The sequence below is a fragment of the Mercenaria mercenaria genome, chromosome 11 (genome assembly GCF_021730395.1).
Source record: "Mercenaria mercenaria strain notata chromosome 11, MADL_Memer_1, whole genome shotgun sequence".
NCBI lineage: Eukaryota > Metazoa > Mollusca > Bivalvia > Venerida > Veneridae > Mercenaria > Mercenaria mercenaria.
Window position 1 is genome coordinate 45,840,142 of NC_069371.1, and position 63,473 is coordinate 45,903,614.

The following is a 63,473-nucleotide window of genomic DNA, read 5'->3' on the forward strand; positions in this document are numbered from 1 at the left end:
CAATTATTTGCCAGAAGTATACATGCAACGCTATATTTTGTTATTGTTAATGAGACGATAATTTCAGTATTTTCATGTCATTAATTATACAAAATTAAACACAACGTTTATACTCATATAACGAAATATTAACAGAAAGTGTTCGTCAACAGTCATGTCTGATTCGGTATCATTATTACATCAAAGATAATTCTCATCACTTACTCAAGTGCTCTTTACGTAGGCATGTCTTATACGATACTTGGTATAGGATCTTAGGTTGACATTTCCCCAACTGGGCTTTTATTAGAACGACTAGGCATTCAAGCATGAATCTGCAAGAACTTTACTAAATATGTCTTAAATATGATTACTCCGTTAATCGCATGTAAGAAATTATTTAAACAATCATTTTGGCAATAAAGATATCAAACAATTTAAGCGTAGCCCGCGAGTATCGCGTGCATGCATGTGCACGTGTATTTCCTGATTTTTTGTTTTAATTGAAAACAATTTATTGAGTAAAAGTGTTTTATTTACTTATATGACAAAACGTCGTATTTTACAAAAAATGAATAACTGAACAAGGCGGCACTGTTTGAATCAACCTTCCTGGAGATATATTTTCAAACAATCATCCCTGCCTCCAAATAAATCACGTGACGTTAGCAAAACCGCGTGATAGCAATAATGGCGACACGCTTGACAACGCTTGTTTAATCAAACGCTTGCTATAATCTAATTTAGTTTTACTGTATTATTATTTTTTTTAAGTTTTTACCCGTATTACTAGCAAAATATGTAATATCTAACTACTGAGATATAAACTATGTACAACAAAATCCAACTCTGAAAAAAATAAATAACACAGCTAAAATGTGTGGTATTGTCTACTGCACTGGAAAGGGGAAGTCATACTGTATTTGAGTTTGTGTTTGAATCGTATATCCTTATGACGACGGGAACATTCAAAGCATACGTATGCTTTTCAAAACAGAAAATGACCTTTAAACTGAAAACGAAAGTCACATTTTCATTGGTCGCCATGCCGGGTTCACGCGCAGGGGTCACCGTATCTAAAATTATGCGCATGCACTTATGCGTGCTTACGAAGTGCCTTTTGTCAGCTCTTTCTTATAATTATCTGGAATTGAGCACATCATGTCAACTTTGTATCTTTGATGTAATATTTGCACGAGAAGAAAATATAAATCCCGCTGGGTTCATAACTGACCAAGGGTATACCAAGATATTTTTTTTATTATTTTTAAGGCCGTTTTGGATGTTGTCTAAAGTACCAGCATTTGCCTAAGGTCTCTGATGTTTCTGCATTTTAGATCTGCTGACACAAAAATTACAGCCATATTTTCAAAATGACTTTCGTACAATAAAAATGATTCTAAGGAATAATAAAAGGACCACAGATCCCTAGCATGGATTTTTACGTTACAGGTGCGGAAATGATACTAGAATTGAAGATTAGACTGATTCAGAAGTGTCTAAGTAACGTATTACTCACCTTGTATATGTGTAAACAATATTTTGCTATGTCGCCTAAACAACAACAGTTTTTGACAGGCAAGGAAAGTATTTTTTATTCCTATAAAATGCAATTTACCTTGACTGGCAATGTTTGTTTTTTCAGTTGATTTGGCGGTCAATAACGGAAATGTTAAGCATAGTTACAGCGAGTGAGTCTAAAGCCACCGCCAAAATTATTCGTTTTGATTATATAAAACTTGCGATTTAATAGATAATAAACCTAAATCTTCGTCTTATATATATTTACATACTAGTTTTCAAGAAAAGAACACATTTTAACTAAATTATCGGTAATAGTGATTGTGCATCATAATCTAAAGATACATTTACAATGCAGAAAACAAAGTTCTACAACTCAAAATTTCGGTTATTGTCCCGGCAATTCGTGAAATAACAGAGACTACGTCCGTATTTGTCATAATTATCAATTAGTGTCACTGAGTCAATGACATAGCAAACGCTATTTGTTGTTTAACAAAACTCCACTAAACATATTCCACTCGTTACCTGCTTCTCGCAATGCATTACCACTTGCATCGGGAACTTTTATGTACACGTTGTCATTTTTTCGAAGGTAAACAATAGCAGTGGCACTGTTGCAAAATCGGTCTGCAGAGTCATGTAGAAGTGTGCTCGTTACGGCCGTAGATTCGACATATATCGCATAATAAATATATCTCCTACCGACGGCTAAGCAAAGGTGAACATTGAACAGATAGGTTCCAGCGACAGGAGCCGTGAAGATCCCAGTTTTGTTGTTGTAAGAATTCGCTGAATCGTGCAGTGTGTCTGCGAAAACGATCTTGTCGCCAGACTTTGGATTTGTTGTTGATGGATTCCGTGACTGGAATGCAATAGCTGGGGTAGAAACTGAATCTGCATAAAAGAGAGAAGAAAAATCGAACATGCATGATAAACATGTAGAATTATATTTATACTTACTGTTGTTTTTCCCTAACATATATATTAAGTTTCGAATAATAACGAGTAATTTATTTTATCTGCTAGATATTCATGTGACTCGTCATGTTTCGCATGATTTTTAAATTCAAATATACCTACAGCACGGTGAAATGTGACACATAGAAAAGGCAATATTTGTTTTATATTGTCAATTATTTCATTGAATTTCATGAAATTGATGATTTCATGATGCTTTTCTTTTAAAAATTATTTTCAAATTTGCAATAGCCATATTTTGTCCAGCAAGACAACATTGGTGTACCTGACTACTTTTTCTGTGAAATTCAATATACGTGTATTGATTCATATAGAATAACACGACTACCACATTAAATACATAACACACAACTCTTGATATAGCTTCACCGAATAATTCATGACACAGAGCTAGCATAAATATGTGCATTGCAAAAGTGAAAGTCGGCGAACCTTGTATATAGAGACAGAAAATAACTTACCCTTTACGATTCTAAAGTCTTCAGATCGGTTTTCTAAGTCCAGTCTGTTTTGTTATTTTATGCCATTGAACTCAGTTGAGAGTTTTTCTTTGAAATTTTCCAGTTTGTTTATCGTATCCATAGTACGCTTCTGTGTGTTCTCCATTTCCGACTTAAGTCTTTCCATTTGGAATTCCAAACGAATCATTTTCTCTAAAATTTGCTCTTCATAGTGAAATTTGGAGCAATGTGGCTCTCCAAAAACTTTACCTTGTAGCAGAAAGATAACAAAGATTAACGTTCTGTTCCTATGGACAGTCTTATAATATTTCATGTTAATAGTTTTTCTAAATGTTCCAAGTTTCTGTTAATGTTATTATAATATATGAAGTTGCTACAATAGCCCTCTCTTTAGTGCTGTCTTTGTTTTATACTGAACTATTTTGAGTAACATTCAATTAATGCTAATCTATAAGTAATCTCAGCATAATTAGACTGTGCTTATTATTATCAAAAAACCTGACCGCTTGGTAATTGTTCTAATTGTCTAAATTATCATGCGAGGTTATATGTTTACGCCCATTGTCACAAAATTATTTTACAAACAGCTTTTGGATCTTAACTGATAACGGAAATTACTTACAAGTATGTAATTACAATCGTAAACTGGTACTCCGACCTAACGTTTACAACGCAAAGTAATTTTTGATATTTGAGTTTCGGTCTACAGTTTTTCTAGCCTTTCATTTATAAATACATGTACTTTTTATGGTGCAAAACAGACATTCTAATTCCGAAAATGCTTACTTCTGTTCTGCTTTGAATCGAAATAATGTGTAACAAAATGTGTTTCACTAAAATTAATACACTCATAATAAAATATACGTCGCCAGAATGATTCATTAGTAACGGAATCATGTATAACAAAATTGTGTTTTACTTAAACTAATACTCTTAAGATCAGTTAAAAGTGGCCAGAAACTTCAACATACCAAAGAAAGCTTGAAAACCTCTTGACATCGCGATTATTCAAATTATACTGCCAACTTATCGATATATCAGATTAAATATATATTACAATTCGAACATTATTTAGTCCGATCATTCAATAAGAATTTTCCTTATATACAGAACAAAAAGTTATAACAAAAAAGCATTTCAAATGAAATGACATTAAATGTACTTGTTCCGACATGCAATACATTTGGAATGTGTTGGTTACTAGCAATTTCTTATCCCGGGAGGGATAACCACAGGAAACTATCGAGTATTACCTCACACTTATCCCGTTAAGGGGAATCGTATGATATATCAGACAGCATTTATCAGCTTTCTCTAAAGGAAGAATCGAAGGATATGTCAGGTAGCGCTTATCAGCCTTCACTAAAGGAAGAATAGGAGGATATGACAGGTAGCACTTATCAGCTTTCTCTAAAGGAAGAATATGAGGATATGTCAGGTAGCACTTACCAGCTTTCAGTATAGGAAGAATAGGAGGATATGTCAGGTAACACTTATCAGCTTTCTCTATAGGAAGAATAGGAGGATATGTCAGGTAGCATTTGTCAGCTTTCTCTAAAAGAAGAATCAGAGGATATGTCAGGTAGCATTTATCAGCTTTCTCTAAAAGAAGAATCAGAGGATATGTCAGGTAGCATTTATCAGCTTTCTCTAAAAGAAGAATCAGAGGATATGTCAGGTAGCACTTATCAGCTTTCTCTAAAGGAAGAATAGGAGTATATGTCAGGTAACACTTATCAGCTTTCTCTAAAGGAAGAATCAGAGGATATGTCAGGTAGCATTTATCAGCTGTCTCTAAAGGAAGAATCGGAGTATATGTCGGGCAGCACATATCAGCTTTCTCTAAAGAAAGAATCAGAGAATATGTCAGGTAGCACTTATTAGCTCCATCGAAAGGTTGAATTGCTGGATATAGCACTAACCTGAGAATCTCAGGTTATGTCAGGCATCACTTATAAGCTTTCTCGAAAGGGTGAATTGGTGGATATATACGACAATTGTTGTCACCTTCGTCAAATACTGTCAAATCATTTAATTTCGTGGGCATGAAATTTCGTGGTTTTGGTCAAAATATAAATTTCGTGGGGATATGAATTTGTGGATTTCAACTTTTGAGCAAAAAATGAATGGGAATTTTACTTGTTTGTTGGGATTAAATTTCGTGGATTGACTCATCCACGAAATCCACGAAACTTTATTCCCCTCCAATATTAATGATTTCACAGTAGGAGAATTGCAAAAAATGTCACGAAGTCTTTAGCAACTTCCCAAGCTTAGCAGCTTCCCCGACAGGGAGAATCACAGGTTAGGTCAGGCAGCACGTATCAGGTTACCCGATAGAGTGAATCGGAGGTTATATCAGGCAGCACTTACCAGCTTTCTAAAACGCAGAATCGCACAATATATCATGAAATGCTTATGTGCTTTCCTGAAAGGGTAAATCGTAGGATACGTGAGGCAGCACTTATAAACTTTACCGAAAGGAAAATCTCTGGATAAATCAGGACTCCGAACACTTATCAGCTATCTCGAGTCAGGTACTAAAATAAACATGTTATTCTAAAGCCTTTTTATAATAATCTAAGTAATTTCGATAAATCAAAATTTTGTGTAAAATAGCTGAAATCCATTTTTTTTCTTCAAAATATTCTTTATCGTTTGTTCTAGATTTTCGGTTTATATTCAAAACTTCCATAAATGTATGTAATGCTATGTTAACATTCACTTAGATTCTGAAACTAAAATAGGCTATTTTACACTCCCGGATTGATATGTGTAGCAAACACAGTTCTAAATGTATGTGAAGTAATTCAACAAATTTGAAATTCATACAAATCAAAATATTTTCATTCTAATTTCTTTTTTCTCTGCCTAACATGAAAGTTTAGATATTGATGAAATACATATATTCATAACTTGCTCTTGTAATGTTGTAAATCGAAGAACTTGGAGTAGATGGGGTAATTTTGTGAAGTTTCTAGATCGCATATTTTACCTGTTTTCTTAAGTTTTTATTATGATGATATTAGATATTCATGCATTAACATAAACAAAAAGTTACATACAAAATTGTTAAAGTTCTATAAAAAAAGCACGCCAACATGCAGATATATTTCTCGTTTTACTAGCGGTCATCTTCCATTTTCTCGAACCGGCATCACAATTTAGCTTGAAAGATTTACCACTCATTGTTTAGAAATAATCTCAAATATATCATGCTTACAGTTTTCGGTGAAGTTAACAGAAAACCAGTTAAACATATAACATTTATTAAAAGATACTCAATATGCATATTTGTAAACATGAGTATTTCTCCAGGTTTGTTACTGTGACTTTTGGAGTGTAGTATTACACCTGAGAGATATGCCAAATACTGGCGTGCATCTTTATAGAATAGACATGATTTAGAGCAATGGTGTTCTAAGAAGTTACGCCTTCATTATATGTATTTTTCTTGTTGTGTAAAGCTTATATATTTCTTATACATTTTAGTATACGTATGCAATATGTACAAACTTTTTGTACATGTGCGTGTACCTATTATCTATTACATACATCTCTATACAGGCACTGTAGGAGGGCTTAACTAAAGTTTATGGGTTTTTTTGATTCCATGATAGGCAGATCCAAATCCGAATTTGTCTGAACTGCTTTGATATTTGTCGTATGTCTGGTTCCGTTTGACACTACATTATCTTCTTCTTCAATGTCATTCACAATATGCGTATTTGATTTGTTATGTGTAAACTTTGTATAAATTTAGAATACCTCGCAGTTGTTTTGACAATGACCATTTCAAAGCGGTGTTCCAGTGTTTGTCTCCTCGGACGTCTTTACCTTGTTCTGGTTTTAATGTACATATGCATTGTTGACATCCATACAATATTTAATGTACGGATTTGGAAAAGTGTCCATAGATGTTTATTACTTGTCTACGTCATAATCACACCGAATTTCATTAATCAAGTGAACTTTACTTGGGCAGGTCTTATACGATAACTGATATTGGATCTTTGGTTGACATTAACCAGGCTTTTATTAGAACGACTAGGCCTTCAAATATGAATCTGCTAAAACTTTACTAAAACAGGTCTTATATGATTACTGCTTTAGGATTTTCGGTTGACATATACTGGGCTTTTATTAGAACGACTAGGCGTTCAAGTATGAATCTGCTACAACTTTACTAAAACAGGTCTTATATGATTACTGATTTAGGATTTTCGGTTGACATATACTGGGCTTTTATTAGAACGACTAGGTCTGCTAGAACTGTACTAAAACAGGTCTTATATGATAACTGATACTGGATCTTCGGTTGACATAAACTGGACTTTTATTAGAACGACTAGGCCTTCAAGTATGAATCTGCTAGAACTTTACTAAAACAGGTCTTTTATGATTACTGATATATAGGATATCAGGATGATATAAACTTGCAATGGATCGGCTTGGTGTTCAAGTATAACAATATTTACTGATATTAAATTTTTTGAATGCTTCAAGGTGCATCCCTTGACAATAAAGTATTTTATGGCACATTCTGGACATTTTAACAACGTTTTATTTCTTACTCGTATAGTATTCAAATTATGTTTCAGTGTCAGAATGAACAGAGTTTTCTTTTATTCATCAGACCCTTTGATATATACACCAGTTTCATTCACACAGGGGAGCCATTTTAAAAATCTTTAAGATCATGCTTACTCAGATTTTATTAGTATAATTTTATAATTATCGCTGTAATCAAATGTCATAGCAAATAGTTTAGTTTACAATTAGCCTTGAAAGGATGTGTTTCCCGAACTAAGTGTTTGTTAAAACCTAAGACTAGATCATATAAGTTGGACAAAATTCTTGTAACTAATTCATGTGGATAATACAGAAACATGAACACTGACTCTTCACATGAATGTATTGAGAGTTGCGGAACACACGGAAATATAGTTCCGCCGAAATGACTCTCTACTGAGTTTTGGCGAGTTTACACATGTTAGCTAGAAAAACCCTAGCCTGCTATAACTTACGACTGAAATTGTAGTAAATTGATGACTGGGGTTAGTTGTAAAAAATATTTTAATGCAGTAGACATACTGCGTTAGGGGATAGTACGCCCATCCTTTCTTTGGACTTAACATTGTAACAAATAATGTCTACAAAATTTCATTTGCAAGCGTTGAAAACCAAGATGACTGCAGCCATATAAGCTACGTAATATAATATTATATGTATATAGTTCAAATATAAATTTCTGATATTGAAAAAGAAATAAATTATTTATTTTACCTGCCAAATATCATGAATATACTTAACATAATAAAAACGAAATTATTTTACATATTTTCAGTTTTGCCTCAAAAATGTTAAGACAAGGTTCACGTTAATTAAATGTAAAGAATTATTTAAACAATCATTTAGGGAAAAAAAATGATATCAAACAGTTTAAGCGTAGTCCACGAGTATCGCGTGCATGCCTGTGCATGGGTATTTCCTGTTTCTTTTTATTTAAATTTGAATACAGTAAGTAAGTAAATTGTTTATTACTGTGACGTGTGCATAAACAGTTACATCATAATACATAATTAAATATATAACATGATAGCACCCGGCCCATTGGACCTATATGTCACCAAATCAAATAATCGTTATGTATGTATTATTCACCTTGTATATGTGTAAATGATGTTGTTATGTTGCCTAAACACCAACAGTTTTTGACAGGCAAAAAAGTATTTTTTATTCCTATAAAATGCAAGTTATTTTTGTATATATATTTATCTTGACTGGCAATGTTTTTGTTCTTTTTTCTGTTGATTTGGCGGTCAGTAACGGAAATTTTAAGCAGCGAGTGAGTCACAATCCACCGTCAAAACAATTCGTTTTGATATGTAAAACTTGCGTTTTAATAGTTTAATCTAAATATTCCTCTTATATATATTTACATTCTAGTTTTCAAGACGAAACCTCATATAAATTAACTAAATTGTCAGTAATAATGATAGCGCATCATAATCTAAAAATAATTTACGATGCAGAAAACAAAGTTCTACAACTTAAATTTTCGGTTATTGTCCCGGCAATTCGTGAAACAACAGAGACTAAGTACGTATTTGTCATAATTATCAATTAGTGTCATTGAGTCAATGTCATAGCAATCGCTATATGTTGTTTAACAAAACTCCACTAAACATATTCCACTCATTACCTGCTTCTCGCAATGCATTACTACTTGTACCGGGAACTTTTATGTACACGTTGTCATCTTTTCGAAGGTAAACAATAGCAGTGGCACTGTTGCAAAATCGCTCTGAAGAGTCATGTAAAAGTGTGTTAGTTACGGCCGTAGATTCGACATTTATCGCATAATAAATATATCTGCTGCCGTCGGCTAAGCAAAGGTGAACATTGAACAGATAGGTTCCAGCGACAGGAGCCGTGAAGATCCCAGTTCTGTTGTCGTAAGACTTTGCTGAATCGTGCAGTGTGTCTGTGAAAACAATCTTGTCGCCAGACTTTGGACTGGTTGAAGATGGATTCCGTGAGCGGAATGCAACAGTTGGAATAGAAACTGAATCTGCATAAAAAAGAAACAACTGGAATAAAACAAAAATCAAACATATATGATAGACATGTTTTAAATTAACAACATAATAGTTACTGTTGTTTTTCTCTTTCACACTTTTTATAACTTTCCTTTCGAGTAAAATCGTATAATGTTTATTATGTTCTGAAGTAAGCTGCTAGACATTTATGTGACACGTCGTGTTTTGTATGATTTTTAAATTCTAAAAATACTTATAGCACGTTGAAATGTGACACATAGAAAATACAATATATTGTCAAGTATTTCATTCATGAAACTGACGTACTGTTGCTTTTCTTTTCAAAATTAGTTTTAAAAAATACAATTACCATATTTTGTCTTGCAAGACAACATTAGGGTACCGAGCTATTTCTTCAGTGAAAATTAATATAATAATACAAATCTTGGTACGTATCAATATAACGTGACTTGAATACTCAATACACATCTCTTGATACGGCTTCATCAAATCATTTGTGAAACAGAGTGAGCATAAATATGTATGTGCATAGCGAAAGATAAACTCAGCAAACCTTGTATAGACACAGAAAGTAACTTACCTTTTAAAATTTTCAAATCTTCAGATCGGTTTTCTAAGTTTAGTCTGTTTTGTTCTTTTATGCCATTGAACTCAGTTGAAAATTTTTCTTTGAAGTTTTCCAGTTCGTTTAACGTATCCAAAGTACGCTTCTGTGTATTCTCCATTTCCAACTGAAGTCTTTCCATTTGGAATTCCAAACGAATAATTTTCTCTAAAGTTTGTTCTTCATAGTGAAACTTGGAGCAATGTGGTTCTCCAAAAACCTTACCTTGTACCAGAAAGATAATCAAGGTAAAAGTTCTGTACCTATGGACAGTCTTATAATATTTCATATTTATATTTTGAAATAATCTAAATGTTCCAAGTTTCTGTTAGTGTTGCTATATCTGAAGTTGATACAATAGCCCTCCCTTTAGTGCTGTCTTTGTTTTATACTGAACTATTTTGAGTAACATTCAATTAATGCTAATCTATAAGTAATTAAAACATGATTATGCAGTGTTTATTATTATCAAAAACCAAGCGCTTGGTAATTGTTCTAATTGTCTAAATAATTACCGTGTCTGATATGTTAATAGTTATCATGCGAGGTCATATGTTTACGCCCATTGTCACATGATTATTGTACAAACAGCTTTTGGATCTTAACTGATAACGAAAATTACTTACAAGTATGTAATTACAATCGTAATCTGGTACTCCGACCTAACGTTTACATAGCAAAGTAATTTTTTAAAGTTTTTCCAGCGTTCCCTTTATAAATACATATACTTTTTATGATGCATGCTTAAATGCTTATTTCAGTTTAAACACGCTAACGCTAAAATGACGTCACGTTAACGGTTGATGAAGTCAATGGTTTTGTTGCGACCAAGAAAGAGCGCTACTATATTGTATCTTCTGTTTTAGATAAATGGCATATTAGAATCAAAACAATGTATAAAAAATCGTGTTTTACTTAATAAATTAATACACTTAAAATCGGTTATAAGTTGCCAGAATAATTGAATGAAATTTTTCCACGGACGCACAACCTCTTTTCGTATATAGATAACGTGTATAAATAACGTTAAATAACTGATACGACCAGACTATTCCTAAAAAAAAGCCCATTAACATACCAAAGAAAACTCGAAAACCACTGAACTTTGCGAGAATTCGAATTATATACTGCGACCTGTCGAATGATCAGATTAAATATTGAATAAATGTATTTAAATTGGAACAGTATTTAGTCCGATCATTTAATAAGAATTTTCCATATATACAGAATACAAAGTTATAACAGAAAAGTATTTTAAATGCAGTGATATTAAATGTGCTATTTCCGACATTCAGAACATAAGGAATGTGTATCACGTAACACCTATCTCGTTAAGGGGAATCGCATGATATATCAGACAGCATTTATCAGCTTTCTCTAAAGGAAGAATCGCAGGATATGTCAGGAAGCACTTATCAGCTTTCTCTAAAGGAAGAATCGCAGGATATGTCAGGTAGCACTTGTCAGCTTTTCCTAAAGGAAGAATCGGAGGATATATCAGACAGCATTTATCAGCTTTCTCTAAAGGAAGAATCGCAGGATATGTCAGGAAGCACTTATCAGCTTTCTCTAAAGGAAGAATCGCAGGATATATCAGGTAGCATTTATCATTTTCTTGCGAAAGGGTCAATCGGAGGATATGTCAGGCAGCACTTACCTGAGAATCACAGGTTATGTCAGGCATCATTTATCAGGTTTTGCGAAAGGATGAATTGCTGGATATGTACGGCAAGAGTTGTCAGCTTTCTCAAAAAGGAGAATCGCAAAATATGTCAAGAAGTATTAAGCAGCTTCCCCAAACGGGAGAATCACAGGTTATGTCAGGCAGCAGGTATCAGCTGTCCCGAAAGCGAGAATCGCAGAATATACCATGAAATGCAAGTCAATTTTGGAAGTAAACAGACTGGCTGCTTAAGGCATGTGGCTGCTTAATAGAGGTGACCGCTCAAGCAGGTTCAACATGTACTTATCTGCTTTCCTGAAGGGATGAATCGCAGGATATGTGAGGCAGCACTTCTCTGGATATATCAGGACTCCGAACACTTATCAACTATCCCGAAGCTGAGAGTCGCAGGACATATCGGGTACTGAAAATAAACATGTTATTCTATAACTGAATCATATAGTTATGAATGATTTAGGAGACAATAGTTATTATCTGGAACTAATGATTAGAGGAACATCTTAGGCACTGGACAATCGAGGCTGATGGTGTCGCATCGTGTTGCAGCCCGAAAAAACACATAATGAACATAATATGTTCCACTAATTCATCACTGGAATCGATTTAAATCAATCATAATAAAATATTAAGAAAATTGATGAAAATGCGGTCTAAAGAAAATTTCACAAATTTACCCCACCCATTCAAAATTTTATCATTTATGACGTTAAAAGTTATGAATATATGTATTTAACTAATATCGATACTTTAATATTAGGAAGAGAAAATATGAAATTTGAACGAAAATCATTCGATTTTATGAATTCCAAATTTGCAGACTCAGGGGTTGATTTACCCCACCCACTTTCAGAGCTATGCTTACCACAAACAGCCATCATGAAATAGTAAATAAGCTTATTTTTGTTTCTATGTGAGTGTTTACATAACACTATATACATGTATGGATGTTTTGCCTATAAACTGAAAACCTGTAACGAAAAAGAACATTTTGATGAAAAAAACTAGATTTTTGCCATTAAATTTGCACCATATATCTTGACTTCTGTGTAAGTGTTTTCAAAGCATAACACACATTTATATAAACCGAAAATCTACAAAAAAAAAAAAAAAAAAACGAAAAAGAACATTTTGAAAAATTACTGGATTTTTAGCTATTTTATTACACAAAATTCGCGAGTTTTCAAAATGAATGAAATTATTATGAAAAAAGGCTATTTTGAATTTGGGTATGTTTTCTCAATAATTACCAAGGATAAAATCAATGGTTGGTTACTACATGCACTTAAAATAGCCCCATTGAATACAAAAGGTAGTGTTAAATCTTGGCGGCCATCTTTGATTTTCTCGGACAGCACCAGGATGCGAAACCACCACCCTGGATTTTACTGCTTGTTGGATGTCCGGGTAATCATTTCTAGAGAATTTTTTTCTGGACCTCTCGTACACACAAGCACCCATTCAGGGACTGGAGTATATTTAAAATATTGATTGATGCTTATATACTGTTATTTTCGAAAGTGCAGACATAAGGGCGAATCACAAATTACATGAGCATGTCTGCATGCCCTTGTTTACACTCTTTTGTGACAAATTTCATGTTTAATGCTTAGATTTTCCATTATCTGTTAAGCCCTCAACAGACGGTAGGTTCTAGTTGTACAACACTAATTATCTCAAAGATGTACAATTTTAAAATTGTACATTTTTGACATACAGACAGTATTCCACTCCTATATAAATCACAGAGTTTTACCTAGTAAACACAGTACATCAGTTACTGAAAAGAATGTAACCATTAATAACAGATATTAATATTCACTTTTTTATGTCCCATGAATTTGATTACGCATGACACAAATGAGCCACGCCATGAGAAAACCAACATAGTGGCTTTGCGACCAGCATGGATCCAGACCAGCCTGTGCATCCGCGCAGTCTGGTCAGGATCAATGATATTTGCTTTCAAAGTCTATTGCAATTAGAGAAACAATTAGCGAACAGCATGGGCCAGACTGCGCGGATGCTGGTGGGAAACGCACTATGTTGGTTTTCTCATGGCGCGGCTCAAATCATTTAACTTTTCAGTGTCATCCTTTTTCCATTATGCATTGGAAGCCATTTTATATTCAGATTTGTGTTTATTTTTTGGGCAATTATTTCTGGAATTTCATTCACTTGCCTCTTATCAACTAATTATTTACCAATTTGTTGCTTGTCAGCGTGGGTGGTACGTATAAGGCAAACCTTACGAAATAGAACATGTCCTAATCTGTAAGTCAAGACTTAAGATTTACGAAATCAAGGAATAGCATCGTACACATGGTTATATTTGGCTGTACATCTTAAATTTAATTGGTGTTGTACAACAAAAAACTACCGTCTGTTGAGGGCTTTACGAAATAGAACATGTCCTAATCTGTAAGTCAAGACTTAAGATTTACGGAATCAAGGAATAGCATCGTACACACGATAATATTTGGCTGTACATCTTAAATTTAATTGCTGTTGTACAACAAAAACCTACCGTCTGTTGATGCCTTTAACAGTGCAAATGAGTGGAGATTAAGAGATATTTTGTTGTCGGTAATTGGTCTAAACACATTGGTGGTGGTCTTGTCTCTGACCGTTATAAGGCAATCCCTCTGTGTTTCCTTTATTTTTTGTTTTGTGTCCGCTGACTTTTTGCTTTACCATGTCTTTGTTTTATGTGTATATATAGATATACATTATCGCAACATCCATGCAAACACTAATGTAAGGATTAGATATTAGATATTTGTCTATGTCTTAATCACCTTTAAATCGTTCATTGAATGATGATATAAAACGTTTTATGAATCAGGCTTATATATATCCTCCGTGGTCAGTGGTTAAGTCCGATGACTTTGAATGAGTTGCCTCTTAACTCGGTGTTTAGCCCTGGTTTGTTTGTCAAATAAATGAAACTAAGCAGCAGAATTAAGGAATATGGGTTGATACTAATTCCAGCCCACATCTGAGTTAATGTCTTGAGGGGGCAAATGGAGTCTTCTGTCGCTATTAAAACTGGAAAATCACCATATGACCTTACGTGTCGCTAAAGACCCAATTAAACATACAAACAAACAGGTTAAAATGAGAAACGTTCTTAAATAGAAATAACAATTAATTGCGAGAAGCATTCTTGCCACGTTACATATGTATAAATTTCGTCTATGTTGTTAATGATACGATAATCGCGGTATTGTTTCGTCATTCAGAATAATACACAATGTCTACAGTCATACATGTATCATGCTAACATTATCATGCTCACCAAACTGGAAGTGTGCATCAACATTCATAAAATAGAAAAAGTGGAAAATCTACAGGTCGCCCAACACGCCAAAAACTAAAATGTTGTAGGTTCGGTATGATTGAGTCTGTGCATGGACGGTAGTAGAAATGCATGCTAACGTCCACGCCCTCTAGCCCCGGGTTGAGCAGAACGCAACATTTGCACACGTTACAAATACTAAAAAACATTTAGAGACGTCTGCAGATGTGTTTATACGATGGTGTACATGGAACCTTAAGTAATACACAGAGTGCAATTCCACGACAAAACGGCATATGGTTTGTCTGTAAGTACGTGTGATATAACTTTTAGAGATACTGTGATGGCTCGATATAATTAGCACTGATGCCATTAATGGGATTATGGCGTATTTATTTGGCTAGTGATCTTGAGAGTCGTTTCTTTTAATTTTGAACCGTGAAAGAAACTGCTTCAGATTTCAGCAAGTAACGAGACACAAAATTATACATATATGTCTCGATCAAGATAATTCAACCGACCAAGCAAATATCATAACCCCCATGTCTCATTCTATTCTTATCCGAACTTGTTTGCAGTTACAGCTGACATCGTTATTTCATGTGTGTCATCCAAATATGCATGTAAATCGCTATTGTAATTGCACACATAATCAACACTATCAAAATGTTTGTTTAAGATAAGCGTCTTCATTTTAATTAAGCCTAGTTTCGCTTGATCTTGATTTTCGCCAAATTTGCTATATTTTCTGAGCAAAAAAGTAAAAAATTCTGTCAGGAACTTGTCTTACAATTGCACTACTGAAGCAGCCTTAAGTATTGTTATCATCTACAAAGATTTACATCGCTCAGAGTTACACACGGTTATTACATTAGTCTGTTAGATGATTTTTGTCAGAAATTTGGAAACTGTTGTTACTGTATATTTTTTATGTAAAACAAAATGGCGTCATTTAAAAATCTAACGGAAATAACTTCTCCGTATTGGCCCTGTTGTAAGAACCAATCTAAATGCTTGAATCCTGTATTGGCACTGTTTCTGTTTTTCATATAGGCCCTGATTTTCTCATATTGGCTCAGTTGAGTTTGGTATTAGCTCAATCTGTTTCATATGACGTATAATGTATACCTAATATCGTGTCCAATATTTCATTGTTAAATAACAATCACTGATCGTAATATTTGGAATGCTTTAAAGGTACATCCCTTGGAAACAAAGTATTTTATTGCACTTTTTGATTTTTTTACAATATTTTATTTCTTACTCTTATAGTAAGATAAGTGAATTTTCAGAAAATCTTTCAATGTCAGTGTGAAGAAAGTTTTCTTTATCTCATTAGAGGTTATAACCCTTTAAACTTTGGTCTGTACGCCAATTTTATTCCAACAAGAGCGATATTTTAAGACTTGATGTACAGTAAGTGGTGTCATATTCCCTGGCATAAGATTTGTGTGTTGTTTATTATCGTCGCTAACGGCATTTTTCCCTTGATATCATATACACAAAATTGCTTATTACGCTCTATCCATCCCCAAAGTATGCACTTTGATTTACATGCATTTAAAAGACATAAAAATACTTTTAAGTCCATGTATAAAAAGTAGCGTCACATTCCCTGACAGTGTGTCTATAAGCTGTTGAAATTACCCAAACGGTGTTTTACATCGCATGCAAGACCGTATATTATAAAATTCGCCGTTAAGTACCGAAATCCTTTACCAATAATCCTAACTGTGCGCTAGGGCAGCCATTTTGTTACTGTTTGCCAGCTACGTTTGCGCTCTATTGATTATCAGTGACTGAAGCAAAATATGCGCATGCGCAGTTTTGGTTTACTGTCCACGTGATGAAAGTGTTCTAAAAATACTGTCGCTTCTCGTTCTATATTAATCAATGTTTACAAAAGATAATCGTTGCAACGGCTTATAAAAGTGCAGTAGAAAATCTGCGAAAACTCGTATGTTCCCGTAATTCTGGAAACTAGAAACTGATCAACCATTAAGTTTCATGAAAATATATGAAACCGCGGCGGCATTTTGCTTTTCGGTGATAAATTATTTACAAAATCAGAAATCAAAATGTATGGGTTAATCGCTTTAAATGAACAACTCAAGTATACTATCATGTTGTAGACATAATACAAAATGCAGATAACTAAAATATAATTTATGACAATTCCAGTGTATTTATTTTTACATTCATGCGTTGTATATGACCACATAGTAACACTGTTCTGCTGCTGTACCGCAAAATGGTCTTTAAAATGCTTATAAAATTTACAACGTCAAATGAGTTCTTAAGACTTCTAATATGACTGTTTTGAAATAATTTTCTTCCATAATCTAATGAAAATGGATTTCACAGGTCTGTCTTCATATCGTCTTATTATGTCAAACAGCAATATAATTATGCCGAAGTTTGGACAGTGTCGTATTATGTCAAACAGCTATGATTTTATGTCAAAGTGTGGTGTTAAAAACTTGTCCAAACAGGGTCTTATTTTGTCAGACAGCTATAAACTTTGTACAACAAAAGTCAAAACTAAAAAATGTAACACGGCTGAAAACGTGATGGCAGTGGCTACCGTGCCGGTAAGGGAAGTAACACTGTATTCGAGTTTACTTGAAGCAGATATCCTTAAGACGATGGGAATATTTCTATACATTGTCGCAAAGCTAGTTGACTGCATCATGTCAGCTTTTTATCTATGAAGAAATATTTGCACGCGATGAAAATACAAATCCCACAGGGGTACGAAACTGAACAAGAGTATTTTGAGACTTTTTCGAACATCGTAAAATGTCATCAAAGCTCTTTTAGATGTTGTCTAAAAGTGCAAGGATTTGTCTAAGGTATCTGATGTTTCTGTATTTTAGAGCTGCTGACATAGATATTTCAGCCATATTTTAAAAATACATTTCGTACAAATGAAGTTTATTCTAAGGAAGCATGAAACGGCCATAAGTCGCTGTTATGTTTTTTTTTTAAAGTTAATTGTGCGGAAATGATACTAGTATCGCGGACAAGGTTCGACTTGAAGTGTCTCAGGACCATGTTATTCACCCTATTTTATGTCTACATAATATTTCATCCTGTCGCCTCACTACCAACAAGATTTAAAAGTCAAGACGGTATCTTTCATACAAATAAAATGCAGGCTTATTATACATTGTATATATTCATCTTCGCTGGCAATATTGCATTTTTGTTTCTGTTGATTCAATGGTCAATTACGGAAATGTTCCGCATAGTAACAGCGAGGTATAATCTGCCTTCAAAATTATTCGTTTTCATATATTACACTAGCGTTTTAAGGACGTATGCTAGAATTTGGTGCGAACATTTTCCCAATAACAGAATTTCTTCAAACTTTGGATATTGAAGGACAATCATCTAAGAAACAAAAAAATGCAATAAAAATCATAGGTCGCCGGTATCGAAAAAGAGTTATCTGCCCTTGAAAACGACATTTCCCCCAAAAATGACGTTTTCAAGGGCAGATTACTCTTTTTCGAATCCGGTGACCTATAATTTTTATTGCATTTTTTTGTTTCTTAGATGATTGTCCTTCAATATCCAAAGTTTAAAGAAATTCTGTTATTGGGAAAATTTTCGCCCATCTCATATACAGGGAATTCTAGCGTACGCCTTTAATAGCGAAAAGCTTAATAAACTTAGATCTTCCTCTGATATATGTACAGCTTCCTAGAAAAGAACACATGTTCACAAAATCATTAGTTGTGCATTATATATAAAGATACATTTGCTGTGCAAAAACTGTTCTATAACTCAAATTTTCAATATTTTCCTGCCAAACCATGAAGCAACCACAGTCAGTATTTATTTCAGTCAATGAAAAGGCTAAGTTGACGCTATTTGTTGTTTAACAAAACTCCACTAAACATATTCCTCTCAAGAGATGTCTCTCGCAATGCATTACCATTTGTGTCGGGCACTCTTATGTATACATTGTCATCTTTTCGTAGGTGCACAATAGCAGTGGCACTGCTGCAAAATCGCTCTGAAGAGTCATATAGAAGTGTTCCAGTTACGGCCGTAGACTCGACATATATCGCATAATAAGTATATCTCGTACCGGTGGCTAAGCAAAGTTGAACATTGAACAGATAGGTTCCAGCGACAGGAGCCGTGAATATCCCAGTTTTGTTATCGTAAGAATGCGCTGAATCGTGCAGTGTTTCTGTGAAAACAATCTTGTCGCCAGACTTTGGATTGGTTGTAGATGGACTCCGTGAGCGGAATGCAACAGTTGGAATAGAAACTGAATCTGCATGAAAAAACAAACAAACAAAAATAAAACATATATGATAGACATGTTTTAAATTAACAACATAATAGTTATTGTTGTTTTTCTCTTTCACACTTCTCATAACTTTCGAATATAAACGAATAACTTATATTATATTCTGAAGTAAGCTGCTAGACATTTATGTTTCGTATGAATTTTAAATTAAAAATGCATATAACACGTGGAATTGGACACATAGAAAAAACAATGTATTGTTAAGTATTTCATTCATGAAATTTATGATGCTTTTCTTTTCAAAATTAATTAAAAATATTTTGTCTAGCAAGACAACATTAAAATACCATGCTATTTCTCCAGTGAAAATTAATATATTGAGTTACGACATAAATCTTGGTACGTCTTTAAAGTAACCCAACTGAATACATAATACACAACTCTTGATATGACTTCATCAAATCATTTGTGAAACAGAGTGAGCATAAATATGTATGTGCATAGCGAAAGTTAAACTCAGCAAACCTTGAATAAAGAGTCAGAAAATAACTTACCTTTTAAGATTTTAAAATCTTCAGATCGGTTTTCTAATTCCAGTCTGTTTTGTTCTTTTATGCCATTGAACTCAGTTGAGAGTTTTTCTCTAAAGTTTTCCAGTTCGTTTAACGTATCCAAAGTACGCTTCTGCGTGTTCTCCATTTCCGACTTATATCTTTCCATTTGGAACTCCAAACGAATAATTTTCTCTAAAATTTGTTCTTCATAGTGAAATTTGGAGCAATGTGGCTCTCCAAAAACATTACCTTGTAGCAGAAGGATAATCAAGATAAACGTTCTGAGACTATGGACTGTCTTATAGCATTTCATATTTATATTTGTTTAAATGTTCCGAGTTTCTGTTAATGTTATTATATCTGAAGTTGATACAATAGCCCTCCCTTTTCTGCTGTCTTTGTTTTATACTGAACTATTTTGAGCAACATTCAATTAATGCTAATCTATAAGTAAACTCAATATAATTACACAGTGCTTATTATTATCAAAAACTGGCCGCTGGTAATTGTTCTAATTGTCTAAATAATTAGCTTGCCTGATATGTTAATACATGCCATGCGAGGTCATATGTTTACGCCCATTGTCAGATGATTATTGTACAAACAGCCTTTGGATCTTAACTGATAACGGAAATTACTTACAAGTATGTAATTACAATCGTAAACTGGTACTCCGACCTAACGTTTACATAGCAAAGTAATTTTTGATAAATAAGTTTCTGTCTACAGTTTTTGCAGCCTTTCCTTTTAACATACATGTACTTTCTGTGGTGCGAAAACAGATACACTCAAAATCGGTTTAAGGTCGCCAGAATAATTGAATGTAATTATTTCGCAGACGATTAACCTCTTACTCTTGGATAAATAACGTGACTGTATGAATCACGTTAAAACCTGCTTTTTCTATAATACATTACTTCTTAAATAATTGATACGACCAGGCAGTTCTTAAAAAGAATTCAACATACAAAAGAAACCTTGAAAACTACTTAACATCGCGAGAATTCGAATTATACTGCCAACCTGCCGAATTATCAGATTAAATATTGAATAAGTATATTATAATTAAAACAGTATTTAGCCCAATCTTTCAAGAAGAATTTTCCTTATATACAGCATACAAAGTTATAACAAAAATGTAGTTTAAATGAAATGACATTCAATGTACTTGTTCCGACATGCAAACATTTGGGATATATTGGTTACCAGTAATTATTTATCCCGGCAGGGATACCGCAGTATCGAGTATCACCTAATACTTATTCCGCTAAGGGGAATAGCATGATATATCAGATAGCATTTATCAGCTTTGTCTAAAGGAAGAAGTGGAGGATATGTAAGATAGCACTTATCAGCTTTCTCTAAAGGAAGAATTGCAAGATATGTCAGGAAGCACTTATCAGCTTTCTCTAAAGGAAGAATCGGAGGATATGTCAGGAATCACTTATCAGCTTTCTCTAAAGTAAGAATCGAAGGATATGTAAGGAAGCACTTATCAGCTTTCTCTAAAGGAAGAATTGCAAGATATGTCAGGAAGCACTTATCAGCTTTCTCGAAAGGGCCAATGGAAGGATATGTTAGGCAGCACTTATTAGCTTTCCCGAAAGGTTGAATTGCTGGATATGTCTAGCAACAGCTGTCAGCTTTGTCGAAAGAGAGAATCACAGGATATGTTTGGTAGCACTTATCAGCTCTTACGAAAGGGTCAGTCGGGGATATGTCAAGCAGCACTTACCTGAGAATCACAGGTTATGTCAGGCATCACTTATCAGCTTTCTCGAAAGGGTGAATTTCTTGATATGTACGGCAAGTTTTGTCAGCTTTCACAAATAGGAGAAAACAAAATATGTCACGAAGTATTAGGCAGCTTACCCGCAAGGGAGAATCACATATTAGGTCAGGAAGCACGTATCAGGTTTCCCGAAAGAGTGAATCGCAGGATATTTCAGACAACACTTACCAGCTTCCTCAAAACGCAGAATCGCAGAATATATAAGGTAACCAGCAGAATTACCCAATGTGTGATGTGGTAGCAAGGTTTCCGCCATACCTGGAGCGGGGGGCACATGGCGTATTCCTTCACCATTAAAACAAAAAAGTCACCATATGACCGCGTAGAACAAACTAACGCATTAAAATGAGAAATATTCTTTCATAGATTAGTTATTTGCCAGAAGTATCTATGCAACGCTATAAATTTGTTGTTGTTAATGAGACGATAATTTCAGTACTTTCATGTCATTAATTATACAAAATTATACAAAATGCCGATACTCATATCACGAAACACTAACAGAAAGTGTTCGTCAAAATTCATGTCTGATTCAGTATCATTTTTACATCAAAGATAATTCTCATCACTTACACAAGAGAACGTTATAAAAATATCATTTGCAAGCATTGAAAACCAAGATGACTGCAGCCATATATGCTACGTAACATAATATTATATGTATATAGTTCAAATATGAATTTCTGATATCATAAAAGAAATAAACTATTTATTTTACCTGCCAAATATACTTACTATGATGAGAACGCATTTTTAACTTATTTTCATTTTTGCCTAAAAAATGTTAAAACAAGGTTTACCTTTAATCGCATGTAAGAAATTATATAAACAATCATTTAGGCAATAAAGATATCAAACAATTTAAGCGTAGCCCGCGAGTATCGCGTGCATGCCTGTACCCGTGTATTTCCTGATTTTTGTTTTAATTGAAAACAATTTATTGAGTAAAAGTGTTTTATTTACTTATATGACAAAACGTCGTGTTTTACAAAAATGAATAACTGAACAAGACGGCACTGTTTGAATCAACCTTCGCGGAGACATATTTTCAAACAATCATCCCTGCCTCCAAACAAATCACATGACGTTGGTAAAACCACGTGATAGTAATGATGGCGACACGCTTGATAACGGTTGTATAACAAACGCTTGCTATAATATAATTTAGTTTTATTGTATTATTTTTTTTAGTTTTTACCCATATTACTAGAAAATATATAATATCTAACTACTGAAATATAAACTGTATACAACAAAATCAACTCTAAAGAATAAATAACATAGCTAAAAATGAGTTGTAGTGTCTATTGTACTGGAAATGGGAAGTCACACTGTATTTGAGTTTGTGTTTGAATCGTATACCCTTACGACGACGGGAACGTTTCTATAAAATCTCGCAAAGCATACATATGTTTTTCAAAACACAGAAAATGACCCTTAAGGTTAAAGGTCAGTAATTCAAATACTTCTTTGTTTCATATAAAAAACGACAACTTCATGTCGTCTTTACGTATCTTTAGAGAACATCACTTTTTCCTACACCTATTTCTCATGAAAGTTCTATCACAAATTAACGAAACAATGAAAAGAAAAAAGGGGGTTGAATAGTTCCTAGTGAAATGCCAGTCAGTTGTGGTCTGTTACCCTAAAAATGGCGCATATTTGCTCTCCTCCGCGCAATAAAGACCTACTTCCGGTTTGGATCTGCAAAACTTGCCATGTGGGTTGTGTGAACATGAAAACCGTCTCATTTCATGCAGAATGTAGTCTAGTAGCGAAAAAGTGTGATTAAAGCACTCGTTCTACACGAATTTGCGCAAAAATTGGAAAATTAGGATCTATTTATTATGGACTTCTTTCGACTACACCACGGAAGCACATTTTTCGACCGAATTACTGACCTTTTTCCTATCAGAAATGTTTCTTATCAAATTTCACACCATTTTCATCTCTATTGCCAAGAAAGATGTAATACCAAACATATTGCCAAGTTGCATTGTGAAATTTCGAGATTTTAGAGAAATATAGACATTTAATAGAAGCCACCCCTTCCCAATTACAGGGCTAAATTTTGGCCCTATGGTCCTTTTATTGTATATTTTGGTAAAAGTTTCACTTGTTTGCATTATTTTTCACTGGGATTCTGAAATATTTTTCATTCCGCCATGAACAAGACCCAGAAGGATGCATTTTGTGCATTTTCTGACATTCTGGAGACAAAACATTGGCTTTTTAATCCCAGAAATCGGTGCTGAAATAGGCGCATCTATATAAAATAAGGTTAAAATTCAAACTTTTTCAAATTTCATTATTATTTTGCATCGGAAACACTCTTTTATATCATATACAACCGATTTATGACTATTAAGACTAATTGCGATGTGTTTCGAGAAGAGTCTTATTTCAGCTCTTTGTCTTTTGCCGGAAGTACTGAAAACGAAAGTCAAATTTTTATTGGTCGCCACACCGGGTTCACGCGAAGGGGTCACCCTGTCTATGCGCATGAACTAATGTATGCTTACAAGGTACCTTTTGTTAGCCCTTTCTTATAATTATCTGGGTTTGAGCACATCATGTCACCTTTGTATCTTTGATGTAATATTTCCATGAGAAGAAAATATAAATCCCGCTGGGTCCATAACTGAATAAGGGTATACCGAGATTTTTATTTTTTTTATCTTTAAGGCCGTTTTGGTTGTTGCCTAAAGTGCTAGCATTTGCCTAAGGTCTCTGATGTGTCTGTACTTTAGATCTGCTGACATAGAAATTTTAGCCATATTTTTAAAATGACTTTTGATTCCAAGGAAGCATGAAAGGGCCATAACCCCCTAACATGGATTTCTACGTTACAAATGCGGATATGATACTAGAATTGAGGATCATTCTTATGAAATTTGCAATAACATTAGGCTGAAGTGTCCAAGTACCGTATTAGTCACCTTGTATATGTAATACTATTTTGTTATGTCGCCTAAACACCAACAGTTTTTGACAGGCAAGGAAAGTATTTTTTATTCCTATAAAATGCAAGATTTATATATATATATTTACTTTGCCTACAAATGCTTTTGTTTCTTTTTCTGTTGATTCGGCGGTTAATAACGGAAATATTAAGCATAGTTACAGCGAGTGAGTCAAAATCCTCCCTTAAAATTATTGGTTTTGATATATAAAACTTGCTTTTTAATAGTTTATTAAGGTATAGGTCCATGTTTCGGAGAAAAAAGTTCGAACGTCATCAAATCATAGAAAGACAGCATTGTTTTACATGAAAATTTAACAGCATATAAAACATTTATATTATTCTACAAAACCATTGTCAATTTATTCATGTATGTATTGAATTCCGGAAAGGGACTGCATGAAGGGGCCACACTTCTGGACACTTCAGCGCCTTTAAAAACTCACCATTTTCAAAAAGTTGTTACATGTCTTCGTTTTGATGCATTTGCAACATCGTACGAGTGTTTAAACTTTACATAATTAGGTAAAACATCGTTTTTGACAATTGTTTACATTTATTTCTTTACAAATGACATTCTTATTCAAAGGGAGACAACTCATTAAGAATATTTTAAGTATCCAACTCTGTGGGACAGAACAGTAAAACATATATTAAACAGACAAGTTGTGCGTCAAGGTGCTGTTCATTTACTAAAAAATCTGTTATTTTGTGATATACTGCTAAACCTTAAACCTAAATCTTATATATATATCTACATACTAGTTTTCAAGAAAAAACAACACATTTTAACTACGTTTTCAGCAATAATGAGTATGTGTATCACAATATATGCATTTACGATGTAGAAAACAATGATCTATAACTCAAATATTCGGTTATTTTCACGGCAATTCGTGAAACAACAGAGACTAAGTCCGTATTTGTCAAAATTATCAGTTATTGTCATTGAGTCAATGTCATAGCAAACCCTATCTGTTGTTTAACAAATATCCACTAAACATATTCCACTGATTACCTGCTTCATGCAATGCATTACCATTAGTAGAGGTCACTTGTATGTACACTTTGTCATCTTTTCGAAGGTTAACAATAGCAGTAGCACTGTTACAAAATCGCTCTGAAGAGTCATTTAGAAGTGTGTTAGTTACGACCGTAGATTCGACATATATCACATAATGAATATATCTCGTACCGACGGCTAAGCAAAGCTGAACATTGAACAGATAGGTTTGAGCGACAGGAGCCGTGAATGTCCCAGTTTTGTTATCGTAAGAATGCGCTGAATCGTGCAGTGTGTCTGTGAAAACGATCTTGTCGCCTGACTTTGGATTGGTTGTAGATGGATTCCGTGATCGGAAAGCAACAGTTGGAATAGAAACTGAATCTGCATAAAAAGAAACAACTGGAATAAAACAAAAATAAAACATATATGATAGACATGTTTTATATTTACAACATAATGGTTACTGTTGTTTTTCTCTTTCACACTTTTTATAACTTTCCTTTCGAGTAAAAACGTATAATTTATATTATGTTCTGAAGTAAGCTGCCAGACATTTATGTGACACGTCGTGTTTTGTATGATCTTTAAATTCTAAAAATACTTATAGCACATTGAAATGTGACACATAGAAAATACAATATATTGTCAAGTATTTCATTCATGAAACTGACGTTGCTTTTCTTTTCAAAATTAGTTTAAAAAAACAATTTCCATATTTTGTCTGGGAAGACAACATTAGGGTACCGATCTATTTCTTCAGTGAAAATACAAATAATAATTGAGTTACGTCACAAATCTTGGTACGTATCAATATAACGTGACTTGAATACACAATATACAACTCTTGATACGGCTTCATCAAAATCATTTGCATTTGTGAAACAGAGTGAGCATAAATATGTATGTGCATAGCGAAAGATAAACTCAGCTGACCTTGAATAAAGACACAGAAAATAACTTACCTTTTAAGATTTTCAAATCTTCAGATCGGTTTTCTAAGTTTAGTCTGTTATGTTCTTTTATGCCATTGAACTCAGTTGAGAGTTTTTCTTTGAAGTTTTCCAGTTCGTTTAACATATCCAAAGTACGTTTCTGTGTGTTCTCCATTTCCGACTGAAGTCTTTCCATTTGGAATTTCAAACGAATAATTTCTCTAAAGTTTGTTCTTCATAGTGAAACTTGGAGCAATGTGGTTCTCCAAAGACCTTACCTTGTACCAGAAAGATAATAAGGATAAACGTTCTGTAAATATGGACAGTCTTATAATATTTCATATCTATATTTATCTAGATGTTCCAAGTTTCTGTTAATGTTATTATATCTGAAGTTGATACAATAGGTACAATAGCCCTCCCTTTACTCCTGTCTTTGTTTTATACTGAATAATTTTGAGCAACATTCAACTAATTACTTATTCAATTATTGCTAATGTATAAGTAATCTCAGCATAATTACACAGTTCTTAATTATCAAAAGACTGACCGCTTAGTAATTGTTCTAATTGACTAAATAATTAGCTTGTCTGATACGTTAATACATATGCGAGGTCAAATATTAACGCTCATTGTCACATGATTATTGTACAAACAGCTTTTGGATCTTAATTGATAACGGAAATTACTTACAAGTGTACGGTGTTTCGTTAGGGCCTGTGCCCTATTGTCCCTGTGAACGCGAAGCGCGAAGGTACGACGGTACGATGGCGAAGCGCGACAGTACGATGGCGACAACGCGACAGTAGTATGGCGAAGCGAGTCAGTACGATGGCTAAGCGCAACAGTTCGATGGTGACAGTCCGTCGTACTGTCGCGCTTCGCTATCGCACTGTCGCGCTTTACCATAGTACTGTCACCATCGTACTGTCGCGCTTTGCCATCGTACTGTCGCGCTTCGCCATCGCACTGTCACGTTACTACAATCAAATAAAAATTTAATGTGAGAAATGTGTTAGAACAATAAAATCGATAGAAAAAAAAATGAGAAAGGAGGGGCTCACACAGCTCTTGACATCAGTCCAAAATACGAATACATTAACCGAATCGTTTAGAAGAAGATATAAAGCTTTGCTCTTTTAGAAACACCTGCTGTTTTGTTCGAACTTGAGGTGCTCACCTCCATAAAGGAGATTGCTAACTGTTTTTGCACATGGGAGATTGCCAAGGTTTTCTTGTCTATGCACGATGGTAACACTACGATGTTGAAGCGCGACAGTGCGATGGCGAAGCGCAACAGTTCGATGGTGACAGTCCGTCGTACTGTCGCGCTTCGCCATCGCACTGTCGCGCTTTACCATCGTACTGTCACCATCGTACTGTCGCGCTTTGCCATCGTACTGTCGCGCTTCGCCATCGCACTGTCGCGCTTCAACATCGTAGTGTTACCATCGTACTGTCGTTCTTCACCATCGTATTGTCGTGCTTCACCATCGCACTGTCGCGCTTCACCATCGTAGTGTCACCATCGTACTGTCGCGCTTCGCCATCGTAGTGTCACCATCGTACTGTCACGCTTCACCATCTTTTCTCTGTTTACGTAAGGACCGATTTTAATTAAACTCTATATTGTATAGTATTGTCAACTCTGTCTTATGATCAAATACTTTCGGCACGGGTATTATTGAAATGAATATCACCAGACCTGATGGTATTTAAATGAATATCACCCGGCAGCTGTTATTCAAACGAATATCACCCGGATGTTATTCAAATGAAAATTGCCAGGCAGAGTGTCCCTCAAATGAATATCATCTGGCATGATGATATTAAAAAATTATCATACCTTAATATTGTTTGAAATGTACTATTCCAAAATAGGCTCCGTTGGTCTATGGCTATTTTACATTGTTTACTTGAGGGAGCATAAAAATGAATATCAACCGGTAGGGTGTGGTTTAAACGAATATCACCTAACCGAGTGTTATTAACCTCTCTATGGAAAAATAAATGATAATGTTTTTACATTTAATAATTGTTTTGTGAGAAAATTTTGTTTAATCAGCTCATATATTTCAAGCAAAGAAACGTTAAGATTATATATTGTCAACTAAAAATAATAAAAGTACAATGTTCTATAAATTTTGCTTATAAAGCTTTTGGGTAAATTTTATGCAAAAGTGTTAATTAGGTCTAGAATACAGTTGTTTGTTTCCGCTTACCCAACCGACCCTGTCTTTTTACCACTGACCCTAAAGTTTTGATTGACGAAACGTATTGGATAAAAATGTAGATTTATGTTAAAGAAGGTTAAAAGTAAGTAAATCCAAAGCACGCCTGGGTCTGACCGTACAATTCCATACATTAAAGTCGGTCCTTAAGTAAACAGAGAAAAGTTGGCGAAGCGCGACAGTACGATAGCGAAGCGCGACAGCACGATGGTGAAGCGTGACTGTGCGATGGCGAAGTGCGACAGTACGATGGTGAAGCGCGACAGTACGATGGTGACACTACGATGGTGAAGCGCGACGCTGCGATGGTGAAGCGCGACAGTGTGATGGCGAAGCGCGACACTACGATGATGAAGCGCGACAGTACGATGGCGAAGTGCGACTGTACGATGGAGTGTCACTATCGTATTGTCGCGCTTCGCAATCGTACTATCGCGCTTCACCATCGTACTGTCGTGTTATCACTATCGTACTGTCGCGCTTTGCCATCGTACTGTCGTACCTTCGCCCTTCGCGTTCACAGGAAGCAGGCGCCGGCACTAACGGAACACCGTACAAGTATGTAATTACAATCCTAACAAGGTAATTAGTAACTGGTACTCTGACCTATCGTTTACAACGCAAAGTAATTGTTGATAAAGCAGTTTCGGTCTACAGTTTTTCCAGTCTTTCCTTTATAAATACATGCACTGTTTATGGTCAAAAACAGATATTCTTAAATGCTTATTTCTGTTTAAACACGCTTACGCTGAAATGACGTCACATTAACGGTTGATGCCAATGTTTTCGTTGCGACCAACAAATAGCGTTACTATGTTTTATCTTCTGTTTTAAATAAATGGCATATTAGAGCTGAAATAATGTATAACAAAATCGTGTTTTACTTGAATTAATTTATTAAAAATTAATTATAAGTCGCCGGATACTACCATATAATTCTTAAAAAAAACTTCAACATCAAAGAAAACTTGACATCATTTCAGATATCATTACCTCTGCAGCATAAAAAACAATTCCAAATAAAGTAATAACTGTAAGACCAAATGTTATACCTTGGATGGATGGCTTAATTAGAAAATTAATATGCAAACGCAACAGAATCCATAAAATAGCGAAAACCTCCAATGATCCTACTACCTGGTCTAATTTTAGGAAAATAAGAAATGAGGTTACAAATCTAATAAGAAAATCGAAATCTGAAAACCAAAAACGCACCGATAAAATGAACTCTGATAATACAACAGCTAAAGAATGGTTCAAATTGGCCAAACAGGTAACCAAAAAGGATTCCTCAAAATCTATCCCGAACTTGGTAAGTGGCAATGCTCAAGCTTCAAGTGATGTAGACAAAGCAAACTTATTAAGTCAATATTTCTGTTCCCAGTCATCAATAGACGATACAGGTCACGAGTTACCAAATATCCCTGTCAGCAGATGATCACTTCAGGACATATCTATATCAAGACCAAGACGTGATTGACAGTATAAATTCAATTGACCCCGGAAAGGCATGTGGCCCAGATTTGGTCAGTCCCCGTCTTATTCGGGAGGGATCCAGTGTTCTTGATAAACCCCTGTCCATCTACTTCAACAAGCTCCTTCAGCAATCTTTCTTTCCTTCTTCTTGGAAACTCGCTAATGTCACGCCAATATTCAAGAAGTCCGACCCATCCAAACCGTCTAACTATCGCCCTGTCTCGCTCTTAAGCTGCATAGGCAAACTTATGGAACGCTGTATTCACAAGCACATCTACAATTACATTGTTGCTAATAACCTCCTAACTCCGAATCAATCTGGTTTCATAAAAGGTGATTCAACGGTTAACCAGCTGACCTTCTTTTACAATGAAATATGTGAAGCACTGGATGAGGGCAAGGAAGTGCGCGCGGTGTTTTGTGATATATCAAAAGCCTTCGATAGAGTCTGGCACCGGGGTCTTCTTCACAAACTTTCTTCTTTTGGAATCCACGGAATGCTCCTAGAGTGGTTCTCGTCATACCTTTCGGGCCGTCGGCAACGAGTTGCTATTTCAAATACTTCTTCCTCCTGGCTAAACATTTCCGCTGGAGTTCCTCAGAGTTCAATTCTTGGACCTGTTTTGTTTCTAATCTATATAAACGATATTGTAAATGATCTCCAGGCCAATATCTGGCTGTTTGCCGATGATACTACACTTTTCATAACTTTTGATTCCCCGGATGCATCCGCTGTTGTCCTTAATTCTGATCTTCGTAAAGTAACAAACTGGTCAAGATCATGGCTTGTGGATTTTAATCCCGAAAAAACTGAAACTGTTCTATTCTCTAGGAAGAGAGATCGTGCAAACCACCCCCGTCTAATCATGGATGACGTCCCTATTTCTTCTGTTAAAACTCACAAACATCTTGGTATTTCATTTTCCGAGGACGCTAAGTGGAAGGAGCATATATCTTCGTCTGTGTAAATAAAGCCTGGCAGAGGTTAGGCATAATGCGATCACTGAAATTTATCTTGTCACGTTCCAGTCTGGAAAGAATGTACTTTTCATTCGTTAGGCCTCTTCTTGAGTACGGAAATGTTATATGGGACAATTGTTCTGTAGAATTAAAAATGATATAGATGTTGTTCAAAACGAGGCTGCGAGGATCGTTACTGGTGCGACCAAACTATGCAATATTCAAACGATGCTGTCTGAGCTTCGGTGGGAGACCCTTCCAATAAGGCGTAAGAAAAACAGGCTCGTTCTATTCTAAAAAATGACAAACGGTCTTACTTCTCATTATCTCAGTAGTTTGATTCCTGAAAACAACCAAAATCGATATCCTTTAAGAAATTCCGATAACATACCTACGATACCATCTAGAACGCAGCTTTATAACTCTTCCTTTTTGCCAGCAACTATTCGCGACTGGAATTTTCTCCCGTCTGATGTTCGAAATTGTAACACTCTTCACACCTTCAAAACCAAAATCACGAATCAACAAACAAAGTCTCCCGCCCTTTTTAACGTTGGAACACGTAAAAACCAGATATTACATACTCGTCTACGCCTCGGTTGCAGCTCTTTAAATTTTGACCTTCACAGGAAAAACATTACCGACACCGCTCTCTGCAGATGCGGAGCCCCTAAGACTGTTTCCCATTTCTTGCTTTAATGTCCCCTTTACACCATGCATAGACAAAAAAACCTTGGCAATCTCCCATGTGCAAAAACAGTTAGCAATCTCCTTTATGGAGGTGAGCACCTCAAGTTCGAACAAAACAGCAGGTGTTTCTAAAAGTGCAAAACTTTATATCTTCTTCTAAACGATTCGGTTAATGTATGCGTATTTTGGACTGATGTCAAGAGCTGTGTGAGCCCCTCCTTTCTCTTATTTTCTTTTCTATCGGTTTTATTGTTCTAACACATTTCTCACATTAAATTTTTATTTGATTGTAGTAACGTGACATATACACATGTTTAAAAGAGTCCGTATACTTAGGTTATTTCTCAAGACGCTTTACCCCAAACAACTTCCCAACTCTTGAAACATTATTCAAGTATAAATTAAATTACCTCGTTACAATGTTCATAAATGTCATACTGATCGTAACCTTGTACATTTATTGTTGTAAATTGTTTATTGGAAAGGAATTTACATAAGCTATCAGCTTGTTTTCCAATCCATGTATTTGACATGTAAAAGTTTGTTGTACATGTTATGTGTATGTTGCTTCAAAAAATAAAATATTGTTTAAACTAAAGAAAACTTGAAAACCACTAAACATCGCGATAATTCGAATTATACTGCCGACCTGTCGAATTATCAGATTAAATATTGAATAAATATATTTAAGTTCGGTATTTAGTCCGATCATACAATAAGAATTTTCCTTTTATACTGAACACAAAGTTATAACAAAAAAGTATTTTTAAAGAAATGGCATTAAATGTACTTGTTCCGACATGGAAAATATTTAGGATGTGTTGGTTACTAGCAATTACCTATCCCGACAGGGATAACCGCAAAAAATCTATCGACTATCACTTATCACACTTAGTCCGTTAAGGGGAATCGTATTATATATCAGACAGCATTCATCAGCTTTCTCTAAAGGAAGAATCGGAGGATATGTCAGGTAGCATTTATCAGCTTTCTCTAAAGAAAGAATCGGAGGATATGTCAGGTAGCATTTATCAGCTTTCTCTAAAGGAAGAATTGGAGTAAATGTCAGGTAGCATTTATCAGCTTTCTCTAAAAAACGAATCGGGGGATATGTCAGGTAGAATATCTCAGATTTTTCTAAAGGAAGAATCCAAGGATATGTCAGGTAGCACTTAATAGCTTTCCCTGTAGGAAGAATTGGAGGATATGTCAGGCAGCACTTATTAGCTTTTCCGAAAGGTTGAATTGATGGATATGTCTAGCAACAGTTTTCAGCTTTCTCTAAAGAGAGAATCGCAGGATATATCAGGCAGCACTTATCAGCTTTTGCGAAAGGGTGAATTGCTAGATATGTACGGCAATTGTTGTCAGCTTTCTCAAATAGGAGAATCGCAAAATATGTCAAGAAATATTTAGCAGCTTCCCCGAAAGGGAGAATCACAGGTTAGGTCAGGCAGCACGTATTAGGTTTTCTGGAAGAGTGAATCGGAGGATATATAAGGCAGCACTTACCAGCTTTCTCAAAACGCAGAATCGCAGAATATATCATGAAATGCTTATCTGCTTTTCTGAAAGTGTGAATCGCATGATATGTGAGGCAGCACTTAAAAACATTCTCGAGAGGTCACCACGGTGCACGATTAATACAATCCTTGATGGGGTGTCTGTGTGCACTTTCTCTATAAATTATAAGAGGAAAATCTTAGATACAGCAAAATGCGACCCGAAAAAATACCAAAAAACAGCCTTTTTATGACAATTTTAGTAATTTCGATAAATCAAAATTTGGTGTAAAATAGCTAAAATCCGGTATTTTTTAAAAAAATATTCTTGTTCCGTTTGTTCTACATTTTCAGGTATATGCAAAACTTCCATAAATGTATGATATGCTATGTAAACACTCACTTAGATTCTAAAACTTAAATAGGTTATTTTACTATGATCCTGGATTGATATGCGTAGCAAGCACAGTTCTGAAATTAGGCGAAGTAAATCAACAAATCTAGAATTCATACAAATCAAATTAATTTCATTCAAATTTCGTTTCTTTCTCTGCCTAACATTAAAGTTTAGATATTGATGGAATACATATATTCATAACATGCTATTGTAATGCTGTAAATAGTAGAACTTTGAGTGGATGGGGTAAATCTGGGAAATTTCTAGACCGCATAGTTTACCAGTTTTCTTAATTTTATTATGATGATGTTATAGTTATTCATATAACATTGCCCAAATATTATTACATACAAAATTGCTATAGTTATATAACAGAACAGGACAACATGCAGATATTTTTCTCATTATTGGCGGCCATCTTCCATATTCTCGAACCGGCGCCACAATGTCTGTGCAGTGTCTATGCTTGAAAGAAATACAACTCATTGTTTAAAAATAGTCTCAAATATATAATGCTTACAGTTTTCTTTGAAGTAAACAGAAAACCTGTTAAACATATAACATTTATTAAATGATAGATATTCAATATACATATTTGTAAACAAGAGTATTGATTCCGTTTTGTTATTGTGACTTTTGGAGTGTAGGATTACACCTGGGATAGATGTCAAATACTGGCCTGCATCTTTATAGAATGGACGTGATTTAAAGCAATGGTGTTACGCCTACATTATTTGTATTTTTCTTGTCGTTTGAGGCTTATATATTTCTTATACATTTTAGTATACGTATGCAATATGTACAAACTTTGTCTACATGCGCGTGTATCAATTACGTACATCTCTATACAGGCACTGTAGCAGAGCTTAACTTAAGTTTGTGTTTCATTTTTGATTCCATGAAAGGCAGATCCGTATCCAAATTAGTCTGAACTGCTTTGATATTTGTCGTATGTCTGGTTCCGTTTGGTATAAAAGGTCTGCTTCTTTAATGTTATTCACAATATGCGTATGTGATTTGTTAGGCGTAAACATTGTATACAGTTAGAAAACCTCGTAGTTGTTTTGACACTGGCCGTTTCAAAGTGGTGCTCCTTTATTTCTTTGTTTGTCTCTTTGGACGTTTTCATATTATTTTGGTTTTAATGTACATAATTGTGCATTGTCAACACATCCATACAAACACTAATATAAGGACCATAAATGTTGGTTAATTGTCTAGGTTTTAACCACACAACGCATCATTAAATGAGTGATGAAGAAAACTATTTATGGATCAGGGAAGAAGTTGATATTAGTCCTCCATGGCCTAGTGACTAAGTTTGGTGGTTTTGAATGACTTGCCCCTAATCTCTGTGTGTTCGATCCATTGTTGGTTATCATATGAGGAAGGCAACTAGCAGAATTACCGAATGTGTGATGTGATAGCAAGGTTTCTAAGTGCACATGGCGTATTCCTTCACCATTAAAACATGAAAAGCAACATATGACCTTAAGTGTCGCTTAAGACTCAACAAAACAAACAAATACATTAAATGAGAAATGTTCTTTCATGGATTTAAACAGTTATTTACCAGAAACATCCATGCAACGCTACAAATTTGTTGTTGTTAATGAGACGATAATTTCAGTACTTTCATGTCATTAATTATACAAAATTATACGCAATGTTTACACTCATATCACGAAACACTAACAGAAAGTGTTCGTCAACATTAATGTCTGTTTCAGTATCATTTTTGCATCAAAGATAATTCCCATCACTTACTCAAGTCAGGTCTAATATGATAACTAATATAGGATCTTCGGTTGACATAAACTGGACTTTTATTAAAACGACCAGGCGTTCAAGTATAAATCTGCAAGAACTTTACTAAAACAGGTCTTATATGATTACTGATATAGGATATTCGGATGATTAAAACTTGCAATAGATCGACTTGGTGTTCAAGTTTAAATTTACAAGATAATAATTATAGTCTAGTCCAGAGTTCAATAAATGTGAGAGATACAGACATTTTGTTAGTATTTGGTCCCATATACTTTTTTAGGGTAGTTTGAGTATGCTGAATTCAAAAATATATGTTGGTCATCTGACAAATGACTTTTTTATAGGTCAAATTGGAGAAAAACAAAATGGCCGCCAAATTAAGATATTTCTAATATAAGTTTGTAATAGTATCCCAATTATCCAAATGTATATAGGTTTCTTTATCAAAGTAATGTGTAACATAGTAACAGATTAAATAAACAACACCTTTTTCAAAGATAAATACCTTTTATCTGAATGTGTGCTCTGTTAAGAGAAAAAAAAACAAACATTTAAAAGCACCCGAACTTGATTATTTCGCCAAAAAGATGATTATTTAACAATTCACATTGGTTATTGTTGCAAAGCTATTGTTGAATACCGTACACTAATTTTATATTTTGAATCAGTTTACAGGACAGAAGCTAAATCCATAAACTGTTTATGATATGATTATTTCAAAATAATATAGATTGAATTACTTGAACCTTAAGGTATGCTTTCACAGTCCTATTTCATATGTTAATTTACTCCGTCGAGTTCATACAGCTGGTAATGCTTTTATCGCATTTACATTATATCTGTGCATAAGAGCCCAGTCTTTTTACATATACATCTGAGGGTCCTACATCCAGAAGTACACTTGCAAGCAATGAACTAAATACAAGCTTTAGGACTGGGATAACGGGTAATTAGAACTGGCTTAAGTGTGTCATCAGTATTTTGGCCAAACATTTTGCAAATAAAATAGTCACAGTTTTCATTACTTCATCAGTCCGTTGCCCATATCCAAGACCTCCATCAGTTTTGCCTGGTTGTATAAACTTTAAATACTGATTTTAGAGATTCCACAGAAATATGATGTTGTGTCACAGCCAGTGAGTGCATAAAAGGCAAGTAAATTTCTACGCAACTCTTCAGTTTTTGATGATTTATCTAACACTGTGTTGAATTGAATGTATTTTCGTTATTTTTCCCTGTTCCAGCCATCATCTATACTGTTGCATTTATTTTCTGCAAGTGGCATAGTAAGAGTAACCTCTGGCAGAAACAACAACAGTGCTACAATTTGATTGTTTACTGTAGTGAACAGCATGAAGAATGATTTTTGTGTCAGCTTCCTGGTGTTTAGCCTTTAATTCATCCAAATTAAGTTCACTGACATTGCTTTCAAGTTTCTTCTTCCTGAAAGCCACCGCCAGTTGTTTTTTTCAGCTAAAGATGTGTCTATTCTTAATATGTCTCTGTAGCCCAATGTATATCATGCACTATGAAATAAGTTAACTAAATGTTTTAACCTAGTCATCTGGTGCAATGTACTTGCAAGACCAATGTGTTTAAGAGTTCATTTTCATCACCACTCACTCCATAAACAATATCTTATGCTACACTTATTACTTTTGCTTATCTATCACAATCAGGATCTTAATGATCAAATTCTTCATCTAGAAGCTCTTGGCCACAGAAACATGAACAGTCTCTCCGGCACACAGTTTATTGCATCATTTTAACTCACACTCAGTCCAGAACGTCCTTCCAGAGAGAACAAGTCAGCCCTTAATTTAAGTGTTACGTGTACCAATGACAAGAAGTCGTCACTGGATTTATATTTCGGTATTGTCAGCCGTTCATCACTGTTGTCAGTAGTATCATAATGGGCTTCACTAAGCACTGACACAGCCAAGAAGTGGATTCCTTTCATCAGAAGATCTATGTAGTGGAGTTACAAACTGAAACTAGTTTGGGAAATTCTCAGTTTACGTTGTAGGGCTTATTTGAATGATGATCTTCTAGAATTAGTTGAAGAAGTCTCTTCAGTAAGTATGCGGTATTGATGGCTGGGGTTAGTTTAAAAAAATCTTTTAATGCAGTAGATACTCTGCGTTAAGTGATAGTACGCTCAACCTTTCCTTGGGCTATAATAATAAATAATTTCTATAAAAAAATCTATAAAAATATCATTTGTAAGCATTGAAAACCAAGACGACTACAGCCATATATGTTACGTAACATAATATTATATGTATATAGTTCAAATATAAATTTCCGATATAAAAGAAATAAATTATTTATTTAACCTGCCAAATATACTTAACATCATTTTTGCCTAAGAAATGCTAAAACAAGATTGTATGTAAGGAATTATTTAAACAATCAGTTAGACAATAAAAATATCACACAATTTAAACGTAGCCCGCGAGTGTCGCGTGCATGCCTGCGCATGTATATTTCCTGATTTTGTTTTAATTGAATACAGTTTATTGCGAAAAAGTATTTTATTTACTTATATGACAAAACATCGTGCTTTTTTTAAAAGAATAACTGAACAAGACGGCATAGTTTGAATCAACCTCCGCGCAAGAATATTATCAAACAATCATCCTTGCCTCCAAACAAATCATGTCGTTAAAAAGCTTACATAGCTTATGTTAACTTGTTGAAATCTTTCCCATAACAAAAAAAAAATTGATTTGATTTGATTTGATTTGACGTGAAGTTGGTAAAACCACGTGATAGTAATGATGGCGACACGCTTGACAACGATTGTTTAATCAAACGTTTGCTCGTATAATCTAATTTAGTTTTACTGTATTATTCTTTTTAGTTTTTACAAATATTACTAGCAAAATACATAATATCTAACTACTAAGATATCAACTGCGTACAACAAAATCCAACAAAAATAAATAACGCCGCTAAAATGTGTGGTAGTGTCTACTGTACTGGAAAGTGGAATTCATACTGTACTTGAGTTTGTGTTTGAACTGTATATCCTTATGACGACTGTGACATTTCTATAAAACCTAGCAAAACATACGACGTCGTATGTTTTTCAAAACACAGAAAATGACTTTTAACGACCTTCAGCTTTTCCCGGAAGTACTGAAAACGAAAGTCACATTTTCATTGGTCGCCATGCCGGATTCACGCGCAGCGGTCACCCTGTCTAAAATTATGCGCATGAACTTATGTGTGCTTATGAGATGTCTTTTGTTAGCCCTTTCTTATAATTATCTGGGATTGAGCGCATCATATCAACTTTGTATCTTTGATGTAATAATTGCACGAGAAGAAAATAAAAATCCCGCTGGGTCCATAACTGAACAGGGTATACCGAGATTTTTATTTTTTTTATTTTTACGGCCGTTTTGGATGTTGTCTACAGTTCCAGCATTTGCCTAAGGTGTCTGATATTTCTGTATTTTAGGTCGGTTGACTTAGACATTTCAGCCATATTTTCAAAATGACTTTTGATTCTAAGGAAGCATGAAAGGGCCGTAAGTCCCCAACATGGATTTTTACGTTACCATTGCGGAAATGATACTAGAATTGCGGATCATTTTGATGAAACTGGCAATAAGATATTAGGCTGAAGTGTCTTAGTTTATTTTCTATTCCTATGAAAATGCAAGTTTTTATATATAACGTACCATGACTGGCAATTTTGTTCTCTTTTATGTTGATTCGGCGGTCAATAACGGAAATGTTAAACATTGTTACAGCGAGTGAGTCTCAATTCACCGTCAAAATAATTCGTTTTTATATGTAAAACTTGCAATTTAATAGTTAATTAAACCTAAATCTTTCTCTTATATACACTAGTTCTTTTTTCTAAGAAAAAATATCAGTAATAATGATTGTGCATCATAATATAAACTTTATAAAGATACATTTACGATGCAGAAAAACAATGTTCTACAGCTCAATTTTTCAGTTATTTTCCCGACAATTTGTGAAATAACAGATACTTAGTCCGTATTTGTAATAATTATCAATTAGTGTAATTGAGTCAATGTCATAGCAAACGCTAATTGTTGTTTAACAAAACTCCACTAAACATATTCCACTCATTACTTGTTTCTCGCAAGGCATGATGACTTGTAGAGGGAACTTTTATGTACACTTCGTCATCTTTTCGAAGGTAAACAATAGCAGTGGCACTGTTGCAAAATCGCTCTGCAGAGTCATTTAGAAGTGTGTTAGTTACGGCCGTAGATCCGACATATATCGCATAATAAATATATTTGCTGCCGACGGCTAAGCAAAGTTGAACATTGAACAAATAAGTTCCAGAGACAGGAGCCGTGAATATCCCAGTTTTGTTGTTGTAAGAATGCGTTGAATCGTGCAGTGTGTCTGTGAAAACGATCTTGTCGCCAGACTTTGGATTGGTTGTAGATGGATTCCGTGATTGGAATGCAATAGCCGGGGTAGAAACTAAATCTGAAAAAAGAGAAGAAAAATCAAACATGTATGATAAACATGTAGAATTACATTTATATTTACTGTTGTTTTTCTCTTGCGAACAAAAACGAGTAATTTATATTATCTGCTAGACATTCATATCACACGTCGAGTTTCGCATGATTTTTAAATTCAGAAAAACTTATAGCACGATAAAATGTGACACATAGAAAATACAATATATTGTCAATTATTTCATTCATGAAATTAACAATGGTTTTCTTTCTCAAAATTATTTACAAATTTGCAACAACCATATGTTGTCCAGCAAGACAACATTGGAGTACCTGACTACTTTTTCAGTGAAATTCAATATATTGAGTTACGACCCTTTGTACGTCATATAAAATAACCCGCCATATCAAGAGTTGTGTGTTCAACGAATAACATATGACACAGAGTTAGCATAAATGTGTGCCTTTCAAAAGATAAAGTCGGTGAACTTTGAATAAAGGCAAAGAAAATAACTTACCTTTTAAGATTCTAAAATCTTCAGATCGGTTTTCTAAGTCTAGTCTGTTTTGTTCTTTTATGCCATTGAACTCAGTTGAGAGTTTTTCTTTGAAGTTTTCCAGTTCGTTTAACATATCCAAAGTACGCTTCTGTGTGTTCTCCATTTCCGACTTAAGCCTTTCCATTTGGAATTCCAAACGAATAGTTTTCTTTAAAGTTTGTTCTTCATAGTGAAATTTGGAGCAATGTGGCTCTCCAAAAACCTTACCTTGTAGCAGAACGATAAAAAAGATAAACGTTCTGTTACTATGGACAGCCTTATAATATTGCATATTTATATTTATCTAAATGTTCCAAGTTTCTGTTAATGTTATTATATCTGAAGCTGATACAATAGCCCTCCCTTTAGTGCTGTCTTTGTTTTATACTGAACTATTTTGAGTAACATTCAATTAATGCTAATCTATCAGTAATTAAAACATAATTATGCAGTGCTTATTATTATCAAAAACTGACCGCTTGGTTATTGTTCTAATTGTCTAAATAATTATCGAATCTGATATGTTAATAGTTATTATGCGAGGTCATATGTTTACGCCCATTGCCGTATGATCATTGTACAAACAGCTTTTGCATTTTAATTGATAACGAAAATTACTTACAAGTATGCAATTACAATCGTAACACGGTAATTAGTAACTTGTACTCCGACCTAACGTTTTCAGCGCAAAGTAAGTTTTGATAAAAGAATTTCGGTCTACAGTTTTTCCAGCCTTTCCTTTATAAATACATGTACTTTTTATGGTGCAAAAACAGATATTCTAAAATGCTTACTTCTGTTTAAACACGCTTTGAATCGAAATAATGTGTAACAAAAACGTGTTTTACTAAAATTAATACACTCAAAATCAGTTATACGTCGCCAGAATAATTCATTAGAAACGAAATAATGTATAACAAAATCGTGTTTTACTTAAATTAATACTCTTAAAATCAGTTTAATGTCGCCAGAATAATTGAATGAAATTATTCCGCGGACGGATAACCATTTTTCTCGTATATAAATGACGTGTACAAATAACGATAAAACACGATTTTTCTTTCATACATGATTTCTTAAATAACTGATACGACCGGACAATTCTTAAAAAAAAACCAAAAAAAAAATAAAAATAAAAAGAACTTCAACATACCAAGAAAAGTTGTAAACCTCTTGACATCGCGAGAATTCGAATTATACTGCCAACATGTTGAATTATCTGATTAAATATTGAATAAATAATTATATTTAAATTCGAACAGTATTTAGTCCGATAATTCAATAAAAAATTTCCTTATATACAGAATACAAATTTATAACAAAAAAGTATTTTAAAGAAATGACATTAAATGTACTTGTTCCGGCATGCAAAACATTTGGAATGTGTTGGTTACCAGCAATTACTTATCCCGAAAGGGATAACCGCAGGAAATCCATCGAGTATCACCTAACACTTAAACGTTAAGGACAATCGCATGATATATCAGACAGCATTCATCAGCCTTCTCTAGGAAGAATAGGAGGATATGTGAGGCAGCACTTATCAGCTTTCTCTAAAGGAAGAATAGGAGGATATGTCATGTAGCACTTATTAGCTTTCCCTAAAGGAAGAATCGGAGGATATGTGATATTAGCTTTCCCGAAAGTTTGAATTGCTGGATATGTCTAGCAACAGTTGTCAGCTTTCTCGAAAGATGGAATCGCAGGATATGTCATGTAGCACTTATCAGCTTTTGCGAAAGGGTCAGTCGGATATGTCAGGCAGCACTTACCTGAGAATCACAGGTTATGTCAGCCATCACTGATCAGCTTTCTCGAAATGGTGAATTGCTGAATATATACGGCAAGAGTTGTCAGCTTTCTCAAATAGGAGAATCGCAAAATATATCATGAAGTATTAAGCAGCTTCCCTGAAAGGGAGAATCACAGGTTAAGTCAGGCAGCACGTATCAGCTTTCCCGAAAGAGTTAATTGCAGGATATATTAGGCAGCACTTACCAGCTTTCTCGAAAGGGAATTGTAAATAACATTATCTCTGTTTCTATGTGAGAGTATAAATGTATGGAGGCTTTGCCTATAAACTGAACATCTATAAAAAACGGAAAAGAACATTTTGAAAAAAAAGAAGAAGATTTTAGCCATTTATTTCGCTCCGAAATTCGAGACTTCTATGAGACTGAATGTTTTTATAGCATAACACACATTTATGGAAGTATTGCTTATAGACTGAATATCTACAAAAACGAAAAAGAACATTTTTGAAAAAAATAATGGATTATTAGCTATTTTGTTCACGCTAAAATTCATGAATTTTCAAAATTAATGAAATTGTAATGAAAAAAAAAGGCTATTTTTGTATTGGGGCATGTTTCGTTAATACTTATCAAGGATAAAATCAAATGTAGGTTATTAAATACACCGAAAATATCCCAATTGAATACACAAGTAGTTTTAAATTGTTAGCTGCCATCTTGGCAATCTTGGATATTCTCGGACAGCACCAGGATGTGACACCACCACCTTCGATTTCCCTGCTCCTTAAATGTTTGTGTAATCATTTTTAGAGAAATTTTCTCTGGACCTCTCGTACACACAGACACTCCTTTAGGGACTGGAGCAGATTTGAAATATTGATATATGTTTATATACTATCACTTTCGAAGTTGAATCACAAATTCCTGAGCATGCCTGCATATTATTGTTTACATATCGAGTCTTTTGTGACAAATTACATACTTAAGGGATTTAATCGCCTGTGATAGCTTTTTGTTAGATTTTCCAATATCCGATATCTTTGCGCAACTGAGTGAAGATTAAGATATATTTTATCGTCGGTAATTGGTCTAAACACTCTGGTGGTGGTTTTGTCTCTGGCCGTTTTAAGGCAGTCCCTCTGTGTTTTTGTTTTATGTGTACCTATACATTATCGCAACATCCATACAAACACTAAACACCAGTGGGGCAAATGGAGTTTTCATTCTCCATTAAAACTGGAAAGTCACCATATGACCTTAAGTGTCGCTTAAGATCCAACGAAACAAACAAACGAACAAACAGGTTAAAATGAGATAGGTTCTTACATAGAAATAACAAATAATTGCGGGAAGCGTTCATGCCACGCTACATGTGCAGTATGTTGTTAATGATATGATAATTGTAGTACTTTTTCGTCATTTAGCAAATATATAATGTCTGTACTCATATCATGCGAACATTATCATGCTCACCATTCAGGAAGTGTTCATCAAAATTTGCAAAATAGTAAAACCAGAAACTACCAGTCGCCCAACAAGCTTAAATTGAAAATGTTGCAGGCTCGGTTTGATTGAGCCTGTTCATGAACGGTAGTGGAAATACATTCTACTGTCCACGCCCTCTAGCCCCGGGTTCAGAAGAACTCAACATTTGCACATGTTTCAAGTACTATAAAATAATTTAGAGACATTCGCAGATGTGTACATGGAGCCTTCAAGACAACACAACAATGTTATAATGATATTAATTATGTGATTTCATGTTTGTATTGTTATTTGTAGGAGGGTTGTCGTATTGGCCCAAGGCCGAAGGCCGATGATCAATACGACGACTCGAGGACAAATAACAAGGCCAATATGAATTGAATTGATTAATGACAAGATTATTATTCAGCTTTCAAATACTGGCATGAACACCATTAGAACATTTTTATTTAGTTTACGGCAGTTATACAAATTATGATCAGATTATTTCAGCATTATAAACCCTGATTTTTGAAAGCATATCATTTCAGTCAGTAAAACAGACAGGTTTGCCAGTAAGTACCTGTGATTAATTTTTAGAGAAATTGTGATACTTTAATATAATTAGCAATAATGCCATTAATGGGAACTTACCGTATTTATTTTCTCTGTGTTGCGAGTCATTTCTTTTGATTTGATTTTGAGCCGTGATAGAAACTGTTTTAAATGTCATTTCTTTGCAGGCTGCAGGTAACGAGAGACAAAATTGTTTACATATGTCTTGATCAATATAATACAACCGACCAAGAACATATTATTTACCTCCATGACTCTTTTTATTCTTATTTGAAACTGTTTGCAGTTACAGTAGACATCGTAATTTCATGTGTGTACATGTAATCCGATTATGCACCCTTTTCCTAGCATGTAAATCGCTATCGTAATTGCACAATTAATTGAAACTATCAAAATGTATGTTTAAGATAAGTGTCATCATTTACATTAATCTGAGTTTCGCTTGATCTTGATTTTTGCCAAAGTTTCTATATTTTGGAAGCAAAAACTTCAGACATTCTGTCAGCAACTTGTTTTACAAAACTGTAGATCTACTACCGAGGCAGCCTAAAGTATTGTTATCATCAACAAAGATTAACATCGACAGCATACGTCCGCTCAGAGTCACATATGGTTAATTTACATAAATCTGTTAAATGATTTTTGTAAGAAATGTGGAAACTGTTGTAACTGTTAATTTTTGATGTAAAATAAAATGGCGTCATTTAAATATCTAACGGAAGTAACTTCTCCGTTTTGGCCCTTTTGTTAGAACCTATCAAAATGCTTGAATCCATTATTGGCTCTGTTTTTTTCTGTATTAGCCATGATTTTCTCAAATCGGCTCAAATTTGGTTTAGCTTGATCTGTTTCATATGGCGTGTATAATTTATCAAATTTTATATCTAATATTTCATTGTTAAATATTATTGAAATGTTATTAATCAGGCGATTTCATATTGGCCTTGTTATTAGCCGTAGACCGAGGGCAAATACAATTGCTCGAGGACAAATTACTAGGCCATTACGAAATCACTTGGTTAATGACGATTTTATTCTTCAACTTTCGAATATTGGCGGTAACACCATAAGAACTCTTTGAGTTACCTTTTGGCAGTTATGCATTCCAGATCGAAAATTTTTTTTAGACTTATTTTCGAAAGCATCATCATTTTAGCCAGTAAAACATAACGGATTGTATGTGGGTACGTCGAATAATTTTTAGAGAAATTATGTTGCCTCGACATAATTTAGCAATAGCTGAAACTTACCGTATTTATTTTCTCTAGTGACCGAGTATCTTATCATTTTAGCTGAGATAGAAACTGCTTTAAATGTCATTTCTTTGTAGGCTGCAGGTGACGAGGCACAAAATTGTACACATATGTGTTGATAAAGATGATACAACTAACCAAGCACATATTATACACCCCCTTGCCTCGTTTTATTCTTATCTTAAATTGTTTGCAGTTTACAACTGACATTCGTGTTCGCAACCAATTATTCATCAACTAATAATGGCAATATTTTATTTTTTATTTCTGTTGATTCAACGGTCAATAACGGAAATGTTCCTCGTATTATTTTTTGGCGGGAGTCTATTTTTAGATGATGCATATTCATTTCATTAATCTCGATTCTTTACTATGATATGTTCAACTGAGGAGTTACATGATTTAAACTTTATTATTGTGTCTTGTTGTTCTGTTATTTTACGTATACCATAAGTGTTCCTTCCCTTGAGAAGGAACAATAATTGTGCATCATATATAAAGACACATTTGCAATGTAGAAAACAATGTTCTATAACTCATATTTCCAATATTTTCCCGGCAAACCATGAAACAAGAGACCAGTCGTTATTTTTATCTATTAATTATTGCTATTCAGTCAATGTATTTGTAGTTATTCAGCGCTATTTGCTGTTTAACAAAACTCCACTAAACATGTTCCACTCAAAACCAGCCTCTCGCAATGCATTACCATTTGTGTCGGGCACTTTTATGTATACATTGTCATCTTTTCGTAGGTGCACAATAGCAGTGGCACTGCTGCAAAATCGCTCTGAAGAGTCGTATAGAAGTGTGCCAGTTACGGCCGTAGACTCGACATATATCGCATAATAAATATATCTCGTACCGGTGGCTAAGCAAAGTTGAACATTGAACAGATAGGTTCCAGCGACAGGAGTTGTGAATATCCCAGTTTTGTTGTCGTAAGAATGCGTTGAATCGTGCAGTGTGTCTGTAAAAACAATCTTGTCGCCAGACGGTGGATTTGTTGTAGATGGATTCCGTGATTGGAATGCAACAGCTGGGATAGAAACCGAATCTGCATAAAAAAGAAACAACTGGAACAAAAGAAAACTCAAACATGTATGATAAACATGTAGAACAACATTAAACTAACTGTTGTTTTTCTCACATACATTTGTTTAGTTTAAAATTAAAGATAAAATGTAAGGGTAGATTTTCTGGAAAACGAATAATTTATAATATATTCTGAAGTAAGCTGCTAGACATTTTGTGACACATCGTGTTTCCTATGATTTTTAAATTAAAACAGTGCATATAGCACGTGAAATTTGATACATAGATAAAACAGTATATTGCCAAGTATTTCATTCATGAAATTGACAATCTTTTTCTTATCAAAATAATTTACAAAATTTACAACTACCATATATTGTCTAGCAAACCAACATTGGAGTACCTGACTATTTCTTCAGTAAAAATTATTATTTTGAGTTACGACACAAATCTAAGTATGTCTAATAAAATAACCCAACTACCACAGTGTATAAATACAACATAACTGTGAAAAAATAAACATAAATATGTACATTGCGAAATTTAAACTCAGCGAACCTTGAATTAAAAAGACCAAATATTACCTACATTTAAATCCAGTCTATTTTGTTCTTTTATGCCATTAAACTCATTTGAGAGTTTTTCTTTGAAGTTTTCCAGTTCGTTTAACACATCCAAAGTACGCTTCTGCGTGTTCTCCATTTCCGACTTAAATCTTTCCATTTGGAACTCCAAACGAATAATTTTCTCTAAAGTTTGTTCTTCATAGTGAAATCTGGAACAATGTGGTTCTCCAAAAACCTTGCCTTGAAGCAGAACGATATTCAAGATAAACAGTCTGTAACTATGGACAGTCTTATAATATTTCATACTTATATTTGTCTAAATGTTCCTAGTTTCTGTTAATGTTATTATATCTGAAGTTGATACAATAGCCCTCCCTTTAGTGCTGTCTTTGTTTTACACTGAACTATATTGTTTAATATTCAGTTAATGCTAATCTATAAGTAATTTAAACATAATTACAAAGTGCATATAATTATCAAAAGACTGACCTCTTGGTAATTGTTTTAATTTTCTCTTAATCATCTTGCCAGATATGGAAATAGTTATCATGCTAGGTCATATGTTTACGCCCATTGTCGCATAAGTATTGTACAAACAGCTTTTAGATCTTATTAAGATAAAATAATAATAATAAATAACGATAATTACTTACAAGTATACGTGTAATTGTAACAAGGTAAATTCCGACCTTACTTCTTTTACAACGTAAAGTGATTTTTTATTGATATAAATGAGTGATTTCGGTCCACAGGTTTTCCAGACCTTCCTTTATATATACATGTACCTTTATGGTGGAAAACGCATAATAACCGATAACATACCAAATAGAATTTAAAAACCTACTAACAACGCGAGAAAGCGCTTAATACTGCGAAATTATCAAATTATCATTTTAAATAAATATCTTTAATTTCTGACAGTATTTAGTCCGATCGTTCAACAGAGATTTTCTATATATATAAAATGCAAGTTTGTAATCAAAAAAATATTTCAAATCAAATGACATTAAGGGGACGCATACTTTGAAATTAGAAAAAAGTGGGTGGGGTATTATAAAATTTACCTGCAAAAAAGTACAAGGTTTTCGTAAATGAAATGAATACTGTTTCAACTGTTATAAGTACACAAAGGATTGCTCACTAAAATAAAAATGAGAAAAACTGAAATAAGAAAGTTATTGTTGAATTACATAAGACTTCTTGTGTACATTCAAAGTCAACAATTAAGACTTTTTGGTGCGAAAATAATAGTGCTTCACTTTGTCCAAACATTTATCAATGTCCTACAGATTCTAATTTAAAGAAAGAATGTGAAATAAGTTCACTGTCTTGCTTTTCATTTCGCATATGTGAGCTAAAACTCATTATTTAGTTTGTTTACAAAGTATTGCATAAGAAAAGATACGGTGGTCAAGGAATGCCACATTCTAAAACTATACGAGTATATTCCCCTTAATACATTAAACATTTATCGTTACAGAAGTCTAGTGGCTTACAATAAAGGCCTAGAAATGTTGCCATTATTAATTTTTAACTTGGTATTCATGAACTACAATGCACTTAAATATCAAAACACATTCAACAAACTTTTGAAAATGTATTGTCTTAAAAATCCCTAAAATAAGGTATGAAATTTGGTTGAGAGGTCCAATCAATGTGTATGTGTGGAAAAGCAACATTCTAATCTTGTTCACAAAAGTTACTAATACACAGCTGGAATGTCAATGATCAAAACTGGACGAATATACAGTTATCCTCACTTTAATGTCATTTATAATTTGTCCTTGAATTCTCCACCATACTTTTCATAACTCTGTTTGCACGAGTTGCACGAGAATGCTGTCATTCACGTAAAAAACGGGGTCAAATAAGTTGTAAATGCAATATCATCTAAACGTAATTAATGGATTATGCAGTTCAAGATAAACTTTATCTCATAACGTAACGAACATGTATAATGTTGTAACAACTTTACTTACACTGATTTAAGTAGCAGTCGGTTTATAAGTGACTTTATTGATTCATTTTGTGTTTTGTTATTGCTGTCAAAAGTATAACGGAAGTGCCTCACAACTGAAGCGGAAACCAGTTTGATGCGCAAAGTAGTCCACTGTAAGTAATATTTTTTGACAAATGTCCACAGAAATTAATAATTTTCTCATATTAAAGACGAATATCTGAATAGGATTCATTATTTGATAAGAAATTATAATCATCGACATGTTTTTTTAAAAATCGTACACGTGCTGACACCTAAGTTGTCTCCCGTTGTTTATTAGAGTTACCTTTCGTCAGGCGCAGTAATACATTTGCAGTGAATCGCCGAGAAGTCGTGGGAAAATTAAAAACCATGTAAACAAAGTAAAATTAACCACCTTTTCAAGATGAATTTCAAGTGATCGACATTATGCATTTAACCCGCCTGACCTGTGTAGCATCTTAGATATCTTTTCTAAGGTATTCATTGTGTAGAATGTCATGTTATGCCCTTGCAATGCTAATCCACCTGACTTTTTTGTTTACATTTTTTATCAATGAGAAATATGGCGTCCATCCCGAGATTAACAGACGTGGCGTTAAATTTTTACATGTTTAAGCAAACCTGGTGTGTTAGAAAGAAAATCTCATCCCTTCAACATTATTTGGAACACTGTTATTGTAAAAAACCTGTATTTTACTTATACAAAAGCTTAATATTTTGTGTTGAATGTACTTTCACAAAGACCTCTGTTTTCCTATTACATTCATAGTACCACATCCTTATCCACAAAATACTGAATATTACAGGTGTCCATCAGTATTATATCAGTTTAGGAATATGTTTTTTATTTTCCCACCATCGATTTCTTGAATATGCACCCCTTCCGCATTGCTGTATGAACTGTGAATGTAGCAATATGCGTCCCCTTAAATGTACGTGTTCTGGTATGCAAAACACATTTATTGGTTACCAGCAGTTAGTTATCCTGACAGGGATACACACGGGATATATATCGGGTATCAGCTATTAACTATCCTGTCAAGGAGAAAAGCACGATATATCGGACAGCATTTATAAACTTTCTCCAAAAGCAGACTCTTAGGATATGTCAGGTAGCATTTATTAGCTTTCCCGAAATGGTCAGTCGCAGGATATGTTAGACAGCGCTTATCAGCTTTCTCGAAAGGGAGAATCGCAACATATATTAAGTAACATTCCCGAAAGGAAGAATCATAGGTTATGTCAGGTACCACTTATCAGCTTTCTCGAAACGTGTAATAGTGCGATATGTCGTGTAACCTTTATCAACTTTCTCCGAAAGGAGAATCGCTGGGTATGTCAGGCATCACTTATCGGCTTTCTCGAAAGGGAGAATCGCTGGATATGTCAGGCATCACTTATCAGCGTTCTCCAAAGGTAGAATCGCTGGATATGTCAAGCAACACTTATCTGCTTTTTCGAAAGGGATAGTCATAAGTTATGTCACGCAACAGTTGTCAGTTTTCTCGAAGGGGAGAATTGAAGTATGTCAGGCATCACTTATCATTCAGGTTTATCGGAAAAAAGAATCGCAGTATATGCCAGGCGTCACTTATCAGCTTTTGCGAAAGGGAGAGTCGCAGGATATTTAAGGAATCACTTATAAGCTTTCTCTAAAGAAGGAATCGCTGGATGTGTCAGGACTACAACGCATTTTTCATCTATTACGAAGGAGAGAATCGAATACTCTCATACAATCACATACAATTAATGGTTAGATAGGGATTTGTTGAGGGTTTGGTCATATAAAAATCTTTCAATAATTTTTGAAAAAAATATTTATGATTAAAATTTTGTAAACCATATTATTTTTTTCTCAAACTCCTTTAGCTGTTCCACATTCTAAGCCGGGCGTTTAAATTATATTTTCATTCAAAGTACATAAAAAATTCAAACAGAAAACATAGAAACATCATTAAATTATGTATATGCAAGTGACAGTTACAATAAGAAAGGTTTTCTTATAACAAAGCTGATGTCTCAGTGAAACTAATCTCTTAGGATTATTCCTTACAAACCTTTAATACAATGTAGCATCATTTTATCGTTGTCATTTGATCAGAAAGATCTCCATAGTCTTATCAAAACGATGAAATATGCAAATATTTATTGAAATTGTAAGTTAACAATAACTTAACTATTAATAACTGTTACAATGCTCTGAATTCTTTCTTAATGGTAATCAGAAGCTTAAAAGCAATATAGGCTACCCAAACAACATGTATGTGTACAATTAAAAATGGCTGCACCAAAACAATGCGATAGTGTGACAGCACGATCAACCATTTCGCACACTGTATCCGAATGATGCTTTATGTAGATTCTGAAGATGTATGCATTATACGTTTTACGCATTAGCCTTATCAAAATTATCCCTAATCGGCCATTTTCACCTCGAAATATTTATTGCAGAGGAAATATGCTTCATTTGCAATATTCATCAGTGCTTTTACGGACGCTGCTAAATGATTACTTGCAGGCTAAGATCGTTATGTTTGAAAAAATTAATTTATCTCTCGTAGTTTATAATTAGTCCAAAATATATCATTCCTACAGCTTTCGTTGAAGTTAATACAAAATCAATTTAAAAGTGTAACATTTTTCGAAATTCTGGTTATCTTATTGTAGATTTGGTAGTGATGGTGGGGATGAAATGTACTGTCACGTTCCTTAATGTTTGTAGCATGGGCGTAATTAAGAGTTATGATTCATGCACAGTTAACTGGTTAAAACTCTAATTTGTCTAAACTGTCTGTTCTAAGGCGTTATGCCTATATTTTTGTATTGGCTTCGTTGTTTAAGTGGTTTGATTTGTTTATGTATTTTAGTATACGTATTCATTATGTACGGACTTTATGTACATATCCATTACGTACATGTTCACACATGCGTTGCAGTAGAGTTTAATAATATGAGCCGCTGCATGCGACTTTGGGCCTTCAGATGAAATTTTGACATTTTGAGTTTATACTGAATATGTATAATACAGTCTTTACTTAGATTAATAGTCTTTGCTTCGTGAACGTTGACCCGTAATTAACAAATATACAGCGATTTTCGTTGCTACCTGTTTCTGAAATCTGAAAATATTTGACGTTGTTTTGACGTTCTGCTGAGAGCCGCCTGTAATGAACGTTGATCTATGTCCTTATATGATAAATTATGAAAAACATTGTAAACTTGTATACCATAACCATATTTGATATCAGAAAAATAATTTAATTAAATGTTTGATATACATGTATCTTCTAAATTCAATAGTTTGCAAACTAATTTGCGATACCTTTGGACACTCCACCAGGCCATCCTTAAAATATACTGCTTCTGACCAAACATTTCAAGGTGGTAAAAATATACAATCTCCCTTCTTTGGAACATCGTAAACGTAAACATATATCAAGAAATTCCGATAATTTCAAGCACCTTAGAGCTAGTTACGGTGTCATTCATGTATGATCTGAAGCGCGCGTTTTTATTTGGTTGTAAACATTTTAAGTTTATTACAGTTCCACTGATTGCAGTTCAACACATTTTCTAAATTTAAAATCTAAAGCATTTCTGTTGCAAGAAAACATACATGTTACACCAATATGTAATATAAGGTCAAGGTACTCGTGACCGTTACCGAAGGATCGGCACGAAAGGCGCGTGCAGTTTTCCCGCCAAAAAAATCGTACTTTAGGTTCCAGCCCAAACTCTGACAGGGCGTTTCCTTCTCAAATAGATACATGTTTTATCAAACTCCAGCAGAGTGTTACTTCCCCATATTAGCAGATTCTTGTTTGACAATATTCCTGCATGGAGGTAGGTGTTTTAAAAGGCGTTGCCAAGCGTATCGCAAGTTTTCGATCACATGTTTTTGCTATGTCCGAATGCACGGAGGTTGTTCCAGCAAGGACTGTCCACAATTCGTATATTTGTACGGATGGAAGCCTAGTTCATACAAGACGGTCTGAGCGGCTTTGGTAGCTTATACTTCTAGTTGATATACAACAAAAGCGTTTCATTTGGACAAGTTAACGTCTCACTTTGACATGATATCATAGTTTATTAACATAAGACATAGTTTTGACAGATTAACACCACATTTTGAGAAGATAGCATTACTAGTTAACATAATAAGACACTGTTTCAAGAAGTTAACACCGCACACAGATATGATAACATGAAATATCCCGACATAAGACAGTTCCGGCGTTCTTTTATCATGCCTGACAGGAGGTGTTCAAAAACAGTTATATCTGATTCAGTAACAGTTTTACAAGAAAGATAATCCTCACCTCTTACGCAAAGTAACTTAAATAAGGTCTTATACGAGGACTGATATAAGATCTCCCGATGATATAAGCTTGTCATAGAACGACCAAGCGTTTAAGTATGAATCTGTAAGATAATACAATAATGTTTATGTACATTTATCTCTGGAATGCTTTAAAGGTACATCCCTCGAAAATAAAATTTTATTTTTCACTTTCTGAACATTGTTTTACAATAGTTTATCTATAACTTAATATATTAAGATCAATTAATGTTCAGATAATGTTTCAATGTCAATATGAAGAAAGTTTTCCTTATCTCAATAGAGGCTATGCGCCAATTCTATCCCAAACAAGAGCGACATATTTAGACGTTTTAAGAGCATGGTTAATTATAATAATTTCTAAAATCAACTGTCATAGCAAATAATTTAGTATTCAATTATCCTTGAAAGACTTAGCCTAGCTCTTTTCGAATAGACAGTCTGGTTCTTTAACGTGCCCGGTGTATAGCATCGATACACGCGAAGCCGTCTTTCCTGGGAAGAACCAGTACAGGCCTCTAGTTAGGTGGGAGACACTCAAGAGCATCTCAGAAATTTCCAGTGCCTGGACCGGGATTCGAACTCCGGACCTCTGGATTGACAGTCAAGCGTGTTACCACTAGACCACCGGCCCACCTATTATAAGATTAGAACTGAAGTGTCTCACTACTATGTTATTTCCTTTGTATATGTATACATTGTATTTCATCCTGTCGCATCATCACTAGCACTTTCTGACAACAAAGAAAAATATCTTTTATACCAACAGAATCCAAGTTTGTATTATATGACTATGTTGACTTGAAAAGTTTAATTTTTGTTTCCTTGATTCAACGGTCAATAACGGAGCTAGTAACTAGTAAAAGCGAGTCCCAATCTGCCGTCAAAATTATTCGTTTCCATATTGTAAACAAGCACTTTTATTAAATGTATTACTAAAACTTTCTCATACAGAATTTATAAATTTCTTCGAAATCAACGCTCAAATATTTCCCCGGCAAACACTGAAATAACAGAGACATCAGAGACAAGTCCGTATTTTTTGACGTAAATTGTGTCATTGTCAAGTTAATTAATGTTATTCAGTCGTAATATCCAACGCTATTTGAGCTGTGCCATGGGAAAACCAACATAGTGGGTTTGCGACCAGCATGAATCCAGACCAGCCTGCGCATCCGCGCAGTCTGGTCAGGATCCATGCTGTTCGCTAATGGTTTCTCTAATTGCAAGAGGCTTTGAAAGCAAACAGCATGGATCCTGACCAGACTGCGCGGATGCGCAGGCTGGTCTGGATCCAAGCTGGTCGCAAACCCACTATGTTGGTTTTCTCATGGCGCGGCTCATTTGTTGTTTAACAAAACTCCACTAAACATGTTCCACTCATAACCTGCTTCTCGCAATGCATTACCATTAGTAGAGATCGCTTTCGTATACACGCCGTCATCTTTTCGAAGGTAAACGATAGCAGTGGCACTGTTGCAAAATCGCTGTGAAGAGTCATATAGAAGTGTGTTAGTTACGGCTGTAGATTCAACATATATCGCATAATGAATATATTTAGTACCGCTTGCTAAGCAAAGCTGAACATTGAACAAATAAGTTCCAGAGACAGGAGCCGTGAATATCCCAGTTTTGTTGTCGTAAGAATTCGCTGAATCGTGCAGTGTAACTGTGAAAACGATCTTGTCTCCAGACTTTGGATTGATTGTAGATGGATTCCTTGATTGGAATGCAATAACTGGGATAGAAACTGAATCTACACAAAAAAAAAGAAGAAAAATCAAACACGTTGATAAACATGTAGAATAACATTTATACTTACTGTTTTTCTTTCACAAATTTGTTAAGTTTCGACTAAAAACGAGTAATGTATATTATCTGCTAGACATTTATATGACACGTCGTGTTTTGCATGATTTTTAGATTATAAAAATACTTATAACGCGACAGAAAAGACAATATATTGTCAAGTATTTCATTCATTAAATTGACGATACTTTTCTTTTCATTTTTTTTTAAAATTTGCACCAACCATATTTTGTCCCGCGTACCTGACTACTGCTTCAGTGAATTCAATTTATTGAGTTACGACACAAATCTTCAAATCTTGGTACGTCATATAAAATAATTATAACCCGACTTCCACATTAAATACATAGTACACAACTCTTGATATGGCTTCAACGAATAATTTATGACACAGAGTTAGCATCAATATGCATATGTGCATTGCAAAAGTTAAAATCGGCGAACCTTGAGTTAAGAGACGGAAAATAACTTACCTTTTAAGATTCTAAAATCTTCAGATCGGTTTTCTAAGTCCAGTCTGTTTTGTTCTTTTATGCCATTGAACTCAGTTGAGAGCGTTTCTTTGAAGTTTTCCAGTTCGTTTAACATATCCATAGTACGCTTCTGTGTGTTCTCCATTTCCGACTTAAGTCTTTCCATTTGGAACTCCAAATGAATTATTTTCTTTAAAGTTTGTTCTTCATAGTGAAATTTGGAGCAATGTGGCTCTCCATGAGTCTTACCTTGTAGCAGAAGGATAATCAAGATAAATGTTCTGAGACTGTGGACAGTCTTACAATATTTCATATTTATATTTGTCTAAATGTTCCGAGTTTCTGTTAATGTTATTATATGTGCAACAGATACAATAGCTCTGGTTTTGTATCTGTCTTACACTGAATTATATTGTGTAACATTCAGTTAATGCTAATCTATAAGTAATCTCAACATAATTACACAGTGCTTATAATTATCAAAGGACAGTCCGCTTGGTAATTGTTCTAATTGTCTAAATAATTAGATTGCCTGATATGTTAATTCTTATTATGCTAGGTCATACGTTTACGCCCATTGTCACAAGACTGTTGCACAAACAGCTTTTAGATTTGAACATGTAACGGATATTAGTTACAACTAAACATGTATTATAATTGTAACAAGGTAATTAGTATCTAATTAGAAAATTCCGACCTAACGCTTATAACGCAAAGTGATTTTTGATAAATAAGAAATTTTGGTCCACATTTTTTTCCAGCGTTTCTTTCATAAATGCATTATTTTTCATGGTGCAAAGACATATAAGTACTTAAAATTTTTAACACAATATAAAAGGTATTAAAAACGTAAACATACCAAAATTTAAAATCCTCTAAACATCGCGGGAAATCGCATAATACTGCAAAACTGTAAAATTATCAGAATAAAAATCAAATTAGTATCATTCTTTAAATGCAAACAGTATATAGTTCGATCGTTCAATAGGTATTTCCCTTAAATATAAAATACAAGTTTAAACCAAAAAGGATATCTATCGTATATCAACCGTCCAGTCAAGAAATATCGCATGACAACATTTCAGCTTTCCCTAAAGGTATATGTAATCGCAGCATATGTCAGACAGTACTTGTCAGCTCTCTCCAAATTGAGCATCACAGGTTATGTCTGGCACCCCTTATAATCCCTTATCAGCTTTCTCGGAAGGGCGAATCGCTGAATATGTCATGCAACACCTTTCGGCTTTATCAAAAGGGAGACTCGCGAAATATATCACGAAGTACGTTAATTTACAGCTTTCCCAAATGGAAGAATCACAGGATTTGCCAGACAGCATCATCTGCATTCCGAAAGTGTGAATGGAGGGATATATTAGGCAACACTTACCAGCTTTCTCGAAATGGAGAATCGTAGACTATATCACGACTATTTATTACATATTTGCTTTCCCAAAAGGGAATCGCATAATGTCAGGCAGCACTTGTTTACTAATTTGAAAGAGTGAATCGCTGGATATATCAGGGCTCAGAAGAACTTATCAATTGTTCCGAAAGGGAGAAACGCAGGACATATCGGGTATTAAAACAAACATGTTATTTTAAAATTGAATCATACAGTTGTATCTATGAGTAAGGAGACCAGTTATTATCCGTAACTAATTTTGCGTTACTGCCAATATCTAAATAAATAAAAGGTAAGGTTAGATTTCCCGGGAGCACAGAGCACTTCAAACACTGCTATAGAGCAATCCATCGCAAAGTACGCCCACCACAAAAAGAAACTGAAACTAAGTTATGTGACACGGTTAAACAGAGTCACAACGGCCCTACGGCGCACGATTAATAAATCTCTGAGGGATGACTGTGTGCGCGACAGGTCCAGAGAAAGTTTCTCCGGAAATGATTAGAGGAATATCTTAGGTAGGAAAATCGAGATGGCCGCTGACTATTTAAAGCTGACCTTCTTTCTTAGATGAAATTATTTTTAGTGCATTTAAAAATGAACTTGCTAATTATTGACAACACCTGTCCTTACACAGAGCAAAAATGAAATTTGAACGAAAATCATTCGACGATTTTTGTGAAATCCAAATTCGTCGATTTAAGGGTTTGATTTACCCCAACCACTTTAAGAGCTGTGCTTACTACAAATGTCCATCCAGGAATTTTAATATAAAATTTTTTATGAATCAGGGAACATGAAAATATAAGTGAAAAATTTAACAATGTGAGTCTTCATCAACTTTAACTTGAAACAGAACGATAATCAAGATAAACGTTCTGTTACTATGAACAATAGTATACATTTCATACCCATATTGTTTTTCTAAATGTAGCAAGTTTCTGTTCATGTTGTTTAATCTGATGTTGATACAATAGCCCGCCCTTTAGATTTTTCTTTGTTTACCGACCTGGTATAAACCGCTGTTTTGAACTTTTTTTTCTTAATCGTTGTTTTGGGGTGTTGTGCTCTCATAACTTGAAATATGCCGGTATGCATTCTTACTGGATCTCTAACATAGTATCCAGTCTAAGAGTCTAAGAGTCTATTCTTACCCACCTGTGGTGGTAAATGTTACTTATGTCTTTTGATTGGTCATGTAAGTTAGCCACTCGAACAGATATCATCTTAGGAACATAAAGTTGTGCGCTCAAATTTAACATGTAATGGAAAAAGTTTCTTAAAATTGTTAGTTGCTGTGTAAATTTGTGTGCTCAAGTTTAACATGTAATGGAAAAGTTTTCTTAAAATTGTTAGTTGCTGTGTAAAGTTGTTTGATCAAACTTAACATGTAATGGAAAAGTTTTCTTAAAATTGTTAGTTGCTGTGTAAAGTTGTGCGCTCAAATTTAACATGTAATGGAAACGTTTTCTTAATATTGTTAGTTGCTATGTTATTTTTTTTACGTTTAAGTGTTTTTCTCCAGTTAGTCCTATTTTGGATTTCATTTTTCACGTTTTATCTCTATGTACAAGTATGTTGTTCCGGCAGTATAGCACTGTTTATTCCGTCCACTTCTTGGCGGTTAACCTATGCTAGTATATAATACTGAGTTTGTTATTCTGAACATTATGCGATCGGTACTTAAGCATCAATGGCGTATTTTGAATATAACACTTTATTTATTTCTATTATAGAAAATACCAGTGCTTTCCAGGTGTGAATAGTGTACAGTTACTGACCGTTATCAATTAGTTTCTTCCTAGTTTTCTCCGAGATTAGTAAAATGTATTGCGTCATTTATATGCGATTTAACCCTTACCATGCTGGACACAACTGAATCTGCCTTTGCGACCACTAATCTAATAAGATTAGTTTCGATGCAGCTTTATATGCACACCGAATTACACTACACATTTGTACCGGTTGAACATTTGCATATATACTAAAATCTGTTATCATGTCTCACAGTGACATTTTAATCTCTTTAACTTGTTGGGACCAGAGAAGCTGTATTTTTTCTCTATGTAAGTAAACTGGATGTCAGGGATACAATGAATTTTATGCAGATAATATTTGTATTAGGAGATATAATCAAATTCACAACAGTTTACTTTCCTATACATGAGATCCGTGAGAATACAAGTTCGTAAGGTTTATCGTGTATCAACCATTAACTATCCCTTGCGAGGGAATCGCAATATATGTCAGAACTTCTCAGCTTTATCGAAAAATGGAACCGCAAGTTGTGTCAGGCATCACTTATTGGCATTCTCGAAAGCGAGAATCGCTTTATATATCATGTTGACTTATCAGTTTTCTCGAAAGTGAGAATCACAGGTTCATGTCATGCACACTTATCAGCTGTCTCGAAAGTGAGAATTGCAGGCTACGTCATGTATCACTTATCAGCTTTCTCGAGACAGAGAACTGCATGATGTAACAGGCAGTACACATCAGCTTTCTCGAAAAAGAGAAACGCGGAATATGTTAAGTATCACTTTTCACCTTTCCCGAATTGCAAGATATATCGGACAGAACTTACCAGCTTTTTCGAAAGTGACTTTCCCATACATGAGATCCGTGAAAATACAAGTTCGTAAGGTTTATCGTGTATCAACCATTAACTATCCCTTGCGAGAGAATCGCAATATATGTCAGAACTTCTCAGCTTTATCGAAAAATGGAACCGCAAGTTGTGTCAGGCATCACTTATTGGCATTCTCGAAAGCGAGAATCGCTTTATATATCATGTTGACTTATCAGTTTTCTCGAAAGTGAGAATCACAGGTTCATGTCATGCACACTTATCAGCTGTCTCGAAAGTGAGAATTGCAGGCTACGTCATGTATCACTTATCAGCTTTCTCGAGACAGAGAACTGCATGATGTAACAGGCAGTACACATCAGCTTTCTCGAAAAAGAGAAACGCGGAATATGTTAAGTATCACTTTTCACCTTTCCCGAATTGCAAGATATATCGGACAGAACTTACCAGCTTTTTCGAAAGTGACTTTCCCATACATGAGATCCGTGAAAATACAAGTTCGTAAGGTTTATCGTGTATCGACCATTAACTATCCCTTGCGAGAAAATCGCAATATATGTCAGAACTTCTCAGCTTTATCGAAAAATGGAACCGCAAGTTGTGTCAGGCATCACTTATTGGCATTCTCGAAAGCGAGAATCGCTTTATATATCATGTTGACTTATCAGTTTTCTCGAAAGTGAGAATCACAGGTTCATGTCATGCACACTTATCAGCTGTCTCGAAAGTGAGAATTGCAGGCTACGTCATGAATCACTTATCAGCTTTCTCGAGACAGAGAACTGCATGATGTAACAGACAGTACTCATCAGCTTTCTCGAAAAAGAGAAACGCGGAATATGTTAGGTATCACTTTTCACCTTTCCCGAATTGCAAGATATATCGGACAGAACTTACCAGCTTTTTCGAAAGTGACATTACCTGTCCTTCTTACAATATAAAGGACCGCGGTGTATTGTTCAATCATGGCAGTCGTACACAATCAGACAATCTACATCACACTGCTTGTAAATTTTATGTTATTTACGTGTTGTTTTAACTGGCTAATTGACATGCGTCAAATTACAAACATCCGTTGAGATATTGACTGAAACACGAGGTTAATAATGAAGCTTTCATCATGAATGTCTCAAGTATGATTGAGAGCAAAAAGTACTTCACTGTTATTATCTAAAAAGACGATATGCGAGTAAATATCTTGTAAATATATCTGCTTTATTATTGAAAATCCAGATTGCTTTAGTTTTTTTTCGGTACTATTTTTGTGAAATCTATTTTCGTGAATTGATTAGTTTCGTACATCTGGTGAAAGATGAAATGAAAACTGTGCACAGAAGTATTCTGCCCAGTTATTCGCTTTCAGAAAGGGTTGTTGCCCCACTGCGTCCCACTATTTTTTTCTTTTCGTACTCGCTGTCTAAATGTCTTACTTTGTCTCTGTATTTTGTGCATATATATCCATACATATACTGCTATAAAGGTGATGTAAAAAGTAGACTTTTATTATTGAACTATATGCAATACTTCATTAACTATAGATAAATGAAATGTCACACATAGCAATAATTGTAAGGACATATCAATAATGTATACGAAAACAACAACAACAACAACAGAAAAAAATACCAAACAACAGCAAAAACAAAAACAACGTTTATCATTTACAGAGTTTACAGATAATTCTTTTACTTGCAGGCGTTATAGAATTATGAACTGTTTACTCTAGGTCATGTGCGCTCTTGAAAAAACGGAGCATTTTAGGGTATGATCTTATACAGATCAGCTCACGCGGAAAACCCACTTTCCGTCTTTCCTCGAAGGGAAAATCTCGCATAGCGAGGAATTTCTTCGAGTACTGCCTAATTCTGACTCAGAGTACCGACTGTTATAGTTTTATTACTTTAGCGGAATTTCGTCGAGTCACTCCGAGAAATTACTTGACGGAACTCCGAGTCCAAATATACAGGTAACACTTTAATGATTTCCGGTATTGTATGGCCACTCCGCGTGACTACCGAGTCTGTAGTAAACAATAAATCGGTCATTTCGAGTTCCGCGATATGATTTGACGAAACTTCGAGGCAGTATTTCCTTACTTACGGATTCTTTTTACATAATTAGCTTTTTTTTTTATTTGAATGTATGAAACTGTTGTGAATTTTGATATTGAAATAGTTTCTGACCATGCGAATTAGATTAAGTATATTTATTTATAATACACTAAATTATTAATCATACAAAATTAAACAAACTTTGAAATTACCGCCGTTAAAGGAAAGTGATTTGTTAAATTTTGATATTTAAAATAATTCTGACTTTGCGAATTAAATTTAGGAAAAAGTCGTGAAATTATTTATAATTTATGCACTAAATTAAAAATAATTTATAACTGGATAAACTTTAAAATAACACCCGCTAAAAGTAAATTGTTTAGTATGATATTGAAATACATGCGAGTTAGATTTAGAAGTAAATTTATTTAGAACGGAATAAATTATCAATCATATATAATTAAACAAATTTCCAAATGAGCGCCGTTAAAGAAAATTGCTTTGTTGTATGATGGTATAGAAATAATATCTGACTTTGCGAATTTAATTTAGAAATAAAGTCATAAAAATGCACTAAATTATGAATACTTTATAACTAGATAAACTTTAAAATTACGCCCGCTAGAAAAGTAAATTAAAAGTAAACAGAATTTCAAATAATTGCCGTTAAAGAATAGTGATTTGTTAAATATATTAATATTGAAATAGTTTTTGACAGTGCAAATTAAATTTAGAAATAAATTGATGTAAAATGCACTAAATTAGAAACTATATGATACTAGACAAACGTTAAGATAATGGCCGTGAAAGAAAAGTGACTTTTATTAATTAATAAAAATTATAGGAGAAATGATTAATTTTCATCAAGAAAGTGGTCTTTCTTGAATTCATTTGGAAGGAATTATAAATAGGATAAAAAATACTACTGCCGTATCCGCTCAAAAAGTAATAAAATATCATAAGTAAACAGAAAAATTTAATTATCTTAAAGTAAGATAAAAATACTTCAGTATTACTTTTATTTACAATTCAGCATTATTTTTATTTACAAATATTGTGTTATTTCGCGTATCACTATGTAAAATATAGCCACCCTGCTCCGAGTAATCTGAAATCTGTCCTCAAAGTTACTCGAAGGCTCATTTAAATTTGTATAGGTAATTAATTATTCGTCTCGGAGTCACTCGAATGAATTTCGTCAAGTGACTCGGAAACAAAAGAAACCAATATACAAATGTTGGTGTGTATTCCGCTAATTGGATTTCATCTCGAGTCACTTCGAGGACTTCCTTCGAGTGACTTCGCATAAATCCTCGGAGTCAGATAACGAAATTCCTTGACGGAAAATGGCTGACTCTCGAGTCGGAGCCTTGGTACTCGTTTTGGTCATCCTCCGAGGATCGAGTAGAATGGGTTTTCCGCGTGAGCTGATCTGTAATTAGTGTTTTATTCTTTTGTATGTATTTTAATATGTATTTTATATCTTAACAACTTTAGGGCAGTATTAAATGGTTCTATGGGTCATACTTTCAGTTTGATTGGGAGAATGAAATGTTGTTACCT

General features: G+C 34.2%; 5 protein-coding genes across 5 annotated transcripts; all 5 read right to left on the reverse strand.

The window, feature by feature from the left end:
* Positions 1–7,659: 7,659 nt before the first annotated feature.
* LOC123532613 (uncharacterized) lies at positions 7,660–10,451 on the reverse strand. The gene is made up of 2 exons (XM_045314081.2): positions 10,086–10,451; positions 7,660–9,516 (listed from the first exon to the last, which is right to left on the reverse strand). The coding sequence occupies exons 1-2, from the start codon at positions 10,396–10,398 to the stop codon at positions 9,101–9,103; spliced, it is 729 nt and encodes a 242-aa protein (XP_045170016.2). The 5' UTR covers positions 10,399–10,451; the 3' UTR covers positions 7,660–9,100.
* Positions 10,452–18,625: 8,174 nt separating this feature from the next.
* LOC123532503 (uncharacterized) lies at positions 18,626–20,290 on the reverse strand. Its single transcript, XM_045313961.2, has 2 exons — positions 19,907–20,290; positions 18,626–19,376 (listed from the first exon to the last, which is right to left on the reverse strand). The coding sequence occupies exons 1-2, from the start codon at positions 20,217–20,219 to the stop codon at positions 18,961–18,963; spliced, it is 729 nt and encodes a 242-aa protein (XP_045169896.2). The 5' UTR covers positions 20,220–20,290; the 3' UTR covers positions 18,626–18,960.
* An 18,875-nt stretch (positions 20,291–39,165) lies between these two features.
* LOC123530671 (collagen alpha-2(VIII) chain-like) lies at positions 39,166–40,964 on the reverse strand. Its single transcript, XM_045311406.2, has 2 exons — positions 40,600–40,964; positions 39,166–40,106 (listed from the first exon to the last, which is right to left on the reverse strand). The coding sequence occupies exons 1-2, from the start codon at positions 40,910–40,912 to the stop codon at positions 39,691–39,693; spliced, it is 729 nt and encodes a 242-aa protein (XP_045167341.1). The 5' UTR covers positions 40,913–40,964; the 3' UTR covers positions 39,166–39,690.
* A 5,344-nt stretch (positions 40,965–46,308) lies between these two features.
* LOC123530720 (collagen alpha-2(VIII) chain-like) lies at positions 46,309–47,425 on the reverse strand. The gene is made up of 2 exons (XM_053518076.1): positions 47,287–47,425; positions 46,309–46,724 (listed from the first exon to the last, which is right to left on the reverse strand). The coding sequence occupies exons 1-2, from the start codon at positions 47,423–47,425 to the stop codon at positions 46,309–46,311; spliced, it is 555 nt and encodes a 184-aa protein (XP_053374051.1).
* Positions 47,426–54,916: 7,491 nt separating this feature from the next.
* On the reverse strand, positions 54,917–56,252 carry LOC123531246 (uncharacterized). The gene is made up of 2 exons (XM_045312049.2): positions 55,871–56,252; positions 54,917–55,344 (listed from the first exon to the last, which is right to left on the reverse strand). The coding sequence occupies exons 1-2, from the start codon at positions 56,181–56,183 to the stop codon at positions 54,929–54,931; spliced, it is 729 nt and encodes a 242-aa protein (XP_045167984.2). The 5' UTR covers positions 56,184–56,252; the 3' UTR covers positions 54,917–54,928.
* Between the last annotated feature and the right edge of the window lie 7,221 nt (positions 56,253–63,473).

Excerpts from the sequence above, each read along its gene's own strand:
- LOC123532613 (XM_045314081.2), bottom strand. The coding sequence starts at position 10,398 with ATGAAATATTATAAGACTGTCCATAGGTACAGAACTTTTACCTTGATT. Across the intron at positions 9,517-10,085 it reads AGATTTGAAAATTTTAAAAG|ATTCAGTTTCTATTCCAACT; the intron begins GTAAGTTACTTT and ends TTTTTTATGCAG.
- LOC123532503 (XM_045313961.2), bottom strand. The coding sequence starts at position 20,219 with ATGAAATGCTATAAGACAGTCCATAGTCTCAGAACGTTTATCTTGATT. Across the intron at positions 19,377-19,906 it reads AGATTTTAAAATCTTAAAAG|ATTCAGTTTCTATTCCAACT; the intron begins GTAAGTTATTTT and ends TTTTTCATGCAG.
- LOC123530671 (XM_045311406.2), bottom strand. The coding sequence starts at position 40,912 with ATGCAATATTATAAGGCTGTCCATAGTAACAGAACGTTTATCTTTTTT. Across the intron at positions 40,107-40,599 it reads AGATTTTAGAATCTTAAAAG|ATTTAGTTTCTACCCCGGCT; the intron begins GTAAGTTATTTT and ends CTCTTTTTTCAG.
- LOC123530720 (XM_053518076.1), bottom strand. The coding sequence starts at position 47,425 with ATGGAAAGATTTAAGTCGGAAATGGAGAACACGCAGAAGCGTACTTTG. Across the intron at positions 46,725-47,286 it reads TAGACTGGATTTAAATGTAG|ATTCGGTTTCTATCCCAGCT; the intron begins GTAATATTTGGT and ends TTTTTTATGCAG.
- LOC123531246 (XM_045312049.2), bottom strand. The coding sequence starts at position 56,183 with ATGAAATATTGTAAGACTGTCCACAGTCTCAGAACATTTATCTTGATT. Across the intron at positions 55,345-55,870 it reads AGATTTTAGAATCTTAAAAG|ATTCAGTTTCTATCCCAGTT; the intron begins GTAAGTTATTTT and ends TTTTTTGTGTAG.